At 38.9% G+C, this 72089-nt stretch overlaps 1 non-coding gene across 1 annotated transcript; it reads right to left on the reverse strand.

Annotated features, from left to right (window-relative positions):
* Window positions 1-35414: 35414 nt before the first annotated feature.
* On the reverse strand, window positions 35415-35517 carry LOC149821007 (small nucleolar RNA R71). The gene has a single exon (XR_016426931.1). It is a non-coding gene; the product is annotated as a small nucleolar RNA R71 (small nucleolar RNA).
* Window positions 35518-72089: the final 36572 nt, after the last annotated feature.

A 72089-nucleotide genomic window follows, 5' to 3' on the forward strand; every position in this document is an offset into this window, starting at 1 on the left:
GTTAGAATAACCTCTTAAGTCTCTACGACTTAGCCTTGACTTCCTCAGAGTCACGAATGGATGTCTAGCTCAAGCCTTTATGCTTGGCACATCCGTATCCTACGAATCTAAGGACAGCTCTCCGAGCTTCTCTTAGTCGTACGGATATCAATGGGGTTCTTTCCCAATCGGTCCAGTAGTATACCGACCATGACACCTTCACAAAGGTTATGCAGGACTGACTCAACAACGTCATCCACTCATACATTCAAAGTAGCGTTGTACCTAAGCTAATGCTTTGTTTCGATAATTGCACCTCCCCCTGGGCTTAGGGGACTCATATCTGGGCGACAACGCGACGATCTGGGGGTTGATTATTCTATGTATTTTAGATACCCCAGAGGCCTGTTGACCCCATCCCCCTAGTAGGACGGTACAGCATACCGGAAGAGATCCTTACTAGGTATCCGAATGCATTCTGCTACTGCAGTAGTTGGGTTCAATCCTTAGATATTTAAGGATAACCACGACCTTGTGAACACCCCAAAATTTTCAAAGTTTTGTAAAAATGACCCTTTTGCCCCTAACCTCATTTTCTGAGAAAATCAAGTCATTTCTTCAGATTCTCTGAATTAAAATTCATATTGATATATTCAAAATCAATTCCAGATCCGAATCCAGTGCTTTAAGTCCATATTTCTTCAAAATCCGGATCCAAATGTATTTTCTGAAGAAATTTTCTCAAAATAGCTTTTAAATTCTCAGAAAAATCTCCTTTTGTAAATATTTTTGCAAAAACCCCAAAAAATTAGTTTTAAACTTTAGTTTCTCGTAAAACTTTATGATTTTATTCTGAAAATGCAGAAAATGAAAAGATAACACCAAAAATCAAAGCAAATTGGAAAGTTTTTGAGAAGGAGCAAATAAGTTTAAACTTTTAAATCAATTTTTGCGAAAAACCTCGGAAGCCCCTTTTTGTAAAAAATTGAAAACCGGAGGGGGTCTTTTGCAAAAAAACTTTTTAGGGTTTTCCTTCGTAAAGGAAAAAGAGGAAAAGGAGCCGCCTCCCTCCATTCTCTCTCTCTCTCCCGATTCTCTCCACCGAAACCCTAAAACCCTCTCTCACCATGGCGCATCCTCTCTCCGTCGTCGCCCATCTCCAACAGATCCACCGATCGCCCTCCTTCGTTCATCTCTAACCTCCCTTTCTCGAACCATCTCCTCCATTCTTAAAAGGGGCACGCAAGGCTCCCGATGGGGTATCGTTTTCACCCCTCCACAGCTTTCTCTTCTCCTTCATCCACCCGTTATCACCCTACCATCGGACCCCTCTCTTCCTCTCGCATCGATAGCGCTTCACCCCTCCCCGTTTCCTCCTTCTTCCTTCTTCTCCAACCATTTTCGCCCCCTTTTTCCTTATTCTCTCCCTCTCCGTCAAAATACCGAAGTCTCTGCAAACCGGAAGAATCGGAAAGTTGCCCCTATGGTTCCGTCAAAGGAAGATCGACCCCCACTCAGGAGGGCTACGACATTTGATTATTAACGTGTATTTAAATCCAAGGATATCACCCAAAGGGTTTTGGCAGAGAGGTGTCTGTTTGGCCTCCGCAGATGAGGCATTGTGCTGGACACACGGAACAGTCAAAGGGAATGGAGATTATATCCTTCAGAGCTTCTGCAAGCTCATTTATGCTCACCTGTGATCACTAATCATTTATGCAGAAATAGTAGATCTTCTTTTCAAGCATCAGGACTCGTTATGGACATCCCCCTCTTAGGGCTGTTCTGCAGCCATCAAATTTTGTGTCTTAGAAGACGATATCCTTCTAGAAATCTGAAGCAATTATGCTGAGAGTATGTCGGTTGCGTTCTTAAAGGGGCGCCATTCTGAAAGTTTCACGGCTCATCTCCTTATGATTGCTGATGCATATCTGGATCTTATCAAACCATGTGTTGTTCTGTGCTCTTAAGTCATTTTAGTACAGAATGTCAAATTGCTGGAGAAGTTGTTGCTGCTATGGTTCACCTTAGAAGATAAAGGAGTCATTTGGTGCATGATCAAGATTTGGGCAAAATGGATGCTGCCTGACAAACTGTGTGCATATAAAGGTATAGATATTCAAGTTTCATCATCGACCAAGCAAAAGTTCACTTGAATCACATCAAGTGGTTCCAGCATCACTTGCGTCTGTAAAGTTCAGCTAGAATAATAACTCATGCAATCAGTTACCTGAAATCAAGGGAGGATCATCTCATCATGTATGTCATCTAGCCATTACTGAATATCGTTAACTGTTCTTTTTTTTTTCCCTCTTTTGCACTCTTTATTTTTGGTTAATTAAGTGCCGTTAGTTGTTAATTAAGTAAATTGGTAGCTATTAGTCAAATAAATTGATTAGCTAGTTGGTTAAGTAATTAGTTAAATTGTAAGTTGTTACATAGTTAGAGCACTTAGCTATTTTCATAAATAAGCTTTAATTGGTCCCTTGGCAATTAGCTAAACCCATTATTTTGATATTAAGTGTACTTAGTGATTGATAATTTCAGTTGATTAACCATCTATGCGATACCCCAATGCATATTACATTATAGTTTCTATTGCAAATACATGTCTTAAACCAACACCAGCCATTCCCACTTTGGCTACCACAAGCTAGCTCAGCATTGTATTATGTTCCACTTTCACTACCAACCCCTCACTGCAGCATCACCTTGCTGTTTTTACACACCAACCTTCACTTGGCTGTGAGCTCTTCATAGGGGCTCATGATGGCTGTAGCTTATGTCACCCATCTTTCATAAACCATGGTGCTTATCACAGTATAAAGGTTGATCAATCCGGTACCTCTTCCACTTACCACCCATGGCACTCACTTATTTTTAGCCCAGCTGCATACCTCAATGTTCATGGCACTGCACATCTTGTTCAGCCACCCATGTACTGATGCCTTAGTACTGTCTTCACCTTCATACCATTATTGCAACACTAGCAGTGGTGCTCCCTGTTCCAGCTTGTCATCGGTGTACCCTCCTGCTGTGGTAATTTTACCCAGCGCATTACCCCAACCCACTCACTCACAGCAGTATTTAAACATTGCTGTAATTTCCACACACTCACAATAGTGGTCACTGCAGTAAGAATTTCACTGGTTCACAACAGTGTTTGACATTGCCGTGATGATCCACTACTACTATCATCCAGCTCCACCATTTGCAAACCATCAACTCATTTCTCAAGCCATATGTATCCATATATATAGATGCATACATACACCTGTATAACATATATATGTATATATATATATATATGTATGAGCATATGTATCATTCTCTCTGTTTTGTCATTATTCACATGAACATTTTGTAGATATCCACAAGAGATGTGCAAAATTTTCTTCCTTTCTCATATTAACCCAGTTGTTTTGCAGGAAATATGAAAGAGATATCATTACTTGGGGTTGTACATTTGATTTCATCTATTGTAATAGTTAGATTGGAATGAGAATTTACATTTCTTGCTTTAGGTAGAATGAATGAGCATTGTAAATATCATTGAATTACCTATTTTTCATGCATTTTTTCTTTATTTCTTAAATTCTCACAATGGTGAAACACGAATGGCACGTGCACCATTTCGTAAGAGGTAATGGATGTTAAGTTGATGATCCACATCAATGGCCATAGTCAGGGTGTGGACAAAACTTAACATTTTTACCTTTTACAAAATAACACTGGATCCGCATTGGATCCACTTTCAAAATCATCATATTTTCTTTAAATATTTTCTTCTTTTATTAGAATTTAATCTAAAATTAACTCAAAACATATACCAATGGCCATAGTCAGGGTATATTGAAAGTTAATTTCATTTTAAATTCTATAAAAGCACCAAAATGTATTGCATTCTTCACTTGAATTTAAATGTGGTTATTATATAATATATCCAATGACCATAGTCAGGGATATATTATATCTTCAACCTCATTTTTAATTCATTTAAAGAATGGGATAGCTTTTCAAAATTCCAAATTCAAAATCTTTAAATTCATTTTATCATTTAGGGTAGAATTGCATCATATTTTCAAAATTCTATTTCAAAAACCCAAAGTGACTGTGAATATCTCTTCTTCAAATTTCTATTTCAAATTCCAAATCTATCTCAATTTCAAAGTCCAATTTGACTTTGGAATTTCAGAATCATTTCATATTCGAACTCCAAATTCCAAAAATCAATTCAAAAATTCAATTTCAAAGTTCAATTTAACTTTGAAGTTATCTTCTGATTTCAAAATCAAGTTCATCCTCTTATTTTCAATCAAAGTTTGGATTTGAATCTCAAAAACTTAAATTTTGGGTTTCTAAAACCCAGATCCATCTTTAAAGGTCCTATTTGGACTTTTCATAATCCAAATCCAAAGTTAAATCCTAATCTCAACTCGGATCCAGATTTCCAAGTATAAACTCAATTCCCCTTTTGGATCTCAGATTTCAGATCCAAAATCCATTCTTTAGGATCCAGAACCCAACTCTACTTTGGATCTCAGACTTCAGATCCAAATCCATTCTAAGATCCAGAACCAACTCTACTTTGGATTTCAGATTATAGATCCAAATTCCACTTAGGATCTAGATCCTCATTCTACTTTGGATTTCAGACTTCAGATCCAGTTCCATTCTAGGATCCAGAACCCAATTCACTTTGGATCTCAGACTTTAGATCCAAATCCATTTTAGGATCCAGAATCCAATCCTACATTGGATCTCAGACTTCAGATCCAATTCTATCTTAGGGTCCGAAATCCAACCCTATCTTGGATCTCAGATTTCAGATCCAAATACCATCTTGGATTCCAAGTCTTGAATCCAATTCCCTTCAAAATTCCAAATCCAAAATTCTACTTTAATTCCAATTCTTAAAGCCAATTCCATTTCATTCAAACCAAGTTCCTATTTCGGATCCTAAATCCAAAAAATCAACTCAAAACTCTATTCAGAATCCAGAACTTGGATTCGGATTTCATCTTGAAATTCCAACTTTTTCAAATCCCATTTCTCAATTCCTTTTGATTTCCTACATTTTCTTCTAAATCCAAAACTTCAAAATTGGAATTCAATTCCATTCCAAATATTCATCCAAGTTCAAATTTCTAAATTCAAAGTCCATTTATGACTTTGAAAATTTCCTTCATTCTCTTTTTATCTCAAGACTTCAAAATCAATTTCCAAATTCCAGATTTATTTTCCCAAGCTATTGATTATTCTAAAAACTTAGAACTTTAATCTTAAGTTCTAAGTTAGGAATCATTTCTTCACTTTATCAGATTCACTTGGAAATTCTTCAAAATATTTTCAAAAGAGCATACATCTTTGCATTTGCACAAGCATGATTCATTGTGCATTTAGACTTAGGATAATTATTTAGATAATTTCTTAGCAAAGCAAAAGGCATTAATTCGACCCTTGGTTCGATTATCCCTGGTAAAGGCGCCAGGAACGGTCGAACCTCGTACTGACGAGCGGATCCCGTCTCCCAGTTTTCCCGTAAATATTTCAAAAACGGAGGCGAGTTATTTCATATATTTTTTTTAAAATTAAGGTCAAGTGAAACCCGCAAAAGAGTTCCTCTTCTCTTCTCCTCTCTTTTCTCTTCTCTCTTTCTTTCCGTTCTTTTATCTTTTCTCCCTTCAAAAAGGAGGAAAATAAGAGGTTGGAAAGGAAAAGAGAAGGAAGAGAGAGAACATTTCGAGAGGAAAATTTTTGCGATGATCACAGTTTTGGCGACCGAGATGGGACTCGTCTTCATCCGGTTGAATCTACGCCTTTTCTTTTGCTTCGATATTATCTAAGTCTTTATTTTCATATGTCAGCTTCATTTCCATGCAAACCCTAGGAAGCCTAGATTCTGTCCTAAAGCTGACATCATTGCATATAGGATTTAAGTATGGTTTGGTAGGACCATATTGAGGAAATTATTCCATGCTCACATTAGACTTAGGTCTGAAATACAACTCTCCTCAATTTTAGGGATTGAATGCAAACAATGTATGCAAGTGTATGCTTCTCTTCATTTTAAATCTATCTCTTTAGGACTTGCATTAGAGCCATCTGATTTCTTGCATGTTGAGCATATTTTAAAAACCTCCTTACCTACATTGTCCCGGTCTTCACGTTGCTGGGCTGTCTCACTGAACCATAGTTCGGGAGAGAGCCTCACAACTGGGCCACTTATTTGGGTTTGTGCCCCCCTACCACGTACCTAAGGGCCATAGTCCGAGGTATATCGGTAGGTGCTCAAGGATGTTGGGAAGCCATTACCTTAGAACCGGAGAAATATTTCTATGCCACGTACTTCGAGCTTCGGCTTGAGTATATCGACGTATCTTGATTGGAATCAGATGATTTGAACCTTAGAGTTAGGATTAAGGTCCTACAAGCCATTTTCAAATATTGCATTTAGAGTCAGCCTTTAGGGAGTGCTGTTTGTGCATCCTTGTTTGTATATCTATGATTGTATGATATTTTATATTCCCTATATTTTCCAAAACCCTGGATATATTATTATTCAAAATTTCCTCTTTGTTTTAAAACCCAGGTATATTTTCCTTTTTCTTCTCTTAATCTCTTCTAAATCTTTTTTGATCCTGCCTGCAATTCTTCAAAAAATTTCTTTTCTATATTCCATTCCCTACCTTCATTTACAATAAAACATCTTTTTGTCAGGATATGTCCTTTTCAAAATTTATCTTTATTCACATTTTACTTGTCTATCCTTTTCCAGAAAAACAAATGCGATTGTCGCAAATTTTGGTGACAACCCAATCCCTCGTAATGGGATGTTTTCATTTTATGATTTCCTCCTTTATTAAAATTTCTTCCTTGATCCTCTCTAAAAAGACCCATTTATGCTCTACAGAGAGTATCAGCGTTATCAGTTGAGACAGGCAAAGCTCAGGAGATTACACTGCTCTAACATCCCAGTTATAAGCAGAAAGAGTAAGGAATGGATTCTCAAAAGTTTGTCAAAAGAGGGGTTCAGGACAGCAAAAGTGAGATCGATCCTGCGATATATCAATTATTCAAAAAGATGATGGTGGAGATATTATCTGAACAAGCTGAAGCCAATTGCGGAAAAGCTCCCGAAGAAGGAAAGACACCTGTCGCCTTCCCTCTGACTGAACACAGCCACATCAGTGCAGGAAACTCTAAAGCCAGCAGGATCATCCATCAAGGCAACCAGGGCAGCTACTTGGGAGAACACAAAAGCCAGATTGGGAAATATTGTGAAAACCATAATAGACCTCTTACATACAGTCCTCAGCAGAAAGGCAAGAAGCAGGAAGAACCAAAGCGCAAGGATTGGAGCAAGGATCGAGATTTCACTCCTTTAGATCAACCGCTCGACACAATCCTCGAATATATGATGGCCAACGGATTACTCAGGCTCCCAAAAGCCGCCAACCCTTCCACAGTCATGGGAAAATATATAGACCTGTTCTGCAGATACCATCAAGTAACAGGGCATGACACTGAGCATTGCTTCATCTTCAAGAATATCGTTCAGGATTGCCTCGATAAGAATCTCTTTGTCAAAAATGAAGGAGAAAAGCATCCAGATCTCCTCAACATGCAAGCTCAGTCCAGCTACCAGGCAAGGGTCAGTGTTCAACAGAAGTCAAACAAGCCGAAGAAAGCAAAGCATGAAGGCTGGGGTTATGATCGTCAGTTTACCCCTCTAGGTCAGCCGATTGAAGAAGTTCTCCAATATCTGCTCGAGAAAGAAATGATCAAGCTCCCAAAGCAGGATGATCCCTCTGTCACCAAGGGGAAATGGAAAGATCGCTTCTGCAAGTTTCATCGAGCAAGGGGGCATGACACGGAGCGCTGCTTCGTCCTAAAAAACATTGTGCAGGACTATATTGATAAAGAGCTTCTGGTACCAGAGGAAGGAGAAGAGCAGACTGCAGTTCCGCCCGAACCATTTCCATATTACTCAGAGAATTGAGAATGCCAAGAGTTTTTCGCTTTCATCCCTTTCTGTCAGTCGCTTTGTAGGGGCAAGTCAGCCCAGTCTTTGTGATTTCTTTCTAGTTAAAATACTTGTAAATATTCAGTTCTGTCATCAACTTTTGCTTATCAATGAAAAGTCGATTTTCTTTATATCTTTAATATTCAATACTTTCTTCCTTTTGCTATATTGGGGCCTTAAAATTTCTTTTTCAAAAATTCGGGACAATCCTGACATCATTCATGAGAGAAATGATATTACCTATGAGGGTCTTTCAAAAATCATGAAAATTTTAGTTCATATATTTTATTATAACCTTTTTCAAAGATCAACCCTTGCGTTGATCATATTTTCTGAAGACTGATTTCGAAGATCAACCCTTGTGTTCATTATATTTTCCAAAGAATTAACTTCGAATCATTACATTCAAAGATCAACCCTTGTGTTGATCATACTTTCTAAAAAAAAAAAATTGGTTTCAAACCACGACATTCAAAGATCAACCCTTGTGTTGATCTCATTTTCCGAAATTTGTTTTCATTACATTCAAACATCAACTCTTATGTTGATCATATTTTCCTAAAAATTGATTTCAAATCATTGCATTTCAAAAATCAATCCTTGTGTTGATCATATCTTCCAAAATTGGTCTTTCAAGCCATTACATTTCACAGATCAACCCTTGCGTTGACCATATTTTCTAAAAAATTGGTTTTCAAATCATTACATTCAAAGATCAATCCCTTGTGTTGATCTCATTCTCCAAAAATTTGGTTTCATTCAAAGATCAATCCATTGTGTTGATCTCATTTTCCAAAAATTTGATTTCATTCAAAGATCAACCTTGGTGCTGATCTCATTTTTCTAATTTTTTTTTTTTATTGCATTCAAAGATCAATCCTGGTGTTGATTATGATTTCTAAAAAAATTGATTTCAAATCATTGCATTCAAAGATCAACCTCTACGTTGATCATATTTTCTAAGAATTGATTTTGAATCATTGCATTCCAAAAATCAACCCTCGGGTTGATCATATTTTTCTACAAATTAATTTACAAATCATTGCTTCAAAAAATTAACCCTCATGATGATCTCTCATGAATGATCCCTTTTCAAAGATTAGCTCTCATGGTTAATCCTTCTCTAAAAAAAAAAATGATTTTCTCATCTTCTTCTCTCATTTTAAAGATCCCACATGCAGGCAGGATCAAAATTCTTTTCTCAACTTCTATCAACCTTTTGTTTATCCATTTTTATCAGTTTTATCAATTTTTATTTCATTTTTATTATTATTTATCCATCTTATTAATTCTCCTTGATTCTTATTTTTGAAAATTACCCTTTCAGGTTAAGGGATAAACCCGATGCCTCTTTTCCCATGAGGTATTTCTTTTTTCTTCTTTCTTTATCCTCCCCTTCAGGTTAAGGGATAAACCTGAAACCTCATCCTACGAGGTCTTTCTTTCTTCAGGATAAGGGATAGTCCTGAATGTCTTTTTCTTTTAAAAGCTTCGTTAATCTCTGCTAAGTCTTTTTCTTCATCCAATTTTATCAATTTTATTTCTTAATTAAATTTTAAATTCTTCCGATTCTTTATTAAAGTTTTTTTCACCAACTTTTTGCCTAAATTTTATTCCTTTCCCATTCAGGATAAGGGATAATCCTGAAACCCCTCATAGGAGCAACAATGCTACCTGTGAGAATTATTTCCATAAAAAAATTCCTTGATTCTTCTCTTTCGTCAAATCTCCCATCAATTTCTATCTCTTCTCATTTATTCTTTTAAATTTTATTTCCTCCCCCAAGATAAGGGGGCAATCACATTCAGTCCCCTAAACGGTCATTTTCAATCCCAGGTCCGGTCCTCGCACTGGCAAATTTCCAAAACTCAATCTCTTGTCAAAAACCCGAGTTTTCACTTGGGCTTCTCCCTTTATTCTTTCGTTCGAAGTTCTGAGTTCCGACCAGGACTTCCTTTTGAATCCAATCATCGTATTGGAAATCCATCATTCCTTTGAAAATCCGAGTTCCAACTCGGATTTTTGTTCTATTATTTTCGGTCGAAGTTCCGAGTTCCGACTCGGACTTCCTTTTGAATCCAATCCTCGCATTGGAAATCCTTCATCCCTTTGGAAATCCGAGTTCCAGCTCGGGTTCTCCTTCTATTATTTTCAGTCGAAGTTCTGAGTTCCGACCAGGACTTCCTTCTGAATCCAATCCTCGCATTGGAAATCCTTCATTCCTTTGAAAATCCGAGTGCCAGCTCGGGTTTTTCTTCTATTATTTTCGGTCGAAGTTCCGAGTTCCGACTCGGACTTCCTTTTGAATCCAATCCTCGCATTGGAAATCCTTCATCCCTTTGTAAATCCGAGTTCCAGCTCGGGTTTTTCTTCTATTATTTTCAGTCGAAGTTCTGAGTTCCGACCAGGACTTCCTTTTGAATCCAATCCTCGCATTGGAAATCCTTCATTCTTTGGAAATCCGAGTTCCAGCTCGGGTTTTTCTTCTATTATTTGAAGTCGAAGTTCTGAGTTCCGACCAGGACTTCCTTTTGAATCCAATCATCGTATTGGAAATCCATCATTCCTTTGAAAATCCGAGTTCCAGCTCGGATTTTTCTTCTATTATTTTCGGTCGAAGTTCCGAGTTCTGACTCGGACTTCCTTTTGAATCCAATCCTCGCATTGGAAATCCACCATTTCTTTTTCCCCTTCAGGTTAAGGGATAAACCTGATGCCTCCTGCTAACGAGGTATTTCTTTCCTTCTTTCCCAATTCAGGATACGTGGATAAATCCTGAAAACAGACCACATGCAGTTAGGATGTGATGGTCCATTGAATCCAGAATTTCTCATATTTTACTCATCTTTACAACCCGGTCCTCACATTAGGGTATTTCCCAAAATCTTCAATCATATGTTGAGCTCATTTGGAAAATCCGGTTCTCGCGCCGGTAACCTTCTAAAATTCAATGCTCTGATCAAATTCTTTCCTTTTACAAAAATTCAAGATCTGACTTAAATCTGATGTATTTCCAAAAGATCCAGCATCTCACTGGTCATGTATTTCCAAAAGATCCAACTTTCGTTGGTCATGTATTTCCAAAAGATCCAGCTTTTGCTGGTCATGTATTTTAAACGTTCCAGCTTTCTGCTGGTCATGTATTTCAAACGTTCCAGCTTCTGCTGGTCTTGTATTTCAAAGGTTCCAGCTTTTGATGGTCATGTATTTCCAAAATCAAGAGATTGCGACTCAAGGTCTCATCAAAATCTATATTGAGTGATTATTTCACAAAGAATTCGTGAAGACTTTGCCAATTTGCTAAAAGCATTTGTTGATTCTAAATATTCTTACTGTACAAAAAGAATTTTCTTAGATTACCTCCTGTATTTCCTTCCAAAAGGTGAAACGTTTTGCAAAAAAGAGGTAAAATTCAAATCTTTTCCTGTTGATCAACCAAAAGGTTGTAAGAAACGTCCTCGATATGATCAATGAAAGAAATCTTCAATGATATTGAAAAGCCAGAAGCGAATTGATATTGATCTTGGCTATGGTGCATGTTTTAAAAATAACTTTCTGGCAATCAGGCAATGGAAATATCTCGAGCTATAGAAAGAATCCACTCAACCCATGTCTTCTCATTTCGTTTAAAAGTTGCAATCAAATATCCGCAAAGGGGATCTCTCGATTGTCGTCAAGATGAAGGCGAATTAAGCGAGTGGACCCCCGGGGCCAAAGAAGATTCGAAACATCTCCAAGATGACGGAGTTTGTGACGGATCCTTCCAGGGAAAGTTCGGATCACCGTTAAGATGAAGGCGAGTGTGATGAACCTACCGACAAACCCTAAAAGATATTTGATTCCAGCTATTATCTAAAGACCTTTTTAGCCAACATCATCAATAGAATCCCTGAGATAAAAGAAGGATCAGAACATCTCCAAGATGAAGGAGTTTGTGACGTCCCCTTCCCTGAAAAGGAGAGAAAAGCCAGAACCCATCCAAATGAAGGATGATGAGAAAAATCGAGAAAGCCCAATGACTCGAAAAGAGTGCAAAAGATCATCATGGGAGGACACCCAGATATCAAACTGCCAAAGTTGCCAAAAGTCATCTTTTCTCATGCAAAATTCTTTTATCAATATCTTTTCATTACTTGCTTTTATGAAATTAAGAATATTTCTTCTATTCTCATATCAGGGAAATGAATAGCATCCTTGAAGAAAATCATCAGTGCTAAAATTTTGAATTTGACTCTTAGAACTGAGGAGTTAACCTCGTTAGAGGAAATACTCTAGGTAAAAGAGAGAATACATTCGCACATACGTGCACATTTCCAAGCATTTGAATCAGCCATAATTTTATCTTATTGGCAAAATTTTCTAGCTATTCCAAGAATAAAATAAACATTCAATATCCATTTTGATGCAACCTAGCATTGTTTATATTTCCCAAAAGAGTTGCCTCTGAAGGAAGTATCTCTTCCTGTCCCATCACGGTTTTCTCATTAACGAATCCCGTATGGATGACCCACTCAGGATAAGGGTCAAACCTGAAATTTCTGCGAAAGATCATTTGATTTCAAAAGCTATTTCAGTCTCAGCAATGAGACGCCCAATTTCTTCCCCTTTTCAAGGCTTTAGGGACTCTATATTTCCTCCTTTCGCAAAAACCCCTCTCGGATTTGTTCGTCCAAATTTCGAAGGTCCCATCGTGCTTTCTCCATTTTTGAGAAACCTCTATGGTAGATTTCCCCCACTCAGGATAAGGGTCAAACCTGAACCATTTGCGAAAGATTCTGTGATTTCAAAAGCTATTTCAGTCTCAGCAATGAGACGCCCAATTTTCTTCCCCTTTTCAAAGCTTTAGGGACTCTATATTTCCTCCTTTCGCGAAAACCCCTCTCGGATTTGTTCGTCCAAATTCCAAAGGTCCCATTATGGTTTTCTCCATTTTTGAGAAACCTGTATGGTAGATTTCTCCCACTCAGGATAAGGGTCAAACCTGAACCATTTGCGAAAGATCATTTACTTCAAAAGCTATTTCAGTCTCAGCAATGAGATGCCCAATTTCTTCCCCCTTTTCAAAGCTTTAGGGACTCTATATTTCCTCCTTTCGCAAAAACCCCTCTCGGATTTGTTCGTCCAAATTCTGAAGGTCCCATCATGCTTTCTCCATTTTTGAGAAAACCCGTATGGTAGATTTCCTATCCAGATTAAGAGTTAACCCGGAACCTCTCTTCACGAGGTATCTTCCTTGCAGGTTTGGGTTAAACCTGAGACTCGTTCCAATGAGATTCCTCGTTTTTTACGAGATGTTTCCTTCCAATCCCATCATGGTTCTTCCCATCAAGGAACCCTTGCTTCATATATTCCTCCAAGAAAGGATCATACTCGAGCTTCATTTCACAAGGCCTTTTCCAAAATGTCCCATCAAGGTCCTCATGTATTCCTTTCCTCATTTTCAAATTCATTTTTTTGATATATTTTCGTCCCATCCAGGTTAAGGGCTAAACCTGAATCATTCCAAAAAGAGTATCTCGTCTCACCCATGAAACCTGATCAAAATTTCCATTTCCCACCATTTCAGAATTTCCATCTAAAGTCCCATCACGATTTCCTCATTTGCTACTCAATCATACCATGTTCGAGGATGTCGTCTCCCCAAAACCATTCAGGATAAGGTTTCAAAGCCTGAAAAACCATATTTTCAAAATAGTTCTTCCACACCCAGTTCAGACCTACTGACTGGGGCATTTTCAAAATTTGGAGTGTTGTCTTTGCCACTAAGCTCGGCTCCCAACCGGCTTGGTAGCAAAAAGGGGCATCTGTGAACACCCCAAAATTTTCAAAGTTTTGTAAAAATGACCCTTTTGCCCCTAACCTCGTTTTCTGAGAAAATCAAGTCATTTCTTCAGATTCTCTGAATTAAAATTCATATTGATATATTCAAAATCAATTCCAGATCCGAATCCAGTGCTTTAAGTCCATATTTCTTCAAAATCCGGATCCAAATGTATTTTCTGAAGAAATTTTCTCAAAATAGCTTTTAAATTCTCAGAAAAATCTCCTTTTGTAAATATTTTTGCAAAAACCCCAAAAAATTAGTTTTAAACTTTAGTTTCTCGTAAAACTTTATGATTTTATTCTGAAAATGCAGAAAATGAAAAGATAACACCAAAAATCAAAGCAAATTGGAAAGTTTTTGAGAAGGAGCAAATAAGTTTAAACTTTTAAATCAATTTTTGCGAAAAACCTCGGAAGCCCCTTTTTGTAAAAAATTGAAAACCGGAGGGGGTCTTTTGCAAAAAAACTTTTTAGGGTTTTCCTTCGTAAAGGAAAAAGAGGAAAAGGAGCCGCCTCCCTCCATTCTCTCTCTCTCTCCCGATTCTCTCCACCGAAACCCTAAAACCCTCTCTCACCATGGCGCATCCTCTCTCCGTCGTCGCCCATCTCCAACAGATCCACCGATCGCCCTCCTTCGTTCATCTCTAACCTCCCTTTCTCGAACCATCTCCTCCATTCTTAAAAGGGGCACGCAAGGCTCCCGATGGGGTATCGTTTTCACCCCTCCACAGCTTTCTCTTCTCCTTCATCCACCCGTTATCACCCTACCATCGGACCCCTCTCTTCCTCTCGCATCGATAGCGCTTCACCCCTCCCCATTTCCTCCTTCTTCCTTCTTCTCCAACCATTTTCGCCCCCTTTTTCCTTATTCTCTCCCTCTCCGTCAAAATACCGAAGTCTCTGCAAACCGGAAGAATCGGAAAGTTGCCCCTATGGTTCCGTCAAAGGAAGATCGACCCCCACTCAGGAGGGCTACGACATTTGATTATTAACGTGTATTTAAATCCAAGGATATCACCCAAAGGGTTTTGGCAGAGAGGTGTCTGTTTGGCCTCCGCAGATGAGGCATTGTGCTGGACACACGGAACAGTCAAACGGAATGGAGATTATATCCTTCAGAGCTTCTGCAAGCTCATTTATGCTCACCTGTGATCACTAATCATTTATGCAGAAATAGTAGATCTTCTTTTCAAGCATCAGGACTCGTTATGGACATCCCCCTCTTAGGGCTGTTCTGCAGCCATCAAATTTTGTGTCTTAGAAGACGATATCCTTCTAGAAATCTGAAGCAATTATGCTGAGAGTATGTCGGTTGCGTTCTTAAAGGGGCGCCATTCTGAAAGTTTCACGGCTCATCTCCTTATGATTGCTGATGCATGTCTGGAGCTTATCAAACCATGTGTTGTTCTGTGCTCTTAAGTCATTTTAGTACAGAATGTCAAATTGCTGGAGAAGTTGTTGCTGCTATGGTTCACCTTAGAAGATAAAGGAGTCATTTGGTGCATGATCAAGATTTGGGCAGAATGGATGCTGCCTGACAAACTGTGTGCATATAAAGGTATAGATATTCAAGTTTCATCATCGACCAAGCAAAAGTTCACTTGAATCACATCAAGTGGTTCCAGCATCACTTGCGTCTGTAAAGTTCAGCTAGAATAATAACTCATGCAATCAGTTACCTGAAATCAAGGGAGGATCATCTCATCATGTATGTCATCTAGCCATTACTGAATATCGTTAACTGTTCTTTTTTTTTTCCCTCTTTTGCACTCTTTATTTTTGGTTAATTAAGTGTCGTTAGTTGTTAATTAAGTAAATTGGTAGCTATTAGTCAAATAAATTGATTAGCTAGTTGGTTAAGTAATTAGTTAAATTGTAAGTTGTTACATAGTTAGAGCACTTAGCTATTTTCATAAATAAGCTTTAATTGGTCCCTTGGCAATTAGCTAAACCCATTATTTTGATATTAAGTGTACTTAGTGATTGATAATTTCAGTTGATTAACCATCTACGCGATACCCCAATGCATATTACATTATAGTTTCTACTGCAAATACATGTCTTAAACCAACACCAGCCATTCCCACTTTGGCTACCACAAGCTAGCTCAGCATTGTATTATGTTCCACTTTCACTACCAACCCCTCACTGCAGCATCACCTTGCTGTTTTTACACACCAACCTTCACTTGGCTGTGAGCTCTTCATAGGGGCTCATGACGGCTGTAGCTTATGTCACCCATCTTTCATAAACCATGGTGCTTATCACAGTATAAAGGTTGATCAATCCGGTACCTCTTCCACTTACCACCCATGGCACTCACTTATTTTTAGCCCAGCTGCATACCTCAATGTTCATGGCACTGCACACCTTGTTCAGCCACCCATGTATTGATGCCTTAGTACTGTCTTCACCTTCATACCATTATTGCAACACTAGCAGTGGTGCTCCCTGTTCCAGCTTGTCATCGGTGTACCCTCCTGCTGTGGTAATTTTACCCAGCTCATTACCCCAGCCCACTCACTCACAGCAGTATTTAAACATTGCTGTAATTTCCACACACTCACAATAGTGGTCACTGCAGTAAGAATTTCACTGGTTCACAACAGTGTTTGACATTGCCGTGATGATCCACTACTACTATCATCCAGCTCCACCATTTGCAAACCATCAACTCATTTCTCAAGCCATATGTATCCATATATATAGATGCATACATACACCTGTATAACATATATATGTATATATATATATATATATATGTATGAGCATATGTATCATTCTCTCTGTTTTGTCATTATTCACATGAACATTTTGTAGATATCCACAAGAGATGTGCAAAATTTTCTTCCTTTCTCATATTAACCCAGTTGTTTTGCAGGAAATATGAAAGAGATATCATTACTTGGAGTTGTACATTTGATTTCATCTATTGTAATAGTTAGATTGGAATGAGAATTTACATTTCTTGCTTTAGGTAGAATGAATGAGCATTGTAAATATCATTGAATTACCTGTTTTTCATGCATTTTTTCTTTATTTCTTAAATTCTCACAATGGTGAAACACGAATGGCACGTGCACCATTTCGTAAGAGGTAATGGATGTTAAGTTGATGATCCACATCAATGGCCATAGTCAGGGTGTGGACAAAACTTAACATTTTTACCTTTTACAAAATAACACTGGATCCGCATTGGATCCACTTTCAAAATCATCATATTTTCTTTAAATATTTTCTTCTTTTATTAGAATTTAATCTAAAATTAACTCAAAACATATACCAATGGCCATAGTCAGGGTATATTGAAAGTTAATTTCATTTTAAATTCTATAAAAGCACCAAAATGTATTGCATTCTTCACTTGAATTTAAATGTGGTTATTATATAATATATCCAATGACCATAGTCAGGGATATATTATATCTTCAACCTCATTTTTAATTCATTTAAAGAATGGGATAGCTTTTCAAAATTCCAAATTCAAAATCTTTAAATTCATTTCATCATTTAGGGTAAAATTGCATCATATTTTCAAAATTCTATTTCAAAAACCCAAAGTGACTGTGAATATCTCTTCTTCAAATTTCTATTTCAAATTCCAAATCTATCTCAATTTCAAAGTCCAATTTGACTTTGGAATTTCAGAATCATTTCATATTCGAACTCCAAATTCCAAAAATCAATTCAAAAATTCAATTTCAAAGTTCAATTTAACTTTGAAGTTATCTTCTGATTTCAAAATCAAGTTCATCCTCTTATTTTCAATCAAAGTTTGGATTTGAATCTCAAAAACTTAAATTTTGGGTTTCTAAAACCCAGATCCATCTTTAAAGGTCCTATTTGGACTTTTCATAATCCAAATCCAAAGTTAAATCCTAATCTCAACTCGGATCCAGATTTCCAAGTATAAACTCAATTCCCCTTTTGGATCTCAGATTTCAGATCCAAAATCCATTCTTTAGGATCCAGAACCCAACTCTACTTTGGATCTCAGACTTCAGATCCAAATCCATTCTAAGATCCAGAACCAACTCTACTTTGGATTTCAGATTATAGATCCAAATTCCACTTAGGATCTAGATCCTCATTCTACTTTGGATCTCAGACTTCAGATCCAGTTCCATTCTAGGATCCAGAACCCAATTCACTTTGGATCTCAGACTTTAGATCCAAATCCATTTTAGGATCCAGAATCCAATCCTACATTGGATCTCAGACTTCAGATCCAATTCCATCTTAGGGTCCGGAATCCAACCCTATCTTGGATCTCAGATTTCAGATCCAAATACCATCTTGGATTCCAAGTCTTGAATCCAATTCCCTTCAAAATTCCAAATCCAAAATTCTACTTTAATTCCAATTCTTAAAGCCAATTCCATTTCATTCAAACCAAGTTCCTATTTCGGATCCTAAATCCAAAAAATCAACTCAAAACTCTATTCAGAATCCAGAACTTGGATTCGGATTTCATCTTGAAATTCCAACTTTTTCAAATCCCATTTCTCAATTCCTTTTGATTTCCTACATTTTCTTCTAAATCCAAAACTTCAAAATTGGAATTCAATTCCATTCCAAATATTCATCCAAGTTCAAATTTCTAAATTCAAAGTCCATTTATGACTTTGAAAATTTCCTTCATTCTCTTTTTATCTCAAGACTTCAAAATCAATTTCCAAATTCCAGATTTATTTTCCCAAGCTCTTGATTATTCTAAAAACTTAGAACTTTAATCTTAAGTTCTAAGTTAGGAATCATTTCTTCAATTTATCAGATTCACTTGGAAATTCTTCAAAATATTTTCAAAAGAGCATACATCTTTGCATTTGCACAAGCATGATTCATTGTGCATTTAGACTTAGGATAATTATTTAGATAATTTCTTAGCAAAGCAAAAGGCATTAATTCGACCCTTGGTTCGATTACCCCTGGTAAAGGCGCCAGGAACGGTCGAACCTCGTACTGACGAGCGGATCCCGTCTCCCAGTTTTCCCGCAAATATTTCAAAAATGGAGGCGAGTTATTTCAAATATTTTTTTTAAAATTAAGGTCAAGTGAAACCCGCAAAAGAGTTCCTCTTCTCTTCTCCTCTCTTTTCTCTTCTCTCTTTCTTTCCGTTCTTTTATCTTTTCTCCCTTCAAAAAGGAGGAAAATAAGAGGTTGGAAAGGAAAAGAGAAGGAAGAGAGAGAACATTTCGAGAGGAAAAATTTTGCGATGATCACAGTTTTGGCGACCGAGATGGGACTCGTCTTCGTCCGGTTGAATCTATGCCTTTTCTTTTGCTTCGATATTATCTAAGTCTTTATTTTCATATGTCAGCTTCATTTCCATGCAAACCCTAGGAAGCCTAGATTCTGTCCTAAAGCTGACATCATTGCATATAGGATTTAAGTATGGTTTGGTAGGACCATATTGAGGAGATTATTCCATGCTCACATTAGACTTAGGTCTGAAATACAACTCTCCTCAATTTTAGGGATTGAATGCAAACAATGTATGCAAGTGTATGCTTCTCTTCATTTTAAATCTATCTCTTTAGGACTTGCATTAGAGCCATCTGATTTCTTGCATGTTGAGCATATTTTAAAAACCTCCTTACCTACATTGTCCCGGTCTTCACGTTGCTGGGCTGTCTCACTGAACCATAGTTCGGGAGAGAGCCTCACAACTGGGCCACTTATTTGGGTTCGTGCCCCCCTACCACGTACCTAAGGGCCATAGTCCGAGGTATATCGGTAGGTGCTCAAGGATGTTGGGAAGCCATTACCTTAGAACCGGAGAAATATTTCTATGCCACGTACTTCGAGCTTCGGCTTGAGTATATCGGCGTATCTTGATTGGAATCAGATGATTTGAACCTTAGAGTTAGGATTAAGGTCCTACAAGCCATTTTCAAATATTGCATTTAGAGTCAGCCTTTAGGGAGTGCTGTTTGTGCATCCTTGTTTGTATATCTATGATTGTATGATATTTTATATTCCCTATATTTTCCAAAACCCTGGATATATTATTATTCAAAATTTCCTCTTTGTTTTAAAACCCAGGTATATTTTCCTTTTTCTTCTCTTAATCTCTTCTAAATCTTTTTTGATCCTGCCTGCAATTCTTCAAAAAATTTCTTTTCTATATTCCATTCCCTACCTTCATTTACAATAAAACATCTTTTTGTCAGGATATGTCCTTTTCAAAATTTATCTTTATTCACATTTTACTTGTCTATCCTTTTCCAGAAAAACAAATGCGATTGTCGCAAATTTTGGTGACAACCCAATCCCTCGTAATGGGATGTTTTCATTTTATGATTTCCTCCTTTATTAAAATTTCTTCCTTGATCCTCTCTAAAAAGACCCATTTATGCTCTACAGAGAGTATCAGCGTTATCAGTTGAGACAGGCAAAGCTCAGGAGATTACACTGCTCTAACATCCCAGTTATAAGCAGAAAGAGTAAGGAATGGATTCTCAAAAGTTTGTCAAAAGAGGGGTTCAGGACAGCAAAAGTGAGATCGATCCTGCGATATATCAATTATTCAAAAAGATGATGGTGGAGATATTATCTGAACAAGCTGAAGCCAATTGCGGAAAAGCTCCCGAAGAAGGAAAGACACCTGTCGCCTTCCCTCTGACTGAACACAGCCACATCAGTGCAGGAAACTCTAAAGCCAGCAGGATCATCCATCAAGGCAACCAGGGCAGCTACTTGGGAGAACACAAAAGCCAGATTGGGAAATATTGTGAAAACCATAATAGACCTCTTAAATACAGTCCTCAGCAGAAAGGCAAGAAGCAGGAAGAACCAAAGCGCAAGGATTGGAGCAAGGATCGAGATTTCACTCCTTTAGATCAACCGCTCGACACAATCCTCGAATATATGATGGCCAACGGATTACTCAGGCTCCCAAAAGCCGCCAACCCTTCCACAGTCATGGGAAAATATATAGACCAGTTCTGCAGATACCATCAAGTAACAGGGCATGACACTGAGCATTGCTTCATCTTCAAGAATATCGTTCAGGATTGCCTCGATAAGAATCTCTTTGTCAAAAATGAAGGAGAAAAGCATCCAGATCTCCTGAACATGCAAGCTCAGTCCAGCTACCAGGCAAGGGTCAGTGTTCAGCAGAAGTCAAACAAGCCGAAGAAAGCAAAGCATGAAGGCTAGGGTTATGATCGTCAGTTTACCCCTCTAGGTCAGCCGATTGAAGAAGTTCTCCAATATCTGCTCGAGAAAGAAATGATCAAGCTCCCAAAGCAGGATGATCCCTCTGTCACCAAGGGGAAATGGAAAGATCGCTTCTACAAGTTTCATCGAGCAAGGGGGCATGACACGGAGCGCTGCTTCGTCCTCAAAAACATTGTGCAGGACTACATTGATAAAGAGCTTCTGGTACCAGAGGAAGGAGAAGAGCAGACTGCAGTTCCGCCCGAACCATTTCCATATTACTCAGAGAATTGAGAATGCCAAGAGTTTTTCGCTTTCATCCCTTTCTGTCAGTCGCTTTGTAGGGGCAAGTCAGCCCAGTCTTTGTGATTTCTTTCTAGTTAAAATACTTGTAAATATTCAGTTCTGTCATCAACTTTTGCTTATCAATGAAAAGTCGATTTTCTTTATATCTTTAATATTTAATACTTTCTTCCTTTTGCTATATTGGGGCATTAAAATTTCTTTTTCAAAAATTCGGGACAATCCTGACATCATTCATGAGAGAAATGATATTACCTATGAGGGTCTTTCAAAAATCATGAAAATTTTAGTTCATATATTTTATTATAACCTTTTTCAAAGATCAACCCTTGCGTTGATCATATTTTCTGAAGACTGATTTCGAAGATCAACCCTTGTGTTCATCATATTTTCCAAAGAATTAACTTTGAATCATTACATTCAAAGATCAACCCTTGTGTTGATCATACTTTCTAAAAAAAAAAAATTGGTTTCAAACCACGACATTCAAAGATCAACCCTTGTGTTGATCTCATTTTCCGAAATTTGATTTCATTACATTCAAACATCAACTCTTATGTTGATCATATTTTCCTAAAAATTGATTTCAAATCATTGCATTTCAAAAATCAATCCTTGTGTTGATCATATCTTCCAAAATTGGTCTTTCAAGCCATTACATTTCACAGATCAACCCTTGCGTTGACCATATTTTCTAAAAATTTGGTTTTCAAATCATTACATTCAAAGATCAATCCCTTGTGTTGATCTCATTCTCCAAAAATTTGGTTTCATTCAAAGATCAATCCATTGTGTTGATCTCATTTTCCAAAAATTTGATTTCATTCAAAGATCAACCTTGGTGCTGATCTCATTTTTCTAATTTTTTTTTTTTTTTTTTTTATTGCATTCAAAGATCAATCCTGGTGTTGATTATGATTTCTAAAAAAATTGATTTCAAATCATTGCATTCAAAGATCAACCTCTACGTTGATCATATTTTCTAAGAATTGATTTTGAATCATTGCATTCCAAAAATCAACCCTCGGGTTGATCATATTTTTCTACAAATTAATTTACAAATCATTGCTTCAAAAAATTAACCCTCATGATGATCTCTCATGAATGATCCCTTTTCAAAGATTAGCTCTCATGGTTAATCCTTCTCTAAAAAAAAAATGATTTTCTCATCTTCTTCTCTCATTTTAAAGATCCCACATGCAGGCAGGATCAAAATTCTTTTCTCAACTTCTATCAACCTTTTGTTTATCCATTTTTATCAGTTTTATCAATTTTTATTTCATTTTTATTATTATTTATCCATCTTATTAATTCTCCTTGATTCTTATTTTTGAAAATTACCCTTTCAGGTTAAGGGATAAACCCGATGCCTCTTTTCCCATGAGGTATTTCTTTTTTCTTCTTTCTTTATCCTCCCCTTCAGGTTAAGGGATAAACCTGAAACCTCATCCTACGAGGTCTTTCTTTCTTCAGGATAAGGGATAGTCCTGAATGTCTTTTTCTTTTAAAAGCTTCGTTAATCTCTGCTAAGTCTTTTTCTTCATCCAATTTTATCAATTTTATTTCTTAATTAAATTTTAAATTCTTCCGATTCTTTATTAAAGTTTTTTTCACCAACTTTTTGCCTAAATTTTATTCCTTTCCCATTCAGGATAAGGGATAATCCTGAAACCCCTCATAGGAGCAACAATGCTACCTGTGAGAATTATTTCCATAAAAAAATTCCTTGATTCTTCTCTTTCGTCAAATCTCCCATCAATTTCTATCTCTTCTCATTTATTCTTTTAAATTTTATTTCCTCCCCCAAGATAAGGGGGCAATCAGATCATTCAGTCCCCTAAACGGTCATTTTCAATCCCAGGTCCGGTCCTCGCACTGGCAAATTTCCAAAACTCAATCTCTTGTCAAAAACCCGAGTTTTCACTTGGGCTTCTCCCTTTATTCTTTCGTTCGAAGTTCTGAGTTCCGACCAGGACTTCCTTTTGAATCCAATCATCGTATTGGAAATCCATCATTCCTTTGAAAATCCGAGTTCCAACTCGGATTTTTCTTCTATTATTTTCGGTCGAAGTTCCGAGTTCCGACTCGGACTTCCTTTTGAATCCAATCCTCGCATTGGAAATCCTTCATCCCTTTGGAAATCCGAGTTCCAGCTCGGGTTCTCCTTCTATTATTTTCAGTCGAAGTTCTGAGTTCCGACCAGGACTTCCTTCTGAATCCAATCCTCGCATTGGAAATCCTTCATTCCTTTGAAAATCCGAGTGCCAGCTCGGGTTTTTCTTCTATTATTTTCGGTCGAAGTTCCGAGTTCCGACTCGGACTTCCTTTTGAATCCAATCCTCGCATTGGAAATCCTTCATCCCTTTGGAAATTCGAGTTCCAGCTCGGGTTTTTCTTCTATTATTTTCAGTCGAAGTTTTGAGTTCCGACCAGGACTTCCTATTGAATCCAATCCTCGCATTGGAAATCCTTCATTCTTTGGAAATCCGAGTTCCAGCTCGGGTTTTTCTTCTATTATTTGAAGTCGAAGTTCTGAGTTCCGACCAGGACTTCCTTTTGAATCCAATCATCGTATTGGAAATCCATCATTCCTTTGAAAATCCGAGTTCCAACTCGGATTTTTCTTCTATTATTTTCGGTCGAAGTTCCGAGTTCCGACTCGGACTTCCTTTTGAATCCAATCCTCGCATTGGAAATCCTTCATCCCTTTGGAAATCCGAGTTCCAGCTCGGGTTCTCCTTCTATTATTTTCAGTCGAAGTTCTGAGTTCCGACCAGGACTTCCTTCTGAATCCAATCCTCGCATTGGAAATCCTTCATTCCTTTGAAAATCCGAGTGCCAGCTCGGGTTTTTCTTCTATTATTTTCGGTCGAAGTTCCGAGTTCCGACTCGGACTTCCTTTTGAATCCAATCCTCGCATTGGAAATCCTTCATCCCTTTGGAAATTCGAGTTCCAGCTCGGGTTTTTCTTCTATTATTTTCAGTCGAAGTTCTGAGTTCCGACCAGGACTTCCTTTTGAATCCAATCCTCGCATTGGAAATCCTTCATTCTTTGGAAATCCGAGTTCCAGCTCGGGTTTTTCTTCTATTATTTGAAGTCGAAGTTCTGAGTTCCGACCAGGACTTCCTTTTGAATCCAATCATCGTATTGGAAATCCATCATTCCTTTGAAAATCCGAGTTCCAGCTCGGATTTTTCTTCTATTATTTTCGGTCGAAGTTCCGAGTTCTGACTCGGACTTCCTTTTGAATCCAATCCTCGTATTGGAAATCCACCATTTCTTTTTCCCCTTCAGGTTAAGGGATAAACCTGATGCCTCCTGCTAACGAGGTATTTCTTTCCTTCTTTCCCAATTCAGGATACGTGGATAAATCCTGAAAACAGACCACATGCAGTTAGGATGTGATGGTCCATTGAATCCAGAATTTCTCATATTTTACTCATCTTTACAACCCGGTCCTCATATTAGGGTATTTCCCAAAATCTTCAATCATATGTTGAGCTCATTTGGAAAATCCGGTTCTCGCGCCGGTAACCTTCTAAAATTCAATGCTCTGATCAAATTCTTTCCTTTTACAAAAATTCAAGATCTGACTTAAATCTGATGTATTTCCAAAAGATCCAGCATCTCACTGGTCATGTATTTCCAAAAGATCCAACTTTCGTTGGTCATGTATTTCCAAAAGATCCAGCTTTTGCTGGTCATGTATTTTAAACGTTCCAGCTTTCTGCTGGTCATGTATTTCAAACGTTCCAGCTTCTGCTGGTCTTGTATTTCAAAGGTTCCAGCTTTTGATGGTCATGTATTTCCAAAATCAAGAGATTGCGACTCAAGGTCTCATCAAAATCTATATTGAGTGATTATTTCACAAAGAATTCGTGAAGACTTTGCCAATTTGCTAAAAGCATTTGTTGATTCTAAATATTCTTACTGTACAAAAAGAATTTTCTTAGATTACCTCCTGTATTTCCTTCCAAAAGGTGAAACTTTTTGCAAAAAAGAGGTAAAATTCAAATCTTTTCCTGTTGATCAACCAAAAGGATGTAAGAAACGTCATCGATATGATCAATGAAAGAAATCTTCAATGATATTGAAAAGCCAGAAGCGAATTGATATTGATCTTGGCTATGGTGCATGTTTTAAAAATAACTTTCTGGCAATCAGGCAATGGAAATATCTCGAGCTATAGAAAGAATCCACTCAACCCATGTCTTCTCATTTCGTTTAAAAGTTGCAATCAAATATCCGCAAAGGGGATCTCTCGATTGTCGTCAAGATGAAGGCGAATTAAGCGAGTGGACCCCCGGGGCCAAAGAAGATTCGAAACATCTCCAAGATGACGGAGTTTGTGACGGATCCTTCCAGGGAAAGTTCGGATCACCGTTAAGATGAAGGCGAGTGTGATGAACCTACCGACAAACCCTAAAAGATATTTGATTCCAGCTATTATCTAAAGACCTTTTTAGCCAACATCATCAATAGAATCCCTGAGATAAAAGAAGGATCAGAACATCTCCAAGATGAAGGAGTTTGTGACGTCCCCTTCCCTGAAAAGGAGAGAAAAGCCAGGACCCATCCAAATGAAGGATGATGAGAAAAATCGAGAAAGCCCAATGACTCAAAAAGAGTGCAAAAGATCATCATGGGAGGACACCCAGATATCAAACTGCCAAAGTTGCCAAAAGTCATCTTTTCTCATGCAAAATTCTTTTATCAATATCTTTTCATTACTTGCTTTTATGAAATTAAGAATATTTCTTCTATTCTCATATCAGGGAAATGAATAGCATCCTTGAAGAAAATCATCAGTGCTAAAATTTTGAATTTGACTCTTAGAACTGAGGAGTTAACCTCGTTAGAGGAAATACTCTAGGTAAAAGAGAGAATACCTTCGCACATACGTGCACATTTCCAAGCATTTGAATCAGCCATAATTTTATCTTATTGGCAAAATTTTCTAGCTATTCCAAGAATAAAATAAACATTCAATATCCATTTTGATGCAACCTAGCATTGTTTATATTTTCCAAAAGAGTTGCCTCTGAAGGAAGTATCTCTTCCTGTCCCATCACGGTTTTCTCATTAACGAATCCCGTATGGATGACCCACTCAGGATAAGGGTCAAACCTGAAATTTCTGCGAAAGATCATTTGATTTCAAAAGCTATTTCAGTCTCAGCAATGAGACGCCCAATTTCTTCCCCTTTTCAAGGCTTTAGGGACTCTATATTTCCTCCTTTCGCAAAAACCCCTCTCGGATTTGTTCGTCCAAATTTCGAAGGTCCCATCGTGCTTTCTCCATTTTTGAGAAACCTGTATGGTAGATTTCCCCCACTCAGGATAAGGGTCAAACCTGAACCATTTGCGAAAGATTCTGTGATTTCAAAAGCTATTTCAGTCTCAGCAATGAGACGCCCAATTTTCTTCCCCTTTTCAAAGCTTTAGGGACTCTATATTTCCTCCTTTCGCGAAAACCCCTCTCGGATTTGTTCGTCCAAATTCCAAAGGTCCCATTATGGTTTTCTCCATTTTTGAGAAACCTGTATGGTAGATTTCTCCCACTCAGGATAAGGGTCAAACCTGAACCATTTGCGAAAGATCATTTACTTCAAAAGCTATTTCAGTCTCAGCAATGAGATGCCCAATTTCTTCCCCCTTTTCAAAGCTTTAGGGACTCTATATTTCCTCCTTTCGCAAAAACCCCTCTCGGATTTGTTCGTCCAAATTCCGAAGGTCCCATCATGCTTTCTCCATTTTTGAGAAAACCCGTATGGTAGATTTCCTATCCAGATTAAGAGTTAACCCGGAACCTCTCTTCACGAGGTATCTTCCTTGCAGGTTTGGGTTAAACCTGAGACTCGTTCTAATGAGATTCCTCGTTTTTACGAGATGTTTCCTTCCAATCCCATCATGGTTCTTCCCATCAAGGAACCCTTGCTTCATATATTCCTCCAAGAAAGGATCATACTCGAGCTTCATTTCACAAGGCCTTTTCCAAAATGTCCCATCAAGGTCCTCATGTATTCCTTTCCTCATTTTCAAATTCATTTTTTTGATATATTTTCGTCCCATCCAGGTTAAGGGCTAAACCTGAATCATTCCAAAAAGAGTATCTCGTCTCACCCATTAGACCTGATCAAAATTTCCATTTCCCACCATTTCAGAATTTCCATCTAAAGTCCCATCACGATTTCCTCATTTGCTACTCAATCATACCATGTTCGAGGATGTCGTCTCCCCAAAACCATTCAGGATAAGGTTTCAAAGCCTGAAAAACCATATTTTCAAAATAGTTCTTCCACACCCAGTTCAGACCTACTGACTGGGGCATTTTCAAAATTTGGAGTATTGTCTTTGCCACTAAGCTCGGCTCCCAACCGGCTTGGTAGCAAAGAGGGGCATCTGTGAACACCCCAAAATTTTCAAAGTTTTGTAAAAATGACCCTTTTGCCCCTAACCTCGTTTTCTGAGAAAATCAAGTCATTTCTTCAGATTCTCTGAATTAAAATTCATATTGATATATTCAAAATCAATTCTAGATCCGAATCCAGTGCTTTAAGTCCATATTTCTTCAAAATCCGGATCCAAATGTATTTTCTGAAGAAATTTTCTCAAAATAGCTTTTAAATTCTCAGAAAAATCTCCTTTTGTAAATATTTTTGCAAAAACCCCAAAAAATTAGTTTTAAACTTTAGTTTCTCATAAAACTTTATGATTTTATTCTGAAAATGCAGAAAATGAAAAGATAACACCAAAAATCAAAGCAAATTGGAAAGTTTTTGAGAAGGAGCAAATAAGTTTAAACTTTTAAATCAATTTTTGCGAAAAACCTCGGAAGCCCCTTTTTTTAAAAAATTGAAAACCGGAGGGGGTCTTTTGCAAAAAAACTTTTTAGGGTTTTCCTTCGTAAAGGAAAAAGAGGAAAAGGAGCCGCCTCCCTCCATTCTCTCTCTCTCTCCCGATTCTCTCCACCGAAACCCTAAAACCCTCTCTCACCATGGCGCATCCTCTCTCCGTCGTCGCCCATCTCCAACAGATCCACCGATCGCCCTCCTTCGTTCATCTCTAACCTCCCTTTCTCGAACCATCTCCTCCATTCTTAAAAGGGGCACGCAAGGCTCCCGATGGGGTATCGTTTTCACCCCTCCACAGCTTTCTCTTCTCCTTCATCCACCCGTTATCACCCTACCATCGGACCCCTCTCTTCCTCTCGCATCGATAGCGCTTCACCCCTCCCCATTTCCTCCTTCTTCCTTCTTCTCCAACCATTTTCGCCCCCTTTTTCCTTATTCTCTCCCTCTCCGTCAAAATACCGAAGTCTCTGCAAACCGGAAGAATCGGAAAGTTGCCCCTATGGTTCCGTCAAAGGAAGATCGACCCCCACTCAGGAGGGCTACGACATTTGATTATTAACTTGTATTTAAATCCAAGGATATCACCCAAAGGGTTTTGGCAGAGAGGTGTCTGTTTGGCCTCCGCAGATGAGGCATTGTGCTGGACACACGGAACAGTCAAACGGAATGGAGATTATATCCTTCAGAGCTTCTGCAAGCTCATTTATGCTCACCTGTGATCACTAATCATTTATGCAGAAATAGTAGATCTTCTTTTCAAGCATCAGGACTCGTTATGGACATCCCCCTCTTAGGGCTGTTCTGCAGCCATCAAATTTTGTGTCTTAGAAGACGATATCCTTCTAGAAATCTGAAGCAATTATGCTGAGAGTATGTCGGTTGCGTTCTTAAAGGGGCGCCATTCTGAAAGTTTCACGGCTCATCTCCTTATGATTGCTGATGCATGTCTGGATCTTATCAAACCATGTGTTGTTCTGTGCTCTTAAGTCATTTTAGTACAGAATGTCAAATTGCTGGAGAAGTTATTGCTGCTATGGTTCACCTTAGAAGATAAAGGAGTCATTTGGTGCATGATCAAGATTTGGGCAGAATGGATGCTGCCTGACAAACTGTGTGCATATAAAGGTATAGATATTCAAGTTTCATCATCGACCAAGCAAAAGTTCACTTGAATCACATCAAGTGGTTCCAGCATCACTTGCGTCTGTAAAGTTCAGCTAGAATAATAACTCATGCAATCAGTTACCTGAAATCAAGGGAGGATCATCTCATCATGTATGTCATCTAGCCATTACTGAATATCGTTAACTGTTCTTTTTTTTTTCCCTATTTTGCACTCTTTATTTTTGGTTAATTAAGTGTCGTTAGTTGTTAATTAAGTAAATTGGTAGCTATTAGTCAAATAAATTGATTAGCTAGTTGGTTAAGTAATTAGTTAAATTGTAAGTTGTTACATAGTTAGAGCACTTAGCTATTTTCATAAATAAGCTTTAATTGGTCCCTTGGCAATTAGCTAAACCCATTATTTTGATATTAAGTGTACTTAGTGATTGATAATTTCAGTTGATTAACCATCTACGCGATACCCCAATGCATATTACATTATAGTTTCTGATGATGCATGAAATGCACATCATGTAAACAAGTTTTTCATGCGTTTTGTATCAAGTTTAAGGTTTTAAACCCATGTTTAGATGTGTTTTGATAGTAAGGGGCTATGGTTCGAATTTCAGAAAAATCGGAGTTAAAATGAGAGAGTTATGGCTATTTCAGTGTTTGGGCACGGATTTCGAGGTGGATCGGATCCATATCCGACCCAATTAGGTCAATTGGACCTTGGATCAACTCTTAGAAAGCCCAAAACCCAACCCACACACCTATCCATACTCATTTCAAAAAGTTTTTCTAAAAACCCCCCAGAAAGTGGCGCCTAGCAATATTTTATTTTTTAACACTCTTTCTGAAAAATGTCAAAACTATAAATAGTTTTTTTTTCAAGAACCCTAGGCGTCTTTGGCTGTGTTTGGACGCCCCCTACAGTGACTCTACAGCAGCAGCTCCTTCCTCTCCATCTTCCCCAAGTGTTGGCCATTGAAGATCGACCTATGCTTGATTTTCAAGCATATTTTCAAGCTTTCTTTGGTTTCTTTTCCTTTCTTTCTTATTCCTTGCTGTCTTTTCACCATTTTTCTGTACTTTTGCAGGTGTAGCAGAGGTGGAGACCATTAACCTTGGGCGGGAGTGCGCAACACACCACCAAGGTGAGCCGGCCCTACCTCCATCCGGCTTTCTACACCCTCCGATCGCGAATCGGCTCACATGCCATCATCGGTGGATCTCCAACGTGTAGCAGCTGCAATAGGTGCCGTTTTTGGTGAAGTACAGCATCCTTGAACTGTAGAAGACGTCTACATCCAGCCACGGTCCGCTCTTCTTCACCCCCCCGGTCGTCGGATCTTCCAAAAGGTAGGTCTTCTTCTTCCTTCTCTTCTAGATAAAACCGATTTGTGTGTGTGGTTTTTGTTTTGTTATTTTCTGTATGTTTCTTGTTTTTCTTTTTATTTCAACCTTAGAATAGCATGCGTGCACAGACCAGCACGTTAGATTAGGTTTTCTTTCATTGGTTGTGTATTCGATTTGTGTTTTTCCATCGTTTTTATCTAAAACGTGCAAATCGGCAAGAGGCTTTTCTAGTCGATTTGGGTTTTTGTTTCCAGCGTGTTATAGGTGTTTTCTTTTTAGAAAATCTCAGACACAAATTTCATTTTGATTCATCTTAGTCGTCAGGTTTGTTTGTGTGTTGTTTTTGCTTGAAAAGAAGAAAAATCGGCTAGACTTTTTCTAGCCGATTCTTGATTTCTACAAAAATATTTTGCTGTTTTGCTATTTTTGTTTTGTCCAGCTTGTGTCTTGTATTGTGTTGCTAAAAATCTCATTCGGAAATTTCATTTTAGTTTATTCTAAGTCGTGGGTTGTGCGTGTGGTTCGTTTTGATTTTATTTTTGAAAAAAGAAAAAAAAAATCGGCTAGGGATATTCTAGCCGATCTTTATATTTTTGTTAAAAGGGGGTTTAGAGTGGTAAGTTGTGTTGCTTGCTGTGTGTTTAGTGTGTTAACAGTAGCATAAATTGGTGTTAGTCGTTCCATTGTTTTAGGATTGATTTACTTAATTGTTTTAATCATTTTTCGTTTTGGTGTTTGAGTGTATTATTGAAAATTATAAAAATCAAGTTTTCTTTAATTTTTTTTATGATTTTAAGTCCAGCATAGTGATGTTATTGTTAGCCATTGTGTAATTAGGAGTCATTTTTAATATTTTCTAACTTAGTTTTATCAAAATAGTAGTTACTTGGTTTTATTGCTTTTCGTTAGTTTATAATTTTATATATTTTTTTATTTTTTTTATTTTCGTGTAGTTCTTCTTCTTCCCCGAGGTGGGCGGCAGCCATTAGAGCTCTCCTTGAGCTCTTGGTCGATTTTTAGAAAGTCTTAATGGTCATTAGTTGAGTTAGGAAGGTGTCTAGGTTCAATGTATTAGGGTTTATTGTTTTGGCCGTTTTTAGGGTTGCATTTAGGTAAGTTTTGGAATTAGGTTAGCATTAACTCCTAGGAAATCGATTTTCCATTTAAGTTCTTTTGTTCCCTAGGTATAATTAAGTCTATTAGTTTAGAAAGTAGCATCCATTGAAGTTGGCGATTTTTGGAGAAGGGAGGTAATTAAAGTAATTGAAAATTGGAAAGCTTTTGGAAAAAGGATATTCTTCAAAAATCGTGTGAGGCATTTAAGGAAAATTTGAATTTTGAATGTGTATTAAAGAAGGAGTTACTCCTTAACTTTGGAAAGTGTTTTGCAATTAAACCAAAATTCCAATCTAGGTTACACGATTTCCATAGAGCATTAAAAGCATTTTAATTCCATCTTGAAAAGCAAAAATCGTGGATTTCTAGATTGGCCTTTTCAGATTTCCAAAAAGGCATTAAAGGCAATTAAGGAGTGTAACTCCCTCTTTAAATGGGGCGATTTTTGAGAATCCAAAGCATTTCAAAGTTTGAACATTGGTAATTATTACATTCCTTTTTCAACCTCCTCCATTAAAATCGTGAACTTTGGATTAATTGTAGCTTAATTAGGAGGTTACTACTTTAGTCTAGACCTAACCTAGTCAAACCGAGCCTAGGTCGAGTCAACCCCTAGTCTACACCCTTTGAGCCTAGTCAAAACCTAGCCTAGCCCAAGTCAAAGCCTAAACCGCATTTAGGTCGAGTCTAAGACCAAAGCCCAACCTTAGTCAAGCTTAGTGGAGTCAACCCTAACCTAAGTTAGGTCAACCTAGTCTACCTAACCTATCTAAGTCAAACCTAGTTGATTCCACTTAGTTCAAGCCTACCTAAACCGAGTTCATCCTAGTCTTGTTAGACCTAAATCCAAAACCCAACCTTGGTCAAACCTAGTCAAAGACCTAACTCGGGTAAAAACTTAGTCTAAACCTAGTGAGTCAAACCGAGCTTACCTTAGCCCATTCGAGCCTAGTCGAACCTAAGTTGAGTCCAACTTAGTTGAGTCTAAGTCAACCCGAATCTAGTTGACTAAGTCTATCCTAAACCAAGTTCAAACCCTAGCCTAGCCTAAGTCCAAGTCAAGACCAATCCGAGATCGAGTCAACCTTAGCCAAACCCAACCCAACCTTAACTAAGGTCAAACCGAGTCCACCTAAGTCAACCGAACCTAGTTGATTAAGGTAACTCAAAACCGAATCCAATTAGTGAGTCAACCTTAGCTCGAACCTATCTCTTTCAACCTAGTCAAATCGAGCCTACCTAATCCCATCCGAGTGCATCCAAACCCAAACTGAACCTACTCAAGTCGAAACCGATCCTAGTCGAGTCAACCAAGTGAAACCCAACCTTAGCCTTCGTTCTTTAGTTAAGTAAGTCATTTCTTATTATTTCTTTTGATTTCTATATTAATTAGTTTATTTATCTAATTTAGTTTTAGTGTAGAAGTGTGTGTACGTATAGCGTATTTATTTAGTATGTATGAATTGTGTTTCATTGTGGTTTGAATGATAGTTAGATATTAGTTAACTTAGTAGTTAGATTGTATTTTATTATTGAGCATAGTTGCATGTCCATTGTTAGTTAACTTCGTTCTAGTCATAAACTGCTTGTAGTGTTTTGTTCGTCGTGCATTTAGTGTTTTCCTAATATTCATCTGCATATACACTGTTATACAGTGTCATTTAGATTGCATTAGGTGTAGATTACATTTGATAGGGGGTAAATAGGTTCATAAAGTGAATAGTGCACTCAAATAAAAACCAGATTTTTGCCCTGTCGCAACAGAATTATTTTCTGAGCAAAAATTCTGTGTTTTCCAAATTTTTTTCTTCTATTCACTTTATTAACGTGTTATTTAACTGCAGACCAAATTTCAGTTCATTCGGAGTTGATTTGGTCTGATTTTTAAGCGTTTTGTGAAAACCGCTTTTTCTGGATTTTAAATTACAGGACTGACGATATCCTGATTTTTCCCAGATTTGAAACGCTTCTATCTGGAGTTCCAGATACTGTTTTTCAATTCTGTAAAAACTGTCAATTTGTTTAATCTGTCAGTTGCAGAACAGAACAAATTTCGGGAAAATCGGACCTCGTTTGCCCTGTCAAACAGTGGTTTTCCGATAACCTGTCAGATTGCTAGTTTACACTAGTTAGGGGCAGTTTCGTAATTTTCTTAATTTCGGCATTTTAGGTTTGTTTTCAGTAGTTTCTGTATTTTAGAAGTTGCATAATCATCATACAGCATTAGTAGAAGTAATTTGGTTAATTTTAGAATTAATTTAGTATTTTATTTAATTTTTGTTTGATAAGTAGCATTTGTTTATTATTTTCGTAGAATTAGATATAGTTTTAGTTGTTGTTTGCATAATTAAAATAGAAAACTAACTTTGTACTTTTCTGCATTTTTAGGTTGAAAAGCATATTTAGTTTCCAGGGTTATTATACAAGTGAGAAGATTCTCTAAATGGCGAAAAGACAGAAATATCCTTGGTGTGGAGCAGAAGACTGAATGCTTGTTTAGTGTTCTTTTAGTGCTTAATTGTAGTTGTATTCACTTTATAATTGTAGATTGCCATTTGATATTAATAAATTAAATTTTCTAGAATTGTAGTTATTAATTCCTGTTCCCTGAGGATCGACCCGTACTTACCACTTTGTGGAAAGTCGGTTTTTATATTTTTGGTTGACGATTTTCCAAAGTTTTATTGAAAATAATTGTTTTGAAAAAGAGCATTCCAAAATTTCAACCAAATTTTGGCGCCGTTAACCAAAATTTGGCGCCGTTGCCGGGGAACGGCGAATTAATTACTTTATTTCTTAGAGTTTAATTTATTATTATTTTGTTTTAGTTAGTTAATTAGTTGTTTTCTTTTTAGTTAGTAGGATTAGTAAGTGAATATAGGATTAACATAGTTAGTAAATATAGGATTCACATATTGTTCTTTTTAGGATTCACTTAATTATCATTCTGCAAGGAGCGATTAGACAGGTGGGTTTTAGAAAAACATAGTTTGTGATTTCCTGTATTTATTTGTTTTAGCATTTTAGAATAGTTTACTTTGTTATTTAATTATTTAGTATAGAATTCTGACATAGCTATATAGCATATTTGTTTGTTTTTAGTTACTGTTATTTGCTTATTTACATTTTAGTATCTGTGCTAGTTTAATTTTTTTTAGTTAGGTCGTTTGCTTACATCTGGTCTTAGTACCAGTGTATGCAGGGTCGACGAGGTCTAGGAACCCCATTACACCCATTTGTTGACAACCCAGAGAGAATTTTACATTCTCATCGAAGTTCGGCAACAATGGCTGACATGGATCCTCCACCTCCACCCCCAGTTCTTTCACGCCCTCTGCGGGAATACTTCATTCCCACAGACTATGTTCAGGCATCCTGCATTCGGAGACCCGATGTAGGAGCGCCACATTATGAGATTAAGGCCAGCATTATTCAAATGCTTCCATCCTTTTATGGCCTTAGTCATGAGGATCCCTACCGACACTTAGATGAATTCCTCGAAATCTGTTCTACTGTTAAGATACAGAATTTCGATGATGATGCGTTGAGGTTGACTCTATTCCCTTTTTCATTGAAGGACAAAGCCAAGTATTGGCTAAAGTCCTTAGATTCTGTAGAAATAGAGTCCTGGGATCAGTTGCAACAGGAGTTTCTTCGGAAATACTTTCCCATTGGTCGCACGAACCAATATCGTAGAGCCATCACTAGCTTTTCAGAGCTAGATGGTGAGCGCTTTCATGAGACCTGGGAGAGAATGAAGGATCTCCTCAGGAAATGCCCCCATCATCAGGTGCCGAAATGGCAACTGGTGCAGAGTTTCTATGATGGATTGTCTGACAAGAATCATCAGATGATCGACTCTTCATGCAGTGGGACATTCATGCTGAAGAGCGAGGACGAAGCATGGAGGCTATTTGATACATTGGCCGAGAATTCACTCCACCATGCTTCGAGCTCTCATTCTGATAGAGCCACACCCAGCATTCAGAAGAAAGCTGGCGTTCTTGAGATTGGTCCATCTACTGCACTACAGTGTAAAGTAGACATGATTGCTCAGAAGCTGGACCAGCTTCTCTCAGGACCATCCACTACACAGCAGGTGTGTACTCTTTGTGCCAGTCCGGCACACGAGATCACTGAGTGCCCTTCAGCAGCTCAGTACCCTGAATTTGTTCAAGAACAAGTTCAGGCAGCTCAGGGTTACGTCAGACCGCCAAATAACCCATTTTCATCGACATATAATCCGGGTTGGCGTAACCATCCCAATTTTTCATGGAAGAATCCACAGTCTTCTATACAGATGCCTTCTTCCTCTCAGCCAGTTCGGCAGCCATCTTTTACTCAGCCATTTCAAAGACCGAACTATGCTCAGTCTTCTTCTTCTTCAGTTCCTTCCCCGATTCAGCAGGAGTCTGCCCCGCAGACATCTTTTGAGGAGAGACTTCTCCAGGCATTCCAAGAGGTGAAAACCTCTAATCAGAACGCCTTCGAGAAGTGTAGCCAGATTTTGAGCTCACATACGCAGTTCATTGCGAAGTTAGAGTCGCAAATGGGACAGTTAGCTGAGGCTATTAGTAGGAGACCCGAGGGTACATTGCCGAGTCAGGCTGTCATGAACCCGAAGGGTAAGGACCAGATGACTGGAGGCCTATTTCATACTGAGACACAGCAGCAGGCTAAATTAGTTATGGCCTTGAGGAGTGGACGTGAGTATCACGTTGAGAGTAGAGAGAAGATAGAGGAGCCAGAGACCATTGTTTCACCTACGTCGGCTCAATCATCATCCCCATCCCCATCATCACCTTCATCATCTTTATCCTCAGAGAAGAAGAAGGATAGGAGTGAGCCTTCTCGCAAAGAGGAGGAGCCAGCAGAGTATATTCCCCCACCACCCTATCCCAAAGCATTAGAGTCTCCTGGTTATAGAGGGAAGCAAGGTGCGAAGATCCAGGACATGCTTGATATCTTCAAGCATGTGCAGATCAACCTACCTTTGCTCGATGCTATTCAGCAGGTGCCGGCTTATGCCAAATTCCTGAAGGAGCTATGTACGCAAAAGAGGAAATCCAGAGAGCGAGTTCCTAACAGGGTCCATCTGACTGAGCAGGTGAGTTCAGTACTTCAGCATCAGACACCACCCAAGCTCAAGGACCCTGGAGCACCTATCATTGCTTGTACTATAGGGAACATCCGGATAGAACGCGCATTGCTCGATCTTGGAGCAAGCGTGAACATTCTGCCCGGATATTTCTTTGATTCTTTCGAGTTAGGGGAGATGAGATCGACTCCGATTACACTTCAACTGGCAGATCGTTCCGTCAAGGTACCGAGAGGTGTCTTGGAGGACGTGCTAGTTAAAGTGGATGACTTTTATTTTCCAGTCGATTTCATTATCCTTGATATGGAAGGAGTAGACAGCCAGCACCAGACTCCGATTATTTTAGGCAGACCATTCTTGGCGACTGCCAATGCGTGCATCAATTGTAGAACTGGAGCCATGGATCTCTCATTTGGCAATAGGAAGGTAAAGCTGAATATTTTCAATGCCGCGATGGGACTAGCAGGAGACATGGACTGCTTTCATATAGACATTGCACAGGAGTTAGTGGAGGAGCAGCCCGAGTTGTACATTACTGAGGATTCTTTAGATTTGTACCATATAGAGAAGAATAGCGGTTTAGATAGTGTAGATGTGTCTAGAGTGTCGTCGGAGAGACCACCTTGGGGAGCAGTCAGGGAACCTCTTCCACTACTTGCGGAGACCCCCGCCAAATCGTCGATCGAGTCGCCTCCGAAACTTGAGTTGAAACCCTTACCGGATTCACTCAAGTATGCATACCTCGGAGATGATGAGACTCTGCCTGTGATCATCTCGTCCTTGCTCACTGAGGAACAGGAACAGAGATTGCTGACTATTCTTCGAGAGCACAAGGCAGCGATTGGATGGGGAGTAGCGGATCTAAAGGGGATTGATCCTTCATTCTGCATGCATAGGATCCATTGTAATGAGGAAATCAAGCCATTTAGGGATATGCAGAGAAGGCTAAATCCCAACATGAAGGAAGTGGTGAAGAAAGAGGTGGTGAAGTGGTTGGATGCCGGAATCATTTACCCTATTTCTGATAGTCAGTGGGTCAGTCCGATTCAAGTTGTGCCGAAGAAGTCAGGACTCACTGTGGTTGAGAATGAGAAGGGTGAGAGAATTCCAATGAGGACCACTACAGGATGGCGAGTCTGCATCGATTATAGGAAGTTGAATGTGGCAACTAGGAAAGATCATTTCCCATTGCCATTCATTGATCAGATCTTAGAGCGACTCGCAGGACAGAGCTACTACTGCTTTCTAGACGGATATTCAGGATACAATCAGGTAGCTGTCCATCCTGACGACCAAGAGAAGACCACGTTTACATGTCCTTATGGCACCTTCGCATTTAGACGTATGCCTTTTGGGCTTTGTAATGCCCCGGCTACTTTTCAGAGGTGCATGCTTACTATCTTCTCGGACATGATTGATGATGTGATGGAAGTTTTTATGGACGACTTTTCTGTGTATGGCTCTTCTTTTGAAGATTGCCTCCACAAACTTGCTCGAGTACTGAGTAGGTGTGTGGAGACCAATCTCGTCCTGAGTTGGGAAAAGAGCCATTTTATGGTCCAGGAGGGGATTGTACTTGGACACATTGTGTCCAAGCGTGGTATTGAGGTTGACAGAGCGAAGGTGGAATCCATTTCTCGTTTGACTCCACCCACCTCTGTGAGGCAGATTCGATCATTTTTAGGGCATGCGGGATTTTACAGGCGGTTCATAAAAGATTTCAGCAAAATCTCTCAACCGCTTTGCACGTTATTGGAGAAAGACCAGCCCTTTGTTTTCGGTGAGGATTGTATGAAGGCCTTTGAGATTCTCAAAGAGGCCTTGATTACTGCACCTATTTTGAGACCTCCAGATTGGACTCTCCCATTTGAGATTATGTGCGATGCTTCTGATTATGCTATGGGGGCCATTCTAGGACAACGCATTGATAGGAAGCCCTATGTGATCTACTATGCGAGTAGAACTCTGTCTGATGCACAGATGAATTATACTACGACAGAGAAGGAACTACTTGCGGTAGTTTTCGCATTGGATAAATTTAGGTCCTATTTACTCGGTTCGAAGGTGGTTGTCTATTCTGATCATTCTGCATTGAAATATTTGTTGAATAAGAAAGACACCAAACCGAGATTAATTCGTTGGGTCCTACTACTACAGGAGTTTGATCTCGAGATTCGAGATAAGAAGGGAAGCGAGAATGTAGTAGCAGACCATCTTTCCAGACTGATCGTGGAGACTACGCAGGATCAGAGACCGATCAGTGATTCTTTCCCCGATGAGCAGATCATGTCAGTCAGTACATCGCAGTTACCCTGGTTTGCAGATATTGTGAACTATCTGTTTTCGAGGCAGATACCTGAGCATTGGAACAAGAATGAGCGTGAGAGGTTCCTATCTCAGGTGAGGCACTATTATTGGGATGAACCGGAGTTGTTCAAATACTGTGCAGATCAGATCATTAGGAGATGCGTTCCGGAGGAGGAATACCAATCCATTTTGAATTTTTCCCATTCGTTAGCCTATGGAGGGCATTTTAGTAGTAGGAAGACGACTGCAAAGGTTTTGCAGTCAGGATTTTATTGGCCCACACTCCACAGGGACGCTCATGAGTTCTGTAGGCGATGCCTGCGATGTCAGCAGATTGGAAACATGTCCAAGAGGGACATGATGCCCTTGCTACCGATTTTGATAGTCGAAATTTTTGATGTTTGGGGCATTGATTTCATGGGACCATTTCCGCCCTCATTCGGAAATTTATATATTCTGGTGGCGGTTGATTATGTGTCCAAGTGGGTCGAGGCTGTGGCCACCAAGACCAATGATCACAGAGTAGTGCTTAAGTTCATTAAGCACAACATTTTCAGTCGTTTTGGAGTGCCACGTGCGATGATTAGCGATGGTGGCAAGCATTTTAGGAATGTTCAGATAGCTTCTCTGCTGAGAAGATATTCTGTCAATCATAGATTCACCACTCCATATCATCCGCAGACTAGTGGACAGGTTGAAGTGTCCAATAGGGAGATTAAGCGAATTTTAGAAAAGACAGTTCGTCCGGACCGCAAGGATTGGTCCCAGCGCTTAGATGATGCACTTTGGGCATATAGAACTGCATTTAAGACTCCCATTGGCATGTCCCCGTATCGCCTTGTATTCGGGAAAGCATGTCATCTTCCTGTCGAGTTAGAACATAGAGCGTACTGGGCTATCAAGAAATTAAATTTTGACCTCACCCAGGCTGGCAAAGAGAGAGCACTGCAGCTCTCAGAATTAGAGGAACTCAGAAATGATGCATATGAGAATGCCAAATTATACAAGGCTCGCATAAAAGCATTTCATGATAAGCATATTGTCAGAAAAGTGTTTGAGCCAGATCAGAAAGTGTGGCTATACAATTCTCGTTTACATTTATTCCCAGGGAAGTTAAGATCGAGATGGACAGGTCCATACATTGTAAAAGAAGTATTTCCCCATGGAGCAGTGACATTATTCGATCCTATGACCCAAGGTACATTCAAAGTAAATGGGCAAAGACTGAAGCCATTCATTTCAGATGCCTTACAGGATGGTGAGTGTGAGATAGTGCATCTCACGAAGGCATGAAGATTCGACCAGAGGGATGTATCATATGTACATTATTTATTTTTCATTTCAGAGTTTTTATTTATTTAGTATTTCATTTCACATGTGCTAATTTGTGTTTTGATGTATGCAGGATGAACTTAACAATTAGTGTATCAATTACCAGGTACAGAGAAGAGTTTTCAAAGAATTCAAGAATCAGAGGAAAATCAACTTCAAAAGCTCAGAGCAAATCAGGTTGTATCTATCCTTTCTCCCATATTTTTGTTAGTGTCTTTTAATGTGCATTTGCATTACATTTTTATTCATTTTGTATGCCACTAGAGACAGTGTCATTCAAGCATGGGGGGTGGTTTAGATGCATGCACACAAAAATACACAAATTTTTTTTTTGTATGACTGGTAATCAAAGTAGGCATTTAAGAACAAAGTGTAGCATATATGATTGTTTTTGGCATAATCTAACAGTTTAAAAATTTTTTAAGCCCCATAAATTTTTTTTTTTTCTGAACTGAATCAAATATAGTAGTTGTTTATGAGATAATTCAAAGAAAAGATAGTATTTGATTGTTAGAAAATTTTGAATCACTTTTGTATAAGTATGCACAGTATGTTTTGTGAAAGAAATAAGCAATGGAAAGATGGGTTTGAAAAATGAGTTTAAAAGAATAGAGTTACGTTTAGTTGTTGATGTCTTTGTGAATCCTAGTAGTAGAACTCAGACACGAGATGAAGTGTTTGAGTATCTTAACGAAAAGGATAACGAAGGAGATCATCTCTTGTCTAAGTCGATATCTGTGGCCTTTGTAGTTCGAGTAAGTAGAATCTGAAGGGTGTTTTACATCTGGTGCCCCAAAGCCAGCTGGTTTGGGAGCCACCGGTTCGAAAGCTTGTTACATGGACTGCATAGAAAGCCTAAGAGATAGAGACATTGCACATGACAAGAGGAAGACTATACGTAAACTATTAGAATAGAAGGTCTAGTGACTCGAGCAATTAAGTCTGAGGGATACTCTGTATCTAGTGCCCTAAGGTCGGCCGACTTGGGAGTCACTGACCCAAAGCTCGCTACACGGGTCACGAAAACTGACTATTCGAAATAGTGCTCATATGAGAAGAATGCGCAAGAGATCAAAAGTTGAAAATGAAAGAAAAAGAATGTGCTGAATGAGAAAATTTTCATTGCTTAAGTATATATGTGCATTACTGTGCAGAAAATATACAAGTGAGAATAAATGAGTAAAACATGAGAATACTTGACTTTCGGAGAAAAATCATGAACTAGCTACAATATTAGAAAAGTGAAGGAAAAGAATTTTTACTGTGGAGGCATGAGATTTTTAAACTTGTTTTGAGAATGTCAATTACATGAAATATTTGTTACAACTGCATTCTTAAGAGCCTAATATTTTTGAAAGATCATCCTTGCATTTTATTGATGTTTGTGGGTAGCATCGCTGCAAACCCTCACGAGACCTTACTCGTCCACTAGTGTAAGCTAGGGGTTTAAAGGGCTTGTTGCATACGCTAAATGCAACCGTGATTCCTACGAAAGTGAGGTAGTATTATGCATTCATGCTTAGCATTTCTTGTCTTCAGTGCATATCATGATTAGGGTTTGTTAAGGGACTAACAAACATTCAAGCATGGGGGTATTTGATGATGCATGAAATGCACATCATGTAAACAAGTTTTTCATGCGTTTTGTATCAAGTTTAAGGTTTTAAACCCATGTTTAGATGTGTTTTGATAGTAAGGGGCTATGGTTCGAATTTCAGAAAAATCGGAGTTAAAATGAGAGAGTTATGGCTATTTCAGTGTTTGGGCACGGATTTCGAGGTGGATCGGATCCATATCCGACCCAATTAGGTCAATTGGACCTTGGATCAACTCTTAGAAAGCCCAAAACCCAACCCACACACCTATCCATACTCATTTCAAAAAGTTTTTCTAAAAACCCCCCAGAAAGTGGCGCCTAGCAATATTTTATTTTTTAACACTCTTTCTGAAAAATGTCAAAACTATAAATAGTTTTTTTTTCAAGAACCCTAGGCGTCTTTGGCTGTGTTTGGACGCCTCCTACAGTGACTCTACAGCAGCAGCTCCTTCCTCTCCATCTTCCCCAAGTGTTGGCCATTGAAGATCGACCTATGCTTGATTTTCAAGCTTTCTTTGGTTTCTTTTCCTTTCTTTCTTATTCCTTGCTGTCTTTTCACCATTTTTCTGTACTTTTGCAGGTGTAGCAGAGGTGGAGACCATTAACCTTGGGCGGGAGTGCGCAACACACCACCAAGGTGAGCCGGCCCTACCTCCATCCGGCTTTCTACACCCTCCGATCGCGAATCGGCTCACATGCCATCATCGGTGGATCTCCAACGTGTAGCAGCTGCAATAGGTGCCGTTTTTGGTGAAGTACAGCATCCTTGAACTGTAGAAGACGTCTACATCCAGCCACGGTCCGCTCTTCTTCACCCCCCCGGTCGTCGGATCTTCCAAAAGGTAGGTCTTCTTCTTCCTTCTCTTCTAGATAAAACCGATTTGTGTGTGTGGTTTTTGTTTTGTTATTTTCTGTATGTTTCTTGTTTTTCTTTTTATTTCAACCTTAGAATAGCATGCGTGCACAGACCAGCACGTTAGATTAGGTTTTCTTTCATTGGTTGTGTATTCGATTTGTGTTTTTCCATCGTTTTTATCTAAAACGTGCAAATCGGCAAGAGGCTTTTCTAGTCGATTTGGGTTTTTGTTTCCAGCGTGTTATAGGTGTTTTCTTTTTAGAAAATCTCAGACACAAATTTCATTTTGATTCATCTTAGTCGTCAGGTTTGTTTGTGTGTTGTTTTTGCTTGAAAAGAAGAAAAATCGGCTAGACTTTTTCTAGCCGATTCTTGATTTCTACAAAAATATTTTGCTGTTTTGCTATTTTTGTTTTGTCCAGCTTGTGTCTTGTATTGTGTTGCTGAAAATCTCATTCGGAAATTTCATTTTAGTTTATTCTAAGTCGTGGGTTGTGCGTGTGGTTCGTTTTGATTTTATTTTTGAAAAAAGAAAAAAAAAATCAGCTAGGGATATTCTAGCCGATCTTTATATTTTTGTTAAAAGGGGGTTTAGAGTGGTAAGTTGTGTTGCTTGCTGTGTGTTTAGTGTGTTAACAGTAGCATAAATTGGTGTTAGTCGTTCCATTGTTTTAGGATTGATTTACTTAATTGTTTTAATCATTTTTCGTTTTGGTGTTTGAGTGTATTATTGAAAATTATAAAAATCAAGTTTTCTTTAATTTTTTTTATGATTTTAAGTCCAGCATAGTGATGTTATTGTTAGCCTTTGTGTAATTAGGAGTCATTTTTAATATTTTCTAACTTAGTTTTATCAAAATAGTAGTTACTTGGTTTTATTGCTTTTCGTTAGTTTATAATTTTATATATTTTTTTATTTTTTTTTATTTTCATGTAGTTCTTCTTCTTCCCCGAGGTGGGCGGCAGCCATTAGAGCTCTCCTTGAGCTCTTGGTCGATTTTTAGAAAGTCTTAATGGTCATTAGTTGAGTTAGGAAGGTGTCTAGGTTCAATGTATTAGGGTTTATTGTTTTGGCCGTTTTTAGGGTTGCATTTAGGTAAGTTTTGGAATTAGGTTAGCATTAACTCCTAGGAAATCGATTTTCCATTTAAGTTCTTTTGTTCCCTAGGTATAATTAAGTCTATTAGTTTAGAAAGTAGCATCCATTGAAGTTGGCGATTTTTGGAGAAGGGAGGTAATTAAAGTAATTGAAAATTGGAAAGCTTTTGGAAAAAGGATATTCTTCAAAAATCGTGTGAGGCATTTAAGGAAAATTTGAATTTTGAATGTGTATTAAAGAAGGAGTTACTCCTTAACTTTGGAAAGTGTTTTGCAATTAAACCAAAATTCCAATCTAGGTTACACGATTTCCATAGAGCATTAAAAGCATTTTAATTCCATCTTGAAAAGCAAAAATCGCGGATTTCTAGATTGGCCTTTTCAGATTTCCAAAAAGGCATTAAAGGCAATTAAGGAGTGTAACTCCCTCTTTAAATGGGGCGATTTTTGAGAATCCAAAGCATTTCAAAGTTTGAACATTGGTAATTATTACATTCCTTTTTCAACCTCCTCCATTAAAATCGTGAACTTTGGATTAATTGTAGCTTAATTAGGAGGTTACTACTTTAGTCTAGACCTAACCTAGTCAAACCGAGCCTAGGTCGAGTCAACCCCTAGTCTACACCCTTTGAGCCTAGTCAAAACCTAGCCTAGCCCAAGTCAAAGCCTAAACCGCATTTAGGTCGAGTCTAAGACCAAAGCCCAACCTTAGTCAAGCTTAGTGGAGTCAACCCTAACCTAAGTTAGGTCAACCTAGTCTACCTAACCTATCTAAGTCAAACCTAGTTGATTCCACTTAGTTCAAGCCTACCTAAACCGAGTTCATCCTAGTCTTGTTAGACCTAAATCCAAAACCCAACCTTGGTCAAACCTAGTCAAAGACCTAACTCGGGTAAAAACTTAGTCTAAACCTAGTGAGTCAAACCGAGCTTACCTTAGCCCATTCGAGCCTAGTCGAACCTAAGTTGAGTCCAACTTAGTTGAGTCTAAGTCAACCCGAATCTAGTTGACTAAGTCTATCCTAAACCAAGTTCAAACCCTAGCCTAGCCTAAGTCCAAGTCAAGACCAATCCGAGATCGAGTCAACCTTAGCCAAACCCAACCCAACCTTAACTAAGGTCAAACCGAGTCCACCTAAGTCAACCGAACCTAGTTGATTAAGGTAACTCAAAACCGAATCCAATTAGTGAGTCAACCTTAGCTCGAACCTATCTCTTTCAACCTAGTCAAATCGAGCCTACCTAATCCCATCCGAGTGCATCCAAACCCAAACTGAACCTACTCAAGTCGAAACCGATCCTAGTCGAGTCAACCAAGTGAAACCCAACCTTAGCCTTCGTTCTTTAGTTAAGTAAGTCATTTCTTATTATTTCTTTTGATTTCTATATTAATTAGTTTATTTATCTAATTTAGTTTTAGTGTAGAAGTGTGTGTACGTATAGCGTATTTATTTAGTATGTATGAATTGTGTTTCATTGTGGTTTGAATGATAGTTAGATATTAGTTAACTTAGTAGTTAGATTGTATTTTATTATTGAGCATAGTTGCATGTCCATTGTTAGTTAACTTCGTTCTAGTCATAAACTGCTTGTAGTGTTTTGTTCGTCGTGCATTTAGTGTTTTCCTAATATTCATCTGCATATACACTGTTATACAGTGTCATTTAGATTGCATTAGGTGTAGATTACATTTGATAGGGGGTAAATAGGTTCATAAAGTGAATAGTGCACTCAAATAAAAACCAGATTTTTGCCCTGTCGCAACAGAATTATTTTCTGAGCAAAAATTCTGTGTTTTCCAAATTTTTTTCTTCTATTCACTTTATTAACGTGTTATTTAACTGCAGACCAAATTTCAGTTCATTCGGAGTTGATTTGGTCTGATTTTTAAGCGTTTTGTGAAAACCGCTTTTTCTGGATTTTAAATTACAGGACTGACGATATCCTGATTTTTCCCAGATTTGAAACGCTTCTATCTGGAGTTCCAGATACTGTTTTTCAATTCTGTAAAAACTGTCAATTTGTTTAATCTGTCAGTTGCAGAACAGAACAAATTTCGGGAAAATCGGACCTCGTTTGCCCTGTCAAACAGTGGTTTTCCGATAACCTGTCAGATTGCTAGTTTACACTAGTTAGGGGCAGTTTCGTAATTTTCTTAATTTCGGCATTTTAGGTTTGTTTTCAGTAGTTTCTGTATTTTAGAAGTTGCATAATCATCATACAGCATTAGTAGAAGTAATTTGGTTAATTTTAGAATTAATTTAGTATTTTATTTAATTTTTGTTTGATAAGTAGCATTTGTTTATTATTTTCGTAGAATTAGATATAGTTTTAGTTGTTGTTTGCATAATTAAAATAGAAAACTAACTTTGTACTTTTCTGCATTTTTAGGTTGAAAAGCATATTTAGTTTCCAGGGTTATTATACAAGTGAGAAGATTCTCTAAATGGCGAAAAGACAGAAATATCCTTGGTGTGGAGCAGAAGACTGAATGCTTGTTTAGTGTTCTTTTAGTGCTTAATTGTAGTTGTATTCACTTTATAATTGTAGATTGCCATTTGATATTAATAAATTAAATTTTCTAGAATTGTAGTTATTAATTCCTGTTCCCTGAGGATCGACCCGTACTTACCACTTTGTGGAAAGTCGGTTTTTATATTTTTGGTTGACGATTTTCCAAAGTTTTATTGAAAATAATTGTTTTAAAAAAGAGCATTCCAAAATTTCAACCAGTTTCTACTGCAAATACATGTCTTAAACCAACACCAGCCATTCCCACTTTGGCTACCACAAGCTAGCTCAGCATTGTATTATGTTCCACTTTCACTACCAACCCCTCACTGCAGCATCACCTTGCTGTTTTTACACACCAACCTTCACTTGGCTGTGAGCTCTTCATAGGGGCTCATGACGGCTGTAGCTTATGTCACCCATCTTTCATAAACCATGGTGCTTATCACAGTATAAAGGTTGATCAATCCGGTACCTCTTCCACTTACCACCCATGGCACTCACTTATTTTTAGCCCAGCTGCATACCTCAATGTTCATGGCACTGCACATCTTGTTCAGCCACCCATGTACTGATGCCTTAGTACTGTCTTCACCTTCATACCATTATTGCAACACTAGCAGTGGTGCTCCCTGTTCCAGCTTGTCATCGGTGTACCCTCCTGCTGTGGTAATTTTACCCAGCTCATTACCCCAGCCCACTCACTCACAGCAGTATTTAAACATTGCTGTAATTTCCACACACTCACAATAGTGGTCACTGCAGTAAGAATTTCACTGGTTCACAACAGTGTTTGACATTGCCGTGATGATCCACTACTACTATCATCCAGCTCCACCATTTGCAAACCATCAACTCATTTCTCAAGCCATATGTATCCATATATATAGATGCATACATACACCTGTATAACATATATATGTATATATATATATATATGTATGAGCATATGTATCATTCTCTCTGTTTTGTCATTATTCACATGAACATTTTGTAGATATCCACAAGAGATGTGCAAAATTTTCTTCCTTTCTCATATTAACCCAGTTGTTTTGCAGGAAATATGAAAGAGATATCATTACTTGGGGTTGTACATTTGATTTCATCTATTGTAATAGTTAGATTGGAATGAGAATTTACATTTCTTGCTTTAGGTAGAATGAATGAGCATTGTAAATATCATTGAATTACCTGTTTTTCATGCATTTTTTCTTTATTTCTTAAATTCTCACAATGGTGAAACACGAATGGCACGTGCACCATTTCGTAAGAGGTAATGGATGTTAAGTTGATGATCCACATCAATGGCCATAGTCAGGGTGTGGACAAAACTTAACATTTTACAAAATAACACTAGATCCGCATTGGATCCACTTTCAAAATCATCATATTTTCTTTAAATATTTTCTTCTTTTATTAGAATTTAATCTAAAATTAACTCAAAACATATACCAATGGCCATAGTCAGGGTATATTGAAAGTTAATTTCATTTTAAATTCTATAAAAGCACCAAAATGTATTGCATTCTTCACTTGAATTTAAATGTGGTTATTATATAATATATCCAATGACCATAGTCAGGGATATATTATATCTTCAACCTCATTTTTAATTCATTTAAAGAATGGGATAGCTTTTCAAAATTCCAAATTCAAAATCTTTAAATTCATTTCATCATTTAGGGTAGAATTGCATCATATTTTCAAAATTCTATTTCAAAAACCCAAAGTGACTGTGAATATCTCTTCTTCAAATTTCTATTTCAAATTCCAAATCTATCTCAATTTCAAAGTCCAATTTGACTTTGGAATTTCAGAATCATTTCATATTCGAACTCCAAATTCCAAAAATCAATTCAAAAATTCAATTTCAAAGTTCAATTTAACTTTGAAGTTATCTTCTGATTTCAAAATCAAGTTCATCCTCTTATTTTCAATCAAAGTTTGGATTTGAATCTCAAAAACTTAAATTTTGGGTTTCTAAAACCCAGATCCATCTTTAAAGGTCCTATTTGGACTTTTCATAATCCAAATCCAAAGTTAAATCCTAATCTCAACTCGGATCCAGATTTCCAAGTATAAACTCAATTCCCCTTTTGGATCTCAGATTTCAGATCCAAAATCCATTCTTTAGGATCCAGAACCCAACTCTACTTTGGATCTCAGACTTCAGATCCAAATCCATTCTAAGATCCAGAACCAACTCTACTTTGGATTTCAGATTATAGATCCAAATTCCACTTAGGATCTAGATCCTCATTCTACTTTGGATCTCAGACTTCAGATCCAGTTCCATTCTAGGATCCAGAACCCAATTCACTTTGGATCTCAGACTTTAGATCCAAATCCATTTTAGGATCCAGAATCCAATCCTACATTGGATCTTAGACTTCAGATCCAATTCCATCTTAGGGTCCGGAATCCAACCCTATCTTGGATCTCAGATTTCAGATCCAAATACCATCTTGGATTCCAAGTCTTGAATCCAATTCCCTTCAAAATTCCAAATCCAAAATTCTACTTTAATTCCAATTCTTAAAGCCAATTCCATTTCATTCAAACCAAGTTCCTATTTCGGATCCTAAATCCAAAAAATCAACTCAAAACTCTATTCAGAATCCAGGACTTGGATTCGGATTTCATCTTGAAATTCCAACTTTTTCAAATCCCATTTCTCAATTCCTTTTGATTTTCTACATTTTCTTCTAAATCCAAAACTTCAAAATTGGAATTCAATTCCATTCCAAATATTCATCCAAGTTCAAATTTCTAAATTCAAAGTCCATTTATGACTTTGAAAATTTCCTTCATTCTCTTTTTATCTCAAGACTTCAAAATCAATTTCCAAATTCCAGATTTATTTTCCCAAGCTCTTGACTATTCTAAAAACTTAGAACTTTAATCTTAAGTTCTAAGTTAGGAATCATTTCTTCACTTTATCAGATTCACTTGGAAATTCTTCAAAATATTTTCAAAAGAGCATACATCTTTGCATTTGCACAAGCATGATTCATTGTGCATTTAGACTTAGGATAAATATTTAGATAATTTCTTAGCAAAGCAAAAGGCATTAATTCGACCCTTGGTTCGATTACCCCTGGTAAAGGCGCCAGGAACGGTCGAACCTCGTACTGACGAGCGGATCCCGTCTCCCAGTTTTCCCGCAAATATTTCAAAAACGGAGGCGAGTTATTTCAAATATTTTTTTTAAAATTAAGGTCAAGTGAAACCCGCAAAAGAGTTCCTCTTCTCTTCTCTTCTTTCTTTTCTCTTCTCTCTTTCTTTCCGTCTTTTATCTTTCTCCCTTCAAAAAGGAGGAAAATAAGGAATTAGAAAGGAAAAGAGAAGGAAGAGAGAGAATATTATGAGAGGAAAAATTTTGCGATGATCATAGACCTCCATACCTCTGAGTGACGAAGGCCATCAATGAACTCTATCAGATTCGGGTGAAATATATGTCACTCAAGGCTGCGCCATCACCGTCTTCCTCGGTGAGAAATTCTGAAAGGGGCCTGCCGGTCTTACAATTACTTGACGAACATTGCATGCCTATAGGGCAGCCTTTGAGAAGTATGTACCCGACCCCAATCAACCACACGGTTTTCACCGTGGAACAAAGGTTTTATTCATATGCATGCTTAACTCTGCTCTCGGCACTTCGGCCTTGACGAGCACTTCACCTCTTTCGGTGGAAACAACTCACTCCGGCTCAGCGGCCCTTACGAGTCTGGTTGTCTGATAATTCTCAATGAGCATGCACATGACTCGATCTCTACGGATCAGCTACTCGGCGTATTTTTACGCAACGAGCTCAGGACCTTGTCAAGGCGCTACCACTACTTTGGCGCAACGGCTCTTACAAGTATGATGCCCTTGCAGGTGTCAGGGAGACGAGTCATTCTGACATCGTTCCAACAAAGGACATCATTGTGCCACTTAACTGGTTTTGGCAGCTCTTCTGCCAACCATTCTGTCAACACCTTCTCTGCTCTACCGGCAGTGGTGCGACGAACCTTTCTACATCGTAGAAGGCGTTCCATAACTGGGTAGCACTTCTGCTATGTTCTTTCTGAGCTATTCTTAGCCCTTCAGGAATTTTAGCAGCACTTCCTCTCTTTAAAAGAGAAAGCGTGCGTTTTCTTTTATCCATTTCAGCGGCATCTCCCCTCTTTGGTGGGAAATCGCTACGCTTAACTCGGGAAATGGATGCGCACCGTTGTGCGTACTTTGCATCCATCAAGGTTACCGGAACCTTGGGCCATAGCCAGGCCATACGTAATTGATTTAGTCTTTACGTAAAGAGCATTTTGCCAAAAGGCGACGCCTTTCCAATAGGGGCTTCATTCGTCAAGCAGAATCTTGTACGAGGAGCGGTAAGGGAATCGCATGGGCGATTTTGGAGTTGATCTCCGTTTGAACGCTCACTTACGCACCATATATGTAATATAAGCAGAAGCCTGTGCTTTATACAGCGGCGGCGTAAAGGAAATGCATATACTATTGTTCAGGGTGTGTAACTGAACGAAATATTCTACATATATAACAAAACAGGAGCCTTGGCATCGTTCGACGCGACGACGTAAGTAAATACATTGCAGAAAGCAGGAGCCTTGGCATCGTTCGACGCGACGACGTAAGTAAATGCATAATCGGAAGTGCAGTAATCAAAAGTACAGAAAGCAGGGAGCCTTGGCATCATACGACGCGACAGCAAAGGTAAATTACATGGCCTGTGCGATATAAGACGCGTCGGCAGTATCAGCAGATATACACCTAGATCTGTATCCAACGATAGTTACAAGGCGAGCGAGTGAACACCGAAGTGTCCTAGAGGGCTCAACCAAGAACTAGGGTGAGATACTATTTTGAAGAACGCATATACTGCGTATTCGAACATATATATCCGACGATAGTTACGAGGCGAGCGCGTGAACACCGAAGTGTCCTAGAGGGCTCAACCAAGAACTAAAGTAAGATACTACTTCAGAAAGTATATGCTATATAAAAACAATCAAATACTTGAGAGAGATGGTTTAATGAAGCGAACTTACTTCAAATCGTGGAAGAAACGGCTCCGGGTTGCTTCTTTGGCTTTGAGCCTTCCTTCGAGAGGTCAGACTAAGTCAGATGAAGCTGACTTAGTTGAGAAAGAGGTAGAGTAGGTCAAGCTACTCAACCTAAGTGGTTTGAACCAAACAGGGTTCGATCCAAGTCAACTGGGTTCAGCAGGTTCGAACTCAGCTCAAGTAGGCTAAGTCTGGGTTCAGAAATCCAAACCGGGATCTGGACCAAAAAGGACTTTGACTTTGACTTCAACCCTAACTAGGTTCAAGCCAAGTCAACTGGGTTTGGACTTAGTCAAGTAGGTTCAGACCTAAGTCAAGTGGGTTAGGACCAGGTCAGGCAGGCTAAGACCAGATCAGGCAGGCTCAGGCCAAGTCAGGTAGGCTCAGACCTACTGGGCTAGGTAGGGGAGGTTTTAGGAAGTAGGAGAGAGAAAGAAGAGGCTAGAAAGGGGGGGGACGATTTTTTCTAAAGGGGAGGGCCTTTATTTATAGGAAATGAAACTTGGGCCCCAAGTTTCCCCTTTACCCATTTGCCCTTGATTTCTTTTTAATGCCAAGAGGTTCCTTGGTGTGGGGCCCACTTGGATATTCCATGGGATATTTTTGTGGGTCCCACCAGATATTTTCTGAGGAATATTTCTGTGGGTCCCACCAATATTTCCGTGGGTCCCGCAAGAATTTCGGGTTTCCGGCGATTTTTTTTTCCGAAAAATTCTGAGTACGCCATTCCCTTCGTATTGACGTAACTAAGAAAGTTGGCTCGCAGGAATCCTTTGATTTCATTCAGGTAGGAAGTTATGGCTTCCAGAGTGTTTGAGCATATATTCGCGATTCGACGAATATCCTAAGTATAACTGGCTCGCAGGAATTGATTCGTTTCGCATTCTGAGAAGAAATGCTATTTTTACCGGTAAATGCCTCATGAATTTTATTCAGATATTTTCTGAAAAATTGCGGGTCTTACAAGGGTGGCATGAATCTGATTGACTATACCACCAAATTTCAAAATCTTGAACGGTACTGCTCTCGGTTATTTGAGACCGACCAAGAAAGGGCCGACAAGTACATCAATGGACTGCGAGAAGGGCTAAGGTCACGGGTTATCACCAGCATGCCCCAAACGTTTCAAACGGCTGTGGCAGCAGCTTCAAAAATACAAGTGGATTGGGAGCGATCAAAAGTGATCATAGCAAAAAGGCCCATAGTTGATGGTGGGAACAAGAAGAGAATGTTTCCAAGTGGCCAGGGTTCACGACAACCCTTTCAAAAGAAAAGGTTCCAAGGTGGGAACAACATTCAACAAGTTGTAAGGCCAAGGCAGAACATGGCTCCAAACAATCTGCAGTCCAACCCAAACTGCCCAAAATGCCATGTTAATCACGCAAGAGGACCATGTCCACGTGACACAGGTGGATGCTTCTACTGTGGCAAAGTGGGCCACATTGCAAGACAATGCAGGAAGAAGCTTATTGATGAGCAGAGGAGGAATGCCGGATCTGCCGGACCCTCTCAACAAGTACCACAACGAACACTAGTCCAACGACCCCCACCTAGAGTAGAACAAAGGCCTGCTGCAGGTCGTGTATATGCTGTAACGACTGAACAAGTCGAAACCGGTGACCTCATTGAAGGCACCGTACCTGTTAATGGACATGCAGCTTTCATCTTGTTTGATTGTGGTGCTACTCATACGTTTATCTCCGACGATTTCACCGAACAACTCCACGCCTCGGTGCAACCGATTGATAAAATGATCGAAGTATATAACCCGTTGGGTTCACGCACCAAATGTATCCGGTGTGTAAAAAATTTGGATATTGAGATAGCAGGGCAACACTTGCTTACTGACGCCATCCTGATCGATATGATACAGTACGATGTCATTCTGGGAATGAATTGGTTGGCTCAGAATAATGCCAAGATTCTGTGCCGCGAGGGCAGAGTGATTTTATCTCGACCGGGATTGCCTAAAATGGAATACCGGTTATCCAAACCAGTTCCACAAAAAAGGCTCATATCAGCACTTAAGGTACAAAAATACCTTAGGAAGGGTTGTGTGGCCTTCCTGTTGAGTCTCTCGGTGGAAAAATCCAACGACCAACCCCTTGAGAGTTTGGAAGTAGTGCGAGAGTTTCCCGATCTGTTTCCTGAGGAATTGCCAGGACTTCCGCCACTTCGTGAGGTTGAATTTGGAATTCAATCCTTACCTGGAACAACGCCGATATCCAAAGCCCCTTATCGTATGGCACCAGCTGAACTCAGTGAGTTGAAATGTCAGTTGGAAGAACTGATGGAACAAGGGTTCATCCGACCAAGTATGTCACCATGGGGAGCCCCAGTGCTGTTTGTAAAGAAGAAGGATGGATCCCTTCGGTTATGCATCGATTATCGGATGCTTAACCAGGCAACCGTTAAAAATAAGTACCCGTTGCCTCGGATTAAGGACTTATTCGATCAGCTCAGAACAGCAAGAGTGTTCTCCAAGATCGACCTCAGGTCTGGATACCATCAGCTCAGAGTTAAGGAGGAGGATATACCTAAGACTGCCTTCAGAACGAGATATGGCCATTATGAGTTCGTAGTAATGCCCTTCGGACTTACTAATGCGCCTGCTGTCTTTATGGACCTGATGAACCGAGTGTTCAAGCCATACTTAGACACTTTTGTCATTGTCTTCATTGATGACATTCTCGTGTATTCAGAGAATGAGGAACAACACAAGGAGCACTTGAGAATCGTCTTGAAAACCCTTCAAGATAATCAGTTATATGCCAAGTTTTCAAAATGTGAATTCTGGCTAGACAAAGTAATGTTCCTTGGCCATGTGATCTCCAAAGATGGAATTGCAGTAGATCCTGCGAAGGTCGAAGCTGTGATAGACTGGAAGCAGCCAGAAAATATCACTGAGGTCCGCAGCTTCCTTGGACTTGCCGGATATTATCGGAAGTTCATACAAGACTTCTCCCGAATCGCCGTACCGATGACAAAATTGTTGAAAAAGGGAGTCAAGTTCGAATGGACTGACCAGTGTAAGGAGTGCTTTGAGGTTCTCAAACAGAGGCTTACCACTGCCCCTGTCCTTACCTTACCTGTTGGTCAGGGAGGCTTCGTGGCTTATACCGATGCCTCGGGAACAGGTCTGGGTTGCGTATTGATGCAGCATGGCAAAGTAATCGCCTATGCATCCCGTCAATTAAGAATTCATGAGAAAAACTATCCAACCCACGATCTTGAGCTTGCCGCGGTAGTGTTCGCACTTAAAATATGGCGACACTACCTTTATGGAGAGAAATTTGAGGTCATGTCGGACCATAAAAGCCTAAAATAACTCTTTTCTCAAAAGGAACTCAATATGCGGCAACGGCGATGGCTGGAATTCCTCAAAGATTATGAATTCACGCTTTCCTATCACCCTGAAAAAGCGAATGTTTTAGCAGATGCCCTTAGTCGCAAGACTGTTGGCACTCTGGCCAGCCTCACCGGACAATAGAAGCTGATGGAGGATTTTGTCAGTTGGAAGCCATTCCCGGCTGACTCAGGAAAGATTCGATTGTCATGCCTGACAATCCATATCGAGATCCTCGATCGCATCGTAGCCGAACAGTTCAAGGACCCCCAGTACTTGGAATTAAAAGCTCGTGCTGCAAAAGATGACACTTTCTTCCATTTAAAAGAGGATGGAGGAATATGGATGGAAGAAAGAATTTGGGTTCCAAATAACCCTGAGCTAAGACAGGAAGTACTCCAGGAGGCTCATAACAGCAAGTACACCATTCACCCTGGAGGTACAAAAATGTTTCGGGACTTACAGAGAAAGTACTGGTGGAGGGGTATGAAACGTGATGTGGCTACATTTGTCTCAAGGTGTTTAATCTGCCAGCAAGTAAAAATTGAGCATCAACGACCTGGTGGAAAAATGCAACGGATCAAGATTCCAGAATGGAAATGGGAGGGCATTACGATGGATTTCATCGTTGGATTGCCTCGGTCCAAGAGACAACATGACTCAATATGGGTGATCGTAGACAGACTCACCAAGTCTGCTCACTTCCTGCCAATCAACACTCGATACTCAACTGAACGATTGGCGGAGATCTACATTCGGGAAATCGTTAGACTCCATGGAGTGCCGATTTCGATCATATCCGATCGTGACCCGAAGTTCACCTCTCACTTTTGGGAGCAGCTTCAAAGAGCCCTGGGGACGAAACTCAAGTTTAGTACAGCATTCCATCCCCAAACAGATGGGCAATCAGAACGAACCATACAGACTCTCGAAGATATGCTAAGAGCCTGTATGCTAGAATGGAAAGGTGATTGGGATTCCCACCTAGCATTGGCTGAATTTGCTTATAATAATAGCCACCACGCTAGCATTGGGATGGCACCGTATGAAGCCTTGTACGGGCGACCCTGTCGATCACCAATCCATTGGGGTGAAGTGGGTGAGCGAACCTTGGACTCGCCCATAGTGTTGCAGCATTATACTGAGCAGGTCCACATGATCAGGAAGAAGCTACTGACTGCTCAGAGTCGACAGAAGAGCTACGCTGATCAGCGGCGTAGGGAACTCACTTTTGCGGTTGGAGATAAGGTTTTTATCAAGGTCTCCCCAACCAAGAGTGTGTTTCATTTCGGAAAGAAGGGGAAGCTCAGCCCCAGATTCGTTGGTCCCTTCGAGGTTTTGAGCCGGATAGGAGAGACCGCCTACAGAGTAGCATTGCCACCGCAGTATACACAGATACACAATGTATTTCACGTGTCAATGCTTAGAAAATACGTTCACGACCCTTCCCACGTCATCCAACATGAAGATATTGACATCCAGGAGGATATGACGGTGGAAAAAAGGCCAGTAGAGATCATGGACCGACTGGAGCAAGTGCTAAGGACAAAGGTCATTTCACTTGTCAAAGTGAGATGGCAACATCACGGAGTCGATGATTGCACTTGGGAGCCCGAATCGGATATGTGGGATAAATATCCTGAACTCTTCACCTTGTACTCTTAGCTGAATTTCGCGGACGAAATTCCTTTAAGGGGGTAATGATGTAAGACCCGCAATTTTTCAGAAAATATCTGAATAAAATTCATGAGGCATTTACCGCTAAAAAGGGCATTTTTCTCAGAATGCGAAACGAATCAATTCCTGCGAGCCAGTTACATTTAGGATATTCGTCGAATCGCGAATATATGCTTAAACACTCTGGAAGCCATAACTTCCTATCTGAACAAAATCAAAGGATTCCTGCGAGCCAATAATCTAGAATATTCCAGCACCTTCCAGCATCTTCCAGAGCCTTCCAGCATGTTCCAGCACCTTCCATGGAAGGGATTCTCAGAAAAGCCCAAGGGCAAAGAGGGGAATCTGAAACATGGGGCCCAAGTTTCAGAACCTATAAATAAAGGACCCCCCCTCCTTTAGAAAATCGCCAACCCCTCTCTCTCTCCTCCTTTTTCCAAACCTCCCCTACCTAGCCTAGCCCACCTGAGCCCACCTGACCTGGTCTGAGCCTGCCTGACTTAGCCTGAGCCTGCTTGACCTGGTCTGAGCCTGCCTGACCTGGTCCTAACCCACCTGACCTAGGTCTGAACCTACTTGACCTAAGTCTGAACCCAGTTGACTTGACTTGAACCTGGTTTGGTTCAAAGTCAAAGTCCAAGTCCTTTTTCGTTCGAAGTTCGAAGTTGATCCTTTTTCGAAGTCGAGCCTCGTTCGAAGCGTTTGAAGCAATCGGAGTCGTTTCTTCCTCAAATTGAAGTAAGTTCGCTTCATTAAACCATCTCTCTCAAGTATTTGATTGTTTGTATATAGCATATACTTTCTGAAGTAGTATCTTGCTTTAGTTCTTGGTTGAGCCCTCTAGGACGCTTCGGTGTTCACGCGCTCGCCTCGTAACTATTGTCGGATATATATGTTCGAATACGCAGTATATGCGTTCTTCAAAATAGTATCTCACCCTAGTTCTTGGTTGAGCCCTCTAGGACACTTCGGTGTTCACTTGCTCGCCTCGTAACTATCGTTGGATACAGATCTAGGTGTATATCTGCTGATACTGCCGACGCGTCTTATATCGCACAGGCCATGTAATTTACCTTTGCCGTCGCGTCGTATGATGCCAAGGCTCCTGCTTTCTGCAATTTACGATTACTGCACTTCCGATTATGCATTTACTTACGCCGTCGCGTCGAACGATGCCAAGGCTCCTGCTTTCTGCAATGTATTTACTTACGCCGTCGCGTCGAACGATGCCAAGGCTCCTGTTTTGTTATATATGTAGAATATTTCGTTCAGTTACACACCCTGAACAATAGTATATGCATTTCCTTTACGCCGCCGCTGTATAAAGCACAGGCTTCTGCTTATATTACATATATGGCGCGTAAGTGAGCGTTCAAATGGAGATCAACTCCAAAATCGCCCATGCGATTCCCTTACCGCTCCTCGTACAAGATTCTGCTTGACGAATGAAGCCCCTATTGGAAAGGCTTCGCCTTTTGGCAAAATGCTCTTTACGTAAAGACTAAATCAATTACGTATGGCCTGGCTATGGCCCAAGGTTCCTGCAACCTTGATGGATGCAAAGTATGCACAACGGTGCACATCCATTTCCCGAGTTAAGCGTAGCGATTTCCCACCAAAGAGGGGAGATGCCGCTGAAATGGACAAAAGAAAACGCACGCTTTCTCCGTTAAAGAGAGGAAGTGCTGCTGAAATTCCTGAAGGAGCTAAAGAATGGCTCAGAAAGAACGTAGCAGAAGTGCTACCCAGTTTATGGAACGCCTTCTACGATGTAGAAAGGTTCGTCGCACCACTGCCGGTAGAGCAGAAAAGGTGTTGACAGAATGGTTGGCAGAAGAGCTGCCAGAACCAGTTAAGTGACACAATAATGTCCTTTGTTGGAATGATGTCAGAATGACTCATCTCCCTGACACCTGCAAGGGCATCATACTTGTAAGAGCCGTTGCGCCAAAGTAGTGGTAGCGCCTTGACAAGGTCCTGAGCTCGTTGCGTAAAAATACGTCGAGTAGCCGATCCGTAGAGATCGAGTCATGTGCATGCTCATTAAGAATTATCAGACAACCAGACTCGTAAGGGCTGCTGAGCCGGAGTGTGTTGTTTCCACCGAAAGAGGTGAAGTGCTCGTCAAGGCCGAAGTGCCGAGAGCAGAGTTAAGCATGCATATGAATAAAACCTTTGTTCCACGGTGAAAACCGTGTGGTTGATTGGGGTCGGGTACATACTTCTCAAAGGCTGCCCTATAGGCATGCAATGTTCGTCAAGTAATTGTAAGACCGGCAGGCCCCTTTCAGAATTTCTCACCGAGGAAGACGGTGATGGCGCAGCCTTGAGTGACATATATTTCACCCGAACCTGATAGAGTTCATTGATGGCCTTTGTCACTCAGAGGTATGGAGGTCGTGGTTATCCTTAAATATCTAAGGATTGAACCCAACTACTGCAGTAGCAGAATGCATTCGGATACCTAGTAAGGATCTCTTCCGGTATGCTGTACCGTCCTACTAGGGGGATGGGGTCAACAGGCCTCTGGGGTATCTAAAATACATAGAATAATCAACCCCAGATCGTCGCGTTGTCGCCCAGATATGAGTCCCCTAAGCCCAGGGGGAGGTGCAATTATCGAAACAAAGCATTAGCTTAGGTACAACGCTACTTTGAATGTATGAGTGGATGACGTTGTTGAGTCAGTCCTGTATAACCTTTGTGAAGGTGTCATGGTCGGTATACTACTGGACCGATTGGGAAAGAACCCCATTGATATCCGTACGACTAAGAGAAGCTCGGAGAGCTGTCCTTAGATTCGTAGGATACGGATGTGCCAAGCATAAAGGCTTGAGCTAGACATCCATTCGTGACTCTGAGGAAGTCAAGGCTAAGTCGTAGAGACTTAAGAGGTTATTCTAACTCAGAGCCCTGAAGAGGCTTATGCGAAGTCATGACGACTTGCGTGGATGTTCAACTCATAGCCCTGATGAGGCTTTTGCGATATACGCTAAGTCATGGAGGCTTGAGCGTTGTATTACGAACTGCGACCCTGAGTGGTCTATGCATTTACTTGAGTTGAATAGATAGGTGTTTACCTACTTACCAGACCATCAGTGGTTCTGACCCCGTTTTATGGGGATTTCAGGTGTTGAACCTGCGTGGCGATATGCGGAGCAAGGCGGCATCGAGTTTCAGGGTTTCTCTAGACAGAGTTGTACTGCTTCCTTTTATTGAACCTACACTGCTTTCCTAAGCAGTAGTGTTGTAATAAACATATGTTTTCGATAAAATGGAACACTTTGGTGGTCAATGAGTTGCTTGGCCACATACCTGCAACGTGCTCGGAGTTTTTTAAAACCGACGACTCATTATCGTCTTATTCCGCTGCTAAAAGCTTTCTAAATTCCGCTGCAAAGAAAAAAAGAAATTCATGAAAATTTTAACTTAGCTTTGTTTTGGAAATCCGGGGCGTTACACAAACACTGGCTGAAGGCGTTAGATACAGTTCGAATTACCACGTGGGAACATATGCAAAGAGAATTTTTAAAAAAATATTTCCCAATCGGTAAGACGAACCAGTATCGAAAGGCCATCACCAGCTTTTCGCAAATAGAGGGGGAAATGTTCCACGAGACTTGGGAGAGGATGAATGATCTTCTCCGCAAGTGTCCCCACCACCAGGTGCCTCGCTGGCAACTGGTGCAATATTTTTATGACGGTCTTACTGAGAAGAATTGTCAAATGGTTGATGCCGCATGTGGGGGCACTTTCATGCTCAAAAGTGAGGATGAAGTGTGGTTGCTCTTTGAGACATTAAGCGAGAATTCGATGCACCATACGACAGCTTCACGGTCTGATAGAGCTGCACCTGTACAGGATAGCATTAAGAATGCAGGTATTTTCAAGATAGGGATGAACCTTGAGTTGACCAACAAGGTAGACCAAGTGTCCCAAAAATTAGATCAGTTGTTGTTGGGTCCCTCTCCTACCATGCAAGTGTGTGCGTTGTGTGCGAGTCCTGCACACCATGTCCTCCAGTGTCCAGCTGCGCCACAGTACCCTGAGTTTGTCCAAGAGCAAGCTCAGATGGCTCAAAACTTTGCTAGGCCCGCACCCAATCCATTTGCCAACACTTATAATCCGGGTTGGCGAAACCATCCAAATTTCTCATGGCGTAACTCACAGACCCAAACCCTTCCCAAAGTCAACCCAGGCAAGGCGGGTATGCACCTGAATTTCAGAGAGCCAGTTATCCCCCAGCCCAACCTATTTATACTCATCCCCAGTCTCAGGAGCCTTCGCATAGTCAGTCCTTCGAGGACAAGATGCTACAAGCATTTTCAGATATTAAGGCGAATTTGAGCTCACATACCCAGTCTATTGCAAAATTAGAGACCCAAATGTGGCAACTCGCAGAGGCACTTAGCAGGAGAAGTGAGGGGGCATTGCCTAGCCAGCCTATAGTTAACCCTAGGGGTAAAGAACCTCTGCAGAGTCTGCATATGACGAATACACATCAAGAGCAGGCTCAAGCAGTAGTGACCCTTAGAAGTGGGAAGCACTACCATTCGAGGGAGGCTGCAGAAGAAAGAGAGAAGATAAGTGAGAAGCAGGCTTTCCCTAATGTTTTACCTCAGGAAAGCGAGATGGTTCTTCCATTTGAGCCTTCCACAGCCCATATTCCCAAAGCCCCCTTTCCTGAGGCGTTAGAGAGACCGAGAGCACTAGGTAAGTTGGGAGTGAACATGCAAGAGATGCTTGAGATATTCAAGCACGGTCAGATAAATCTCCCCTTACTAGATGCCATCCAGCAAGTCCCTGCATATGCAAAGTTCCTCAAAGAGCTTTGTACGCAGAAAAGGAAGTTGAGGTCCCATGCACAAAAGAAAATATATTTGACTGAGCAGGTGAGCGCAGTATTGTAACACCAAACCCCACCTAAGCTTAAGGACCCAGGGACCCCTATCATCTCATTTGTCATAGGAAACATCACTGTTGAGCGTGCTTTGCTCAACCTTGGGGCAAGTGTTAACATTTTGTCGGGTTTCTTCTATGACAAATTTGGATTGAAAGAGATGAAACCTACACCTATGACTCTTCAGCTTACGGATAGATCGATTAAGGTCCCGAGAGGGATACTTGAAGATGTCTTAGTCAAGGTAGAGGATTGTTATTTCCCTGTCGACTTCATGATATTAGATATGGAGGGAGTTGATAACATCAGACAGACCCCTATTATTCTTGGTCGCCCTTTCCTAGCTACTGCCAATGCGTGCATTAATTGCCGCACTAGTGAGATGGATGTTTGATTCAGAAATAGGAAAATGAGGCTGAACATTTTTTGTGCATCGATGGAGTCTGACACTGAGGAAGCTTCTTTTGAGGTTGATATCATTCAGGATCTTATAGAAGCTGAGCATGCTTGGTTGTTGAGTGATCCACCTCAAGAGGATGATGATGAATCATTCAAAGAGGATAGCCTTGATATGATAGATAGTGAGGCAGGTAATGTCAGTTGGACTTGGCATTTCGAACCACTTCCAGAGTTAGCTGAGAAGCCCACAAAACCATCGATAAACAGTCCCCCAGAGTTGGAGTTGAAGCCTTTACCAACTTCACTCAAGTATGTTTTTCTAGGAAAAGAGCAGACTCTCCCAGTCATCATTTCTGCAGACCTGACAGATTCACAAGAGCATCAGTTGTTACAGGTCTTGCATGAGCATAAGGAGGCTATTGGATGGTCTGTTGCGGATTTAAAGGGGATTGACCCGTCCTTTTGTATGCATCGGATCATTATGGATGAGGGAGCTAAACCCTCAAGAGAAGTGCAAAGGAGACTAAATCCTCACATAAAAGAAGTGGTGAAGAAGGAAGTAGTTAAATGATTAGACGCTGGGATCATTTATCCCATCTCCGACAGTCAGTGGGTGAGTCCTACCCAGGTTGTTCCCAAAAAGTCTGGGCTCACTGTGGAGAAGAATGAGAAAGGAGAGAGCGTTCCCATGAGGACTACTACGGGATAGCGAGTATGTATTGACTATAGGAAGTTGAACAGTGCAACTAGGAAGGATCATTTCCCGTTACCGTTCATCGACCAGATTTTAGAAAGACTTGCAGGCCAGCAATATTATTGCTTTTTAGATGGATATTCAGGATATAACCAGGTGGCCGTTCATCCCGAGGATCAGGAGAAGACGACATTTACCTGTCCCTATGGTACATTTGCGTATAGGAGGATGCCGTTTGGGCTTTGTAATGACCTGGCTACATTTCAGAGATGTATGATGGTGATTTTCTCCGACATGATGGATGATGTCCTTGAGATTTCATGGACGATTTCTTGGTTTATGGCTCTTCATTTGATGATTGTCTCCAAAAGTTATCTCGTGTACTTCAGCGCTGTAGGGAGACAAATCTAGTGCTTAGTTGGGAAAAGAGTCATTTCATGGTACAACAAGGGATTGTTTTTGGACATATTGTGTCTGAGAAAGGTATTGAGGTTGATAAGGCCAAAGTGGAGACCATTGTCAGATTAGCTCCACCAACTTCTGTGAGGCAAGTGCGTTCATTTTTAGGGCATGCAGGTTTCTATAGACGGTTCATTAAGGATTTTAATCAGATTTCTAGACCGTTGTGTAACCTGTTGTCGAAAGACCAGTCATTTGTGTTTGATGATGCCTGTCTGAAGGCATTCTTAGCCTTAAAGGAAGCACTGACCACTGCTCCTATTCTCAGATCTCCTGAGTGGTCAGTGCCATTTGAGATTATGTGTGACGCTTCAGATTACGCGGTTGGAGCAATTTTAGGTCAGAAGATTGAGAAACGATCTCATGTTATTCATTATGCTAGTAGGACTCTTTCTGACACACAAATGCATTATACTACCACTGAGAAGGAGTTACTAGCCGTTGTGTTTGCACTTGAGAAGTTTCGATCATATTTGTTAGGCTCCAAAGTTATCATTTACTCAGATCATGCTGTATTGAGATATTTGATGAGTAAAAAGGATGCAAAACCGTGTCTCATTCGTTAGATTCTTCTGTTACAAGAATTTAATCTCAAGATTCGAGATAAGAGAGGATGTAAGAACCTTGTAGCAGATCATCTGTCCAGACTGACTATGAATTCATCTATTCATCAAGGACAGATTGTTGATTCTTTTCCGGATGAACAGTTATTTCATGTCAAGCGTTTACCCTGGTTCGCGGATATCATAAATTTCCTGGTTACTAGAGAGTATCCTGCGCACTGGTACCGGAATGAGAGAGATAGATTTTTTGCGCAAGTGAAGCATTATTTTTGGGAGGAACGAGAATTGTTTAGATCATGCCCGAACCAGATGATTCAGAGATGTGTGCCCGAAGAAGAATATCATTCCATTTTATCTTTTTGTCATTCTTTAGCTTGTGGAGGTCATTTTTCTAGTCGGAAGACTGCCGCAAAGGTCCTTCAGTCTGGATTTTGGTGGCCCACACTTCATAGAGATGCTCACGAATTCTGTAGGAAGTGTTTGCGATGTCAGCAAACAGGTCGCATTACCAAGCGCGACATGATGCCTCTTTTACCTATTCTGATTGTGGAGATTTTTGATGTTTGGGGCATTGATTTCATGGGTCCTTTTCCGCCATCGTTTACATATATTTTAGTGGCGGTTGATTATGTTTCAAAAGGGTCGAGGTTGTGGCCACCCGTACCAATGATCATAAAGAGGTGCTTCGATTTATCAAGCACAACATTTTTAGTCGGTTCGGAGTTCCTAGAGCGATCATTAGTGATGGTTGTACGCACTTTCGTAATGTGCAAGTAGCTTCCTTACTTAGGAAATATTTTGTGCATCATCGGATTGCTACACCTTACCACCCGCAGACCAGTGGCCAAGTTGAGGTCTCTAACAGGGAGATCAAGAGGATTCTTGAAAAGACAGTCAGATCAGACCGCAAGTATTGGTCTCAGCGCCTTGATGACACCTTGTGGGCTTATAGGACTGCTTTCAAGACCCCAATTGGTATGTCACCGTTTCGATTAGTTTTCGGGAAACTTGCCATCTTCCTGTTGAGTTAGAACATAGAGCATATTGTGCTATTAAAAAATTCAATTTCAATATGACCCAAGTTGGAGCTGAGAGAAAATTACAGTTGAGTGAGTTAGAGGAATTGCGTAATGAGGCCTATGAGAGTGCAAAGATTTACAAGGCTCAAACTAATCATTTTCATGATCAATATATTGTTAGGAAACAGTTCGAGCCAGGGCAAAAAGTATGGATTTATCATTCGTGTCTTCATCTTTTTCCAGGCAAGTTGAAGTCAAGATGGAATGGTCCATTTGTTGTGCATAGGGTGTTTCCATATGGAGCGATAGATCTTTTTGACCCTCGCACGGGTGTAATTTTTAAAGTAAATGGGCAACGGCTGAAGCCTTATATCTCAGATACTGTGACAGGACAAGACATTGAGGATGTTGATCTTTTAGAAGTTTAGGGCTCACACATGTTTGTATATATTTTAAGATTTTGTAAATATTCATAGAAAAGCAATTTTTTTAGTTTACTTTCATATAGTTCATGTGCATAATGCATAGATCATGATCAGTGTAGGCATATTTTCACATTTTAGATTTCATTGAGTTTACTTTCTTTCCCTCATTGATTTCGTCTCATGTGCATTCACTTAGTTTCACATAAGCATGGGGGAGTGCCACTGGGACAGTGTCATTCAAGCATGGGGAAGGGTGTAGTAGCTCACCAGAATATTTTTGTCTACGTTCTTGCACATGTTTACACAACTTTCATGAAAAGTAAGTTTTTAAAGAAAGAGTTTGAACTTATATGAATGTTATTTTAAATTTGATATTTTTAGAGGATTTTTAAGCCCCACGAAAATTTTTTCTGACATAGATCTAAAAATTATGGTTGTTTATGCGGATTTCGAAGAAATGATGATAGATACATGTTAGAGTTTATTTTGAATCACAAATATGAATATGCACAGTTGTATTTTTGAAAAACTAAGCAAATGAACAAAAGCGTAAAAATGAGCTCAAAAGTGAAAAAAGAAGCATGCGTTAGGTTGTTTGGATAATTCCATAATCCTTAGTAGATGAAACTTAGATGTAAGTTGAAACTTTTAATTCCATTTTTGAAAAGGAGAGTGGAAAACTTCGTGATCCTAAGTAACTGAGAACAGATACAAGTTGAAATGTTTGACTCTCATGTTATAAGGATGAATGAAGGAAGTCACTTTTATGTCTTAGTTGATATCTTTTGGTATGAATTGAAAAAGTATAGAAGATATTGACATTGCACAAGGCATAAAAGCAGACCACACGCAAGCTATAAGAGAAGAATGAATACGCAAAAAGAAAAAGCGTGAAAAAAAAAGAGAGAAAAGAGCTGAAAAAGAAAGAAAAGTTCAGTGCTTAGAAGTGTGATTGAGAAAACCTGTGCAAAAAACATATGAGTGAGGATAAGTAAATAATAACTTGTTTTTATTGGATTTTCCAAGAATAAAACATAATTAATTATGATATTTAGAAAAATGAAAGAAATTTTTTTTCTGTGGAGGTACATAAAAGACTCTAATTATGTTTTGACTTTGAAATAACAGGAAATATTTGTGAAAATAAAGTCTTTGATTACCTACTACTTATGAGGATGTGTAATATTATGCATACATGACAGAGATGTTTGTGGGTAGCATCACTGCAAACCCTCACGAGACCTTACTCGTCCACTGGGGTAACCCAGGGGTTGAAAAGGCTTGTTCCATGAGCTAAATGCAACCGTGATTCCTACGAAAGTGAGTAAGGTGATAGTTTTCATTTCATGCATTTGTCTAGTTTGCTCGAGGACTAGCAAAACATAAGCATGGGGATATTTGATCATGCATATATTTCAAGGTGATTTAACATTAAAATATGCATGATTTTATGAAAAAAATGTTTTAAAAACCTAAGTTTATGCTAGTTTTCATTAAATGAGCTAAAATGATTTCAAAATAGAAAATGTATGAAAATAGCTTTATTTGTATATTTTAGTACATATTTTAATGTTTGATATTAACATAGTAGTTTAGTTTTAGTTTTTATTAAAAATAAAAATAAAAAAATAAAATAGTTTTATATTGTTAATAAAATCATTTTAATTGTTTGTTTTTTTCAGAAAAGAAAAAAATTATATAAATAAGTAGAATAGTTTTATTTTGAGTTTCTTTATAAATAAATAGTTTAGTTGTTTTGAAAATTTTATAATAAACCGGTTTATACGGTTTTTGAGTTTAAAAAAAAAAAAAACTGAAAAAAAAAATAATAATAGCAAACCGGCTTGAACCGGTTTGCGTTTTTTTTTAAAACTGAAAAAAATCTGTTTCAAACCGGTTCCAGCCGGTTTGGGGTTATTAAAACCCACGAATTGAAAAGTTTTCATTTGTCTCTCATCCTATGCACTAAAACTTCCCCTTCCCCCTCTGGTTTTCTTCCTTTGCCCTCTTTTCCAGTTGCCGGATTCCCTTTTTCCCATCTTCTTCTTCTTCTTCTTCTTCCATCATCCTTTGATCCTATCCTCTTCTTCATCCAGTGGCAGAGATTCTTTAATCGGCGGCAGCGCACGAGGTGGAGGCCACCTCTCCCTGATTTCCTCCATTTCACGGTAAGTCTGATTCAGATCTTCTTCTTCTTCTTCTTCTTCAGATTCTCTTCTTGTTGTTGCTATTTCTCTAAAATGAAAAAAAAAAGAAAAAAGAAAAAAATAAACAAATAAACAAATAAATATAATCAAACATTGATTTCAGCATTCCCGATTTTCCATATCTTCATTTTCATATTCTGTATTTCTATAAGCGTGCAATTTTACTTTGATCGTTCAAATTGTTCCTGTTTGAGTTCATATTATCGATTTCCTGCTTATTTCATTTCTTTTATTTTGTTCATCTATCAATGTGGTTTGTTATTCATTGAATTAGTCTGCATATACTGAATTACCTCCTTCATTTGTTTCCATTTCCTGTAATTTTTGTTACATCTTGACATCCTTTGATTTTCCTGTTACTCATTGAAATTCTTGTTTTGTTTGATTTCAAATGTTGATTCATCGTTGTTTGCTTGATTGTGTTTGAAATCTTTGGATTGTTAATGTTTTCTGCCATAACAAGTACTGTTTTACATTGCAATTGAATTAGGTTTCTTAAAATTTTCAATTCTTGTTTTACAGATTTATATTTCTTGTTGCTTCCTATAGTGATCGATTATGATTTGTTGTAGTTTCTAAGTCTCTGTTTTGCAACTCCTGATTACTGTGACTGGTTTTCAGTTATCTGCAATAAGAGGATTCTGCATCCTTGATATACCTGCGTATCATTGCTATATCAATATTTGTTGATACAGATTTCTGAAAGAATCTGGTTCAATAAGTCCAGCTACTACTATCAAATAAGTTTCTGTATGATATCAATGTACGACTGAACATTGATATATAGTGTGCTGTGTTTACTGAATGTTGATTTTAATTGCTGCATATTGTTTTGATTTTAGCATTGATTTAGTTGTTCTTGATTCAGCATATGAATGTAGTGCATCTGTTAGTTTTTCATTCAAGATTCTCTGATTAGGTTCATGCAAGCTTTGTTTCATATGATTTTCACTTGCTTTTCATTGTTCTAATAATGCATTCTGTTGTGCTTTATTATTTGCATATAGCATCAGTATGTTAGCCTCAAATAATGTGTGTTTTCATTAGAGTCTTTCCTTTCATTAGGTTATCATTGCATTATCATTTACAGATTTCAGTACATTGGTTGTTTAGTTAGTTGTTTACCTATAGTATAAGTTCTTTAGATAGTTTTATCATATTCTAGATCTTAATGCAATTTGTAGATTTACATTGTGCATAGAATACCTGTTAGTATATTGTACTGCTCGGGTTCTTGTGATTTGTGCAGGATAGCACAGGAGTGGAGTTGAAGCTCATACAGGCCACGAAAGTGCAAGAATAGAAGATTTTTACTTTTCAGTTTAGAATTAGGAATTTAATTGGGTTTGTAAATATTGCACTTTACGCCCTCTGCGAAGGGTATTCATTTGTTGTAATAGTTAGTTGTTTTTACCTTTATTGAACATTTTACATTTTAATAATACGGTAATAAAGAATAGTTTAGAATTGTGTGCTTGAATACAAAATATTCCCGTTCCCTGAGTTCGACCCGATCTCATCCACTAGTGAGAACCGGTTTTTATTATTTGATGTCTGGTTTTCACATGTTTTACATATAAAAATCTTTTCAAAATTACAACGATTTAAAAGAAGACATCAATTTCTCAAATTCGCACAATGGTGAAACACGAATGGCACGTGCACCATTTCGTAAGAGGTAAATTAATCTTAAGTTGAAGATTTACATCAACGGCCATAGTCGGGATGTAAACAAGACTTAGTATTTTTATCTTTTATAAAATAACACTGGATCTACACTGGATTCCTTTTCCAAAATCATCATATTTTCTTTAAATATTTTCTTCTTTTATCAAAATTTAATCTAAAATCAGCTCAATATATATACCAATGGCCATAGTCAGGGTATATTGAGAGTTAATTTTATTTTAAATTCTATAAAATCACCAAAATATATTTTATTCTTCACTTGAATTTAAATGTAGTTATTACATAATACATTCAATGACCATAGTCAGGGATGTATTATGTCTTCAACCTCATTTTTAATTCATTTAAAGAATAGAATAGCTTTTCAAATTCCAAATTCAAATTCTTTAAATTCATTTCATCATTTAGGATAGAATTGCATCATACTTTTCAAAAATTCCTTTTAAAAATCCAAGTGATTGTGAATATCTCTTCCTTAAAGTCCTATTTCAATTTATCAATTCTATCTCATTTCTTAAAATCCAAACTTTGAAACCAAATTCAAAGTTTAAAATTCAACTTGATTCATTTTATAAATTCCAAAATCAAGTTCAAAGTCCAATTTGACTTTGAAATTCATCCTCAAATCAATTTTGAAATTCCAAAAACCAAAGTTAAAATCTCAACTTGGATTCAGATTTCCAAGTATGAATCCAACTTCATTTTTTATCTCAGACTTCAGATCCAAAATCCATCCTAGGATCCAGAACCCAATTCTACTTTGGATCTCAGACTTCAGATCCAAATTCCATTTTAGGATCCAAAATTCAACTTCACTTTGGATCTCAGATTTCAGATCAAAATCCATTCTAGGATCCAGAACCCAATTCTACTTTAGATCTCAGACTTCAGATCCAAATTCCATTTTAGGATCCAAAATTCAACTTCACTTTGGATCTCAGATTTCAGATCCAATTCCATTTAGGATATAGTATCCAATTCCATCTCAGATCTCAAATTTCATATTCAACTCCCATTTTGAATTCTAAATCCAGAAATCAATCTCAACTCTATTTAGAATCCAGACTTTATATTCAAATTCCATCTTAAATTCCATATTTCAAAATCAACTTCTATTCTCAATCTTTAAAAACAATTCCATTTCATTCCAAATCTCAAATCCAATTCCAATTTTCGGATTCTAAAAACCAGAATTCAATTCTGATCTCAATTTAAAAACCAGACTTTGAATTCAAATTCCATATTGAATCCCAAACATTCAAATCAATCCCAAATAGACTTTGAATTCAAATTCCATATTGAATCCCAAACATTCAAATCAATCTCAAATTCTATCTTTCCTTCTGATTTCAAACTTCAAAGTTAGAATTCAATTCCATTTTCATCTCTATTCTGATTCAAAGTCCATTTATGACTTTGAAAATTCCTTTCTTCTCCTTTTATCTCAACTTCAGAATCATTCATTTTCAAAAGTCAAGATTTATTCTCAAAACTCTGATTATTCCAAAAACTTAGAACTTTAAATCTTAAGTTCTAAATCAGTTCTTCACTCTATCATCAGATTCATCTCAGAAACACTTGGGAATTTTTTTTAAAAAAATCATTTTAAAATGAGCATACATCTTTGCATTGCACAAGCATGATTCTTTGTGCATTTAGACTTAGAATAAATTTTTACATAATTTCTAGATCACAAGCAAAAGGCATAAATTCGACCCTTGGTTCGATTACCCCTGGTAAAGGCGCTAGGAACGGTCGAACCTCGTACCGACGAGCGGATCCCGTCTCCCAGTTTTCCCGCAAATATTTCAAAAACGGAGGCGAGTTATTTTCATAAATATTTTTAAAATTAAGGTCAAGTGAGACCCCGCAAAAGAGTTCCTCTTCTCTCTTCTTTTTTCTCTTTTCTCTTTTCTCTTTTCTCTTCTCTCTTTCTTTTCCGTCTTTTATTTTCTCCCCTCAAAAAGGAGGAAATAGAGGTTAGAAAGGGAAAAGAGAAGGAAGAGAGAGAATATTATGAGAGAAATTTTTTTGCGATGATCACAGTTTTGGCGACCATGATGGGACCCGTCTTTGTCCGATCGAATTTGATGCCTTTTTTTCTTTGCTTTGATATTATCTAAGTCTTTATTCTTTACATGTCAGCTATATTTTCCATGTAAACCTTAGGAGCCTAGACTCTGTCCTAAGCTGACATCATTGCATATAGGATTTAAGTATGGTTTGGTAGGACCATATTGAGGAGATTATTCCATGTTCACATTAGACTTAGGTCTGAAATACAACTCTCCTCAATTTTAGGGATTGAATGCAAAACAATGTATGCAAGTGTATGCTTCTCTTCATTTTAATCTATCTCTTTTAGGACTTGCATTAGAGCCATCTGATTTCTTGCATGTTGAGCATATTTTGAAAATCTCCCTACCTATATTGTCCCGGTCTTTACGTTGCTGGGCTGTCTCACTGAACCATAGTTCGGGAGAGAGCCTCACAACTGGGCCACTTATTTGGGTTCGCGCCCCTCTACCACGTACCTAAGGGCCATAGTCCGAGGTATATCTGTAGGTGCTCAAGGATGTTGGAAAGCCATTACCTTAGAACCGGAGAAATATTTCTATGCCACGTACTTCGAGCTTCGGCTTGGGTATATTGACGTATCTTGATTGAAATCAGATGATCTGAACCCTAGAGTTAGGATTAAGGTCCTACAAGCCATTTCAAATATTGCATTTAGAGTCAGCCTTTAGGGAGTGCTGTATGTGCATCCTTGTTTGTGCAACTTTTAGTTGTGTGATATTTCTCTTATTCTTTCATATATATGTATCAAACCTTTTTTCAAAAACCCTGGGTGTATTATTCAAAATTTTCCCTTACTTTCAAAAACCCCAGGTGTATATTTTCCTCTACCTACATTTTCTTTTCTAAGTTTAGATCAAATTTTTCAAAACCCTAGAAAATTCCTTTAAAATTTCCTCAACCTTTTCAAAATTTCCAGGTATGATTCTTCAAAGAGTCTATCCGTAAGTCCTGCATTCTATCTAATTCTCCTTATTTCTTATTTACCCCAATATCATTTCGATGGCGTCCGATTCTCTCGATGCTGTCTTTCCCCGAGATCATGT

The sequence above is a fragment of the Nuphar pumila genome, chromosome 12 (genome assembly GCF_984573655.1).
Source record: "Nuphar pumila chromosome 12, dmNupPumi1.hap1.1, whole genome shotgun sequence".
Classification (NCBI taxonomy): Eukaryota; Viridiplantae; Streptophyta; class Magnoliopsida; order Nymphaeales; family Nymphaeaceae; genus Nuphar; species Nuphar pumila.